Raw genomic sequence first — 72,089 nt, 5'->3', positions numbered from 1 at the left:
AGGTTTTGGAGAAAAACTTAACACCTATGGAAAGGGAAAGGTTTCAGAATGAGACAGGTTTAACGGTGGCTAAGAAAGTGAAATATTTGGGGATAAATATGACAACAAAAAATTTGAATTTGTTTAAAGATAATTATGAAAAATGTTGGATAGAAGTGAAAAAAGATTTGGAAATTTGGACGAAACTGAAGCTTTCTTTGTTGGGTCGAATTGCAGTTATAAAGATGAATGTATTGCCTAGAATGTTATTTTTGTTTCAAACTTTGCAGATTGTGGATAAGATGGATTGTTTCAAGAAGTGGCAAAGAGATATTTCCAAATTTGTCTGGCAGGGCAAAAAGCCCAGAATAAAATTTAAGATATTAACTGATGCAAAAGAAAGGGGGGGATTTGCCCTGCCAGATTTAAAACTTTATTATGAATCAGCAGCTTTCTGTTGGTTGAAGGAATGGCTACTACTTGAGAACACAGATATTTTGGATTTAGAAGGGTTTAATAACATTTTTGGGTGGCATGCATATTTGTGGTACGACAAGGTTAAAGCTCACAAAGCTTTTAAAAATCATATTGTCAGGAAAGCATTACACAATGTCTGGACAAAATATAAGGATTTGTTGGAAAATAAAACTCCTAGGTGGTTATCGCCAATGGAGGCGAAGGCCGTGAAAAAGCTTAATATGGGATTGAAATGGCCGAAATATTGGGAAATTGTGGAACGAGAGGGGGACAAATGGAAATTGCAGAGTTATGAGAAACTAAAAGATAAAGTGCGTGACTGGCTTCATTATTATCAAATAATGGAGGTCTTTAAGTCAGACAGGAAAAATGGCTTTCAGGTGGAAAAATCAAAACTTGAGACAGAACTGTTAGAGTCCAAAACTAAGAACTTGTCAAAAATGTATAACTTGCTGCTGAAATGGAATACACAGGATGAAACAGTTAAATCAGCTATGATTAAGTGGGCACAAGACATTGGTCATAACATTATGTTTGAAGACTGGGAACGGTTGTGGACCACCGGTATAAAGTTCACGGCGTGTAACGCCTTAAAAGAAAATATTATGAAAATGATTTATAGGTGGTACATGACCCCAGTCAAACTTGTTAAGATTTACCACTTGTCTGACAATAAGTGTTGGAAATGTAAAGAGAATGAAGGTACATTTTTTCACCTCTGGTGGACGTGCCCAAAGATTAAGGCTTTCTGGGAGAAGATTTATAATGAAATAAAAAAGGTATTTAAATATACCTTTCCGAAGAAACCAGAGGCTTTTCTCTTGGGGATGGTCGGCCAGTTGGTGTCAAAGAAGGACAGGTCATTCTTTATGTATGCTACAACAGCAGCAAGAATACTGATCGCGAAGTATTGGAAGACAGAAGAACTACCCACCGTGGAAGAATGGCAGATGAAAGTTATAGACTATATGAGACTGGCAGAGATGACCGGCAGAATCCGAGACCAGGGAAAAGAGACAGCGGAAGAAGAATGGAGGAAATTTAAAGATTATCTTAAGAAACATTGTAAAATTGTGGAATGTTGAGACGTTGTGGATTTGGAAAATATGAGGTTGAATGCTGTAATCATTACGTAAATATGAAAAGAAAGGTTCAAATTTCATTTATTAGAAATTAGGGAAGGCTTTGTTGATCAAAATTAATTAGAGATTGGAATGCAGTAAGGGGAGGTATGAGGAGGTCGGGAAAATCTTTTATGAAAATAGGGTTTGAAATTATACATGTGGTGTTTTTTGGTGTTTTGTGTGTGTGTATGTTTTTGTGGTGATTTGTGTTTTTATAATTTGTGAAAAACTAATAAATATTTAATTAAAAAAAATATTAGCAGAGATGATGGTAATGGTGATGATGTTAGGGTCTATAAAAGAGAGAACAGCATAAAAGTAGGAAAGAGAGGAGAAAAGAAAGGGGGTAATAAGAGAAAAAGGAAAGGAAAGGAGGAAGGAAGGAGAGGGGAAATAGAAATATGGGGAAGATAGGAATGTTTCTTTGTTTAAAATGCAGATGAAAGCTGTTCGGAAGGCAGATCACTGAAGATAGGTCATAAGAGGAGATGTTATCTACAAACTTTTCATTCCTGTAGCTTATGAAAAGGACCCATCATTCTAAGAGCTTGTTCTCTTGTTGGCTTCTGATTTCTGTTCAACAAAAGGCCAAACTCCCAGAATATTGGGATGTCACCACTCTTGCTAGCCATTCTTCCCTTCAGGTCCAGGAGACACCTGTGGGTACAAAGGACATCTGGGTGACCCAGAAAGCAGGAGCTGTCTCCAGAAAAATATATCACCCAGGATGCAGAAAGAGAGCTGATGTTCTGGTTTGAATCAACACTGTATCCAAATAAGCACAAAAAGTACAGAATACATATTTATTAAATAACAACAACAACAACAACAACAACAACAACAACAACAACTGTGAAGTAAGAACCCTGTTACCATCTAGGAATAAAAGATCATAGAAGAAGGTCACTTAAGAATTAGGGAACATTTGGGAAAATACATACACAGAAAACAACAAATCTGACTTAGTCTAAGCTAGTGTATTTTAACACCAATTTCTGATCCTCAAAGAGATGTGGCAACCATCAGTGAGTACACATTCATTTAAAGTACCTGTTCACTGACAATGTAGGTGTGACTAGACTGGAAGAGACATCTGGCTGACTCCCACAGAGTTCCTTAAAAAGATTGCATCCAATATGAAAGAAGAGCTTTGTGTTACAATTTCAATATCTAGGAATTTACTTTCAGTATAATATGGGATGGAAAGCGCATATCACATACTTACAAAATAAGGGCAAAGCCCTTATCTACGCTCTATTACGCTTTTTCTTTACAGAGGGGGCTATGCATGTTCCATCTGCCTTAAAAGTTTATAGTGCAAAAGTGGTTGCAACTATGGCCTATGCGGTCCCTTTATGGGGCGCTTTTGTAAACCTCATGCCTCTGGTGACATTGCAAAATCTTTTTCTCAGACGCCTTTTGAAACTACCCTCCTGTGTAAGCAACTCGGCTATTCGCTTAGAACTTAAGACCCCTTCCTTAGAGATCCTGATGTGGAGACATGCCTTTAATTACTGGCTGTCCCTTTGGCATAAATTGCCCAATTACCATCTTATTCAGTGCCTTTGGAGAGATGAATTTACCAGCCCATGGGCAACAAAAATCCATTCCAAACTGTTCTCTTATGGAATCTCTCCTTCCGATATACTAAATTTAGATCTAATTACAGCAAAAAAGGTCATCAAACAAAGATTGGAGGAGGTTGATTTGCCACAAAATCTTACTACAGGTGGAGGAACATGTTCCCCGATAAATCAGGGCATTACATTTATGTCCCAGATACCTTGATATCTGTCTACCTTATTGGTTGCGTCGCATAGATTCGCTTTTGTTAGAGCCAGATTTAATGTGTTCCCCTCAAATGTGCTGAGTAATAGATTTTCTAACGGTAAAACCTCTGTTTTATGCGCATGTGACAACAAATCAATAGAATCTCTTTATCATATCTTGTTTAATTGTCCTTTATATATTGTTCCCCGATCAAGGATTCTGAGTTCAATCATCTTGGAAACTGTTGCTAAACCACCTGAATTACATCTAGCCTATCTACTCCAGGACATTGACTCTTATAGAACATTACAGGTTGCCAGATTCCTGAATTCAGTTCTTTCATATAAAAGACTTCATGGAATGCTGCATGACTATTAAAAATCTAGTAAACTCTATCCACCATCTTTATATTCAAGGCCACAATATGGTACATCTAGAGATTGTATGTAACGTGAAGGAGATTATGCGTTGAAATATTTTAGTTGATATTTTAGAATGTAAAATGCTATTTTATTTATTGATTGGTTTTACCTTGTGGGCTTATAGCCGAATAAAGTATTATCTATCTATCTATCTTTTTTAAGGTCATATTAAGAGGCCAGAAGGAGCCCAGGTTTCATTTCTCTTTCTATATCTCTTCCTTCTGGTGTGGAGTTCCGTATATAGTGTTAAGGTTTAGACTTATTGTAAGTTATTGTAAGTTTATGTGAAGTCTGCTGCAACTGGATTTCTTGTGGACAGTGCCAATCCTGAATGCATTGTATATGTGACCATTGTGTTCATTTGCCTTCAGCAGCAGTAAAACTCTGCTGGATGAAATATTAATTGCCTCCGGTCTATTTTGGGGGGAATCCTGAAACGTGTTGAAGTTTTTACTCTGCTAACTATACATTGGGATCTTCTCTGGATTGATATTGAGTAGAATTTCCATGACAGTTGTGTGGGGATTGTGTATTATAACTACAAAGAACCCTGCAATGTTTCAATAAAAAATACTTAAGTTTTCATTATGTTCATTACAATACGAAATAAATGGTTATGGGGGAAAAAATGCCGGATCTCAGATCTGTTTCTTTGAAATATAAATGCAAGTATTATTTATTGGTTTAGCCAAAGAGATTACAAAAGATAAAATACATAAAAGAGGTTAAAAACAAAACAAAATACATTGCACAGAGTTCATACACAGAGTCTCATATGACAGAGTTCTTACACTGGAGTTGTAGAGCTGTAAAAGCTTTTCCCCATTTGGTATTTGTAATGCTGGTTACATACTGAGGGTGAGGGGGCTGAATGAGTAGTCTGGCATTCTAAAGTGCAGGACTGTCCCAACCATGAGGCTAGGTGTGACAACCATCTTAGGCGGCTGGATCCATAAGAGCAGGAGATCTGGCCTCCAGAGAATTCCTTGCCCACTACTGCTGCCTCAGTGGCAGAAACAGCTGCACTGCACTCCTGAGAGACCAGATTGGCCCCTTCCCCCAAAATCAGGTCACCTCTTCAGTGGCCTCTTGGGCAATAGACAACAGGGCTAGACTGTGCTCTGCATACCCCTTGAGATTCATCTGCAGTAACAGAGGGGTCAAGTTTCCAGTGGATGCAAGCAATTACTTCCTCAATATTTTTTGCAAACAAGTCACAGCATTGACAAGTTGCAAGCACACTCCCTGGCTCCCAATGACATGCCCTCCCCATTTTCACCTTGGAGAATTCCTCATCCAGCCACTCACCCTGGGAGATGGCCACTTCTCCACCTCTCAACCTGGTTACTGGCACCAGGTTGAGATTTTCCTCTGGGCCCAAGCACACATGCATATTGTATAAAGGTGCAAAACCCTTCTTTCACACTCTGTGAAACATAAATGCACCTGCTTGTGACTCCCGAGCCTTCCCTGATCTCCTTCCCCTTCCCCCTTTGTTTTGACAGATCACGGGAGGCTCGGGAGTAACGGGCGAATGGCCGTTGCCCAGAAGGGGCCAGCCTGGGAGTGCAGTTGGCTCTGGTTGGTTTCAGGAGCTGCTTGCTGTTTGCTGACGTGGTGCCACGGCAGAGAGCAACTCCTGAAGCCAGCCAGAGCCAACTGTGCTAATAGGCTGGCTCTGGGCAACATGTCTTGGGGAAGCCTTGCCAAGGAGCACATTTGACCAGACAGGCAGAAGTGTGATTAGCACAGAAATCATGATTTTAAATATGAGATTTCCTGAACTCATCCAGCTCATCTCTCCTGAAATTGAACTATAGCCCAGGGCATGACAACCGGTCTGTCTGTCTCTCCTAGATGCCTTCAGACAGGGTGCCATAGACAGTGTCCCGTCCCCCAAATTCCACGGACTGAGCAACCTGGCAGCACTTGTTTAAGGATAATACCGCCTGTCAATTGCTTATGCCCAACCCCTCAGAGTTTGATGGATGATGTCATATGATAAAATAGAAGGAGGAGGGTTTGGATTTGATGTCCAGCTTTATCACTACCCTACAGAGTCTCAAAGCAACTAACAGTCTCCTTTCCCATCCTTCCCCACAACAAACACTCTGTGAGGTGAGTGAGGCTGAGAGACTTCAGAGAAGTGTGACTAGCCCAAGGTCACCAAGCAGCTGCATGTGGAGGAGCGGGGACACGAACACGGTTCACCAGATTAAGAGTCTACTGCTCTTAACCACTACACCACACTGGCTCTCTTAACCCTTAACATAGCCACAAATCACACACAATATCACCGCTGAATATCGCCTCCTCGTGGCAGCAAACAATCTGACCAAACATGGTGTTGGGGGGGGGGGCAGTGTGGTAAAATATCAACTGGTTGGCTGGCATACAAATCCCCCAATGCTGCTTGGCCAGCAAGTGCTCTAGGGAGCGTTTCTTGCCCATGGTGCTGTGGGGAGGGGGGAGCAGCTGCCCACTTTGCCAAAACCCAGGATCGGCCCTGCTGGGGTGATGGTGCATGTGCCAACAGAGAGGGCCACCAGGCCATTGTTTGCAGGATCATGGAGAACTCTAAGAGATCAGCTTCCTCTAATGATGGCTGGAGTCAGTGGTGGAGGAAGACTGGGGTGCCGAGGGACAGGGCGAACCGCCTGGCAGCGCACGCGCAGCGCCCACACCGATGGTGCCCTACAGCTGGGGGGGGGGAGGCAGTGGGCAGACAGCGTGGAGCCTGCGGGCTCTTGAGATGCATGGCTTGGGCATGCTGCAGGCCCTGCGGAGAGTGCCACCTGCCATATTGTCACCACCCATCAGGGTGACACCCGAGGCGGACTGCACCCACCACACCCCACTTCCTATGCTCCTAGCTGGAGTTTCTTTTCTTTCTTTCTTTTTTTAAAAATTGTTTTATTAGGTTTTTGGTCCCTTTGGAGAAGCAGTCTGGGCACTTCAAACCATTTTCAGCCAGCACGTTGCGATCAGGAACTGCCAAAATCAAAAGTATAGTGAGCATGTTAATGGGTTTATCTGTTTTTGTACCTGTATGTTATATTATTGTAATTCACCCAAGGGCTTTACAGTTTTGGTGGGGCACCAGCAAGTGTTATTGGATGAAAAGATTATCTAGACCCAGTCTGGTTTTAGGACTGACATTGGGACAGATTCAGGAGAAGCCTGTTTGGAAAGGGAACCCATCCCTTCTCAGGCAGAGATGTAGCTGCCCAGTAGGTCCTTTTTTAAAACAATTTCTCCTCCTGCCTGCTTCTTCATCCTGCCTGCCTCTCCACCCCTTGAGAGGCCCAAATAGTGCTGAACTGCTCAACCCAACCTATAGCCATTTTGGCTGTCTCACCCCATTTGAATGAGGCACATATCCTCTGAGTACTGCTGCTTGACTAAGGATCCAGCCCTTGGCCAAGTCCAGTGCAAAGCCCTAACATCCTAAGGATTCCAAAATGATGCAGAAACTTACAGCTGAGAGTTGCATTGTTACACAGTTCAGTGTTGCAGCAGTGCCTCTTCATCTGAAAGAATTTACCATTCCCTGCAGTGAAGCTATATTCACCTGAGTCACAGTACCTGGTTACTGCGAATGCATTCAGAAATTGCACTCGGTGTCCCCCTATGAAAAAGAATTTGAAAGAAATATCTTGATCTGGGAAAAATATGCAGGTCTATTGCTCTTAAGGCATATTCAATGTAATGGTTCCAATTTTCTTTGATGCCTGAATCTGGACAATGTGGAAAGTGTTATTAAATTTGGTAATTTAAAGAGAGGTGCTATTTAATTTTTGTTTATTTATTTAAATGTGTGTGCAGTGCAATCTCATAAAAGGAAAAAATATCAAAATGTTTTTCACATAAACATTAAATACATAAAAGAGATAAAAGAACCCTTAAGTTAAACGATCTTAACCTGGATCTAATCCAACAGCAAAAGATAAAAAGTAAGGCAAATCTTACCTAGATTTGTACGCAGAACACTGGCAGAACAGGAATATTTATTGGAGTCACAACGTCTTCTTAAATTGCCATGTGGTGTCATTGTTGTTTCGGATATATCTGCACATCAGAGGTAATGCTGAGGACAGGAGCAAAATATTACTTTGTGGATTATTAAACATCAGTATTATTTGGTTTTGTGGTTTGCTTAATGAGACACAGCGGAGGAGATGATAGTGAATAAAAAATTTTAAATTAAAAGCGGTTCAATTTAATAAGCATTTTAATAAAATAAAATAAAATAAAATAAAATAAAATAAAACACCCATTAATTAAAATTCTTGAAGCCATTGTCCAGAACACAGGTTTAATTATTTCCAAGAGGTGGGGAGGTGAACCCTCCATTTCCCACGGCCAACTTTTCCTCCCATCCAGACTCTCACTTAAATATATTTTCTTCCCACTGTTTGGTTACAAGCTTAAATCTGAGCACAATTAAACTATGGAATTTTCTACAAGACATAGTGAATGCCACCAATCTGAATGGCTTTAGAAGGGAATTAGGCAAATTGATGGAGAATAAGACTCTCAGTAGCTACAAATCATGTGGCTCTGTCCCAGCTCCTCCAACCTAGCAGATTGAAAGCATACTAGTGCAAGTAGATAAAGAGGAACCTTTGTGACAGAAAGCTAAACGGCGTTTCTGTGGGCTCTTGCTTTCATCACAGTGTTCCATTACATCAGAAGTGGTTCAGTCACGCTGACCACATGACCTGGAAAGCTGTCTGTGGAAAAGCGAGATGAGAGCCGCAACCCCATAGTCGCCTTTGACTGGACTTAACCATCCAGGGCTCCTTTACCTTTTCCTTTTTTACTGTCACATCCAAAGTCTATGGGAAGTTGCTGGGTCCTTCATGGATAAAGAGCAATATATTGAACAAAGTGCAATGAAAGCCTCAAGGTACTGCTCAGGTGACTGCTCAGGTGACTGCTCAGCTGCCAAACTAGACATAGCTCAGGGCTGTTGAAAGATGTCAGGGACACACTGGTATGCAGTGAATAGAATACAAGGACTCCAAGATCAACACTGAGAGCTGATTAAATCATTTTCCGGAACTTAATCCCTCCTTGTTTTAATTATGTCAGATTGTTGGGACAGGGAGAGATACTTTGACTCAGCTGTTCTGTTTAGTGATGACTGTCCTTGGCCACGTTGTCTTGAACTGAATCCAGCTAGTTGTTTATACCTGCTTCAAATCCCACGCTCCATTTTCAGAAGACAAGAAGAACCCTGCAGTGTAGCAGCATCCTACTTGGAGTGGCTGATCAGATGTCCATGGGTGCAGGACTATCATGACAGGAGGGCAGTAGCCCACTCCAACTGTTTTCCCCCAGCAACTGGAAATAGTACATCCCTCAGAATTAATAGCCCCTGATAGCCTCTTCCATAAATGTGACTAGTCCACAGTTAGGTCTATCCAACTGTGGCTTTCATTGCTGATGTGGGTTTTCTTTAGCTCAGCCAGTAGAACATGAGACTCTTAATCTCATGGTCAAGTCCCATGGGGGGGGGGAATTGAGGGGTTGGACTAGATGGCCCTTGGGGTCCCTTCCAACTCTACAATTTGATGATTAAACTGAAGAATTTTGCTGATGCAGATTATGCTTTGCTTCAGCAGAATTTCTGATGTCCTGGAGAAGCTAAACTAATTTATCTAGGCCTATTTAGCAATGCAACGCCTTCCTTGATAGCCAAGGATGCTTCTCAAGTTTGTACCCCATCCCTCACTAATAAATATATTTGGCTGGAAGGATTGGAGGCAGGGGGCAGGTATTTTAGCAGACCTTGCCCATACCTGTTGCTCATTCTCCATTGGCTTTCTGGCAAGACTTACTTAACATTTTCATACCAGAAGGGAAGAGAAGCAGGATGGATTGCCTGACCTTATACCACCTCAGAATTAAAGGAGGCCTGGGAGCTACAAGCCTCAAGTGATAGCATAAGGCTTTTAAAATAAAACAGCTAATACATGTTATAAGTGGTTTGGCTTCAGTTCCTTAGGTTAAAATTGAACTTGAGTCCCCAATATCCTCTTCTTAAACCCTCCTAGGCAGGCACTGGTAAAACAGATGACCCAATCTTGCATATGACTTTCCAGATATGGATGCAACTTTGGCCCCTGCTTGCTAGTGATAATCGATAACTTTCAGTTTGTATAGCCCAAGGATGTGGACAGGATCCTTGGAAATGTGAGAGCTAATGCATGTGGCAAGCAGGAAAACTTAGGCTGTTTTTCTGGCTTGGAGTAACAGAAAGGGATGGGGGAAGGATATAATGAAAGGCAAGGAGGGCTGGAGATGCCTCCCCGCCCCAAGCTCCAACACACAGTTTGGCCGCTTCACTTACTAACATTCTTCAGCATCCTCACTGAACTCCCTTTCCCCAGCATTCATTTCAGGCTTTGACTTTTTCTGCATGAGGGCTGAGAATCTTGAGCCATCATTAAAATAACAGAAGCCTTTTTGTTAGGTATAACAGGTGAAGAGTTACCAAGAGAAGACAAAAGACTTTTTATGTATGCAACAACAGCAGTGAGAATGCTGCTAGCCCAGTGATGGATGGAAGGAGAAGTACCAACAAAAGAAGAATGGCAGATGAAACTGATGGAGTATATGGAGATGGCAAAACTGATGGGGAAGATCCGAAACCAGGAAGATCAAGTATTTACTAAAGGCTGGAGTAAATTTGTAATTTACTTAAAAGACCACTGTAAATGGTTAAAATATTTGGCAGGGATGTAAGGACACTTGTAATGTGGAATTACAGTGGTGCCCCGCAAGACGAATGCCTCGCAAGACGGAAAACTCGCTGGACGAAAGGGTTTTCCGTTTTTTGAGCTGCTTCGCAAGACGAATTTCCCTATGGGCTTGCTTCGCAAGACGAAAACGTCTTGCAAGTTTGTTTCCTTTTTCTTAACACCATTAATAGAGTTGCAACTTGACTTCGAGGAGCAACTCATAGAACGCAGTGTACATAGTAGCCTTTTTTGAGGTTTTTAAAGACTTTGGTGATTTTTGAAGCTTTTCCAAAACTTCTTTTGCAGCCATTTGGTAAGTTAAGCTTTTAAAACTTTTTTTTGGGGGGTTGGATTTTGGGTTGGGGTGTTTGGAATTCAAGGACTTGGTGTTGGGGAGGGGTTTGCAAGAATCTGGAAGCTTGTGTGTGTTTTTTCCTGCATTTTTATGATTTTTTGTGACCATTGGGGCACTCTGCTGATTTTTTTAAAAAAATCCTGGATTTGAATTTCTGTGTGCTGGGTGGCTGGGGGAACAGTTGGGGAGGGGTTTGCAAGAATCTGGAAGCTTGTTTTTTCCCCCTGCATTTTTATGATTTTCTGTGACCATTGGGCCACTCTGCTGTTTTTTTTAAAAAATTTCTGGATTTGAATTTCTGTGTGCTGGGTGGCTGGGGGAACAGTTGGGGAGGGGTTTGCAAGAATCTGGAAGCTTGTGTTTTTTTTCTGCATTTTTATGATTTTCTGTGACCATTGGGCCACTCTGCTGTTTTTTTTAAAAAAAATCTGGGTTTGAATTTTGAAATGCTCTTTACAGTATGTGTGACTTTAAAGAGCACTTAATAAACTCTTGTTGTACCAAATTTGGCTTTGTTTGGACTTTTTTTGACCGTAGGAACGCATTAATTGATTTTCAATGCATTCCTATGGGATTTCGTGCTTCGCAAGACGAAAAATTCGCTAGACAAAAAAATTCGCAGAACGAATTAATTTCTTCTTGCGAGGCACCACTGTACTGATAAGCTACAAAACTGCCGGCACAAACTTGAATGGCCCCATGGATACAAGCAGGTTCCAGGTTCACTTGATTTCTGGGAAGAGCATGTGTGTGACATGCTAATTGTTGATTACTTTGTGCCTCATTAGGATTAGGTTGTTTCCAGTTCAGTTTTACCATAAAGCCCAAGGGAGGAACACATTTATTTAAAGTACCCATTTACTGGCAGTGTAGGTGTGGTTGGACTGGAAGAGGCACCTGGCTGACTTCCACAGAGTTCCTTAAAAAGATTGCATCCAATATGAAATAAGAGCTTTGTTTTACAATATGGAAATATAGGATTTCTGGGAAAGCATGCTCTCTCTATTTCCATAATTTCCTGATCCTCACTGGAACAGTCCTTCCCAGTTGGAATCCTTGGTCACCTTTCCTTGGCCCATAAATCCCTCCAAGTCAGCTTCTTCTTGTTCCATAGGTCATCTGTTGGTTCATTCCTCCTTTGCTTATGAGGGCTTTCCTGAGTAAATGTTTCTTCCATGCACAGATAGTTTTGACTACTGACCATGCTAAACAATACAGAGGTGTGGGAACAGTGCATTGGTTGGGCAAGCCCCTTCTTTCTGGTCTGAAAGAAGCAGCAAAAGGAGGCATTTGTACGCCTCTGGCAGAAGGGGTGGGGATTCTGACAGGGTCCTAAGTACTATCCCCTTCTTCCCAAAGCCAATAAGCACTGCTAAGTAGTCCTAACAAAAATCATGACGCAAAGAGAAGGACACCCCAAGATAGACAGCTTAGTGCAGAATGCCCTCTGTGTCTTCTGTGCTGTGTGTGGTTAAAAAATACCTTGGGTGGTGGGAAATGATGGTATTGCTCAATCCCTCACCAGTTAAAGGTGAACGTGCTGGATCATGGCAATCACCCCTCAAGTCCAGCATCACAACAGATCCCTGTGGGAAGCCTGAAAGCTGGACTTGACAATATTCTGTCCATCAGCAATTCCCAGGCACCAAGTGTTGTTTAGTCGTTTAGTCATGTCCGACTCTTTGTGACCCCATGGACCAGAGCACGGCAGGCACTTCTGTCTTCCACTGCCTCCTGCAGTTTGGTCAAACTCATGCTGGTAGTTCCGAGAACACTGTCCAACCATCTCGTCCTCTGTCGTCCCCTTCTCCTTGTGCCCTCCATCTTTCCCAACATCAGGGTCTTTTCCAGGGAGTCTTCTCTTCTAATGAGTTGGCCAAAGTATCTTTTAAAATTTTAAATAGTTCAGCTGGAATATCATCACTTCCACTGGCCTTGTTATTAGTAGTGTCCATGTGTAGAGTCGTCTCTTGTGTTGTTGGAAAAGAGTAGCTGGATTTCTGTGATGTTAAAAGGTCTGCCTTGGATTCGTATCGAGATCATTCTATCATTTTTGAGATTGCATCCCAGTACAGCTCTTGGCACTCTTTTGTTGACTATGAGGGCCACTCCATTTCTTTTACGGGATTCTTGCCCACAGTAGTAGATATGATGGTCATCCGAACTGAATTCGCCATTCCCGTCCATTTTAGTTCACTGATGCCCAGGATTTCAGTATTTATTCTTGCCATGTCATTTTTGACCACATCCAACTTACCTAGGTTCATGGTACTTACATTCCAGGTTCCTATGCAATATTTTTCTTTACAGCATTGGACTTTCCTTTCGCTTCCAGGCATATCCACAGCTGAGCAACCTTTCGGCTTTGGCCCAGCCGCTTCATCAGCTCTGAATCTACTTGTACTTGTCCTCCACTCTTCTTTCAGTAGCATGTTGGACGCTTTCCGACCTGAAGGGCTCATCTTCCAGTGTCATAACTTTTATATGCCTGTTGTCTTTGTCCATGGAGTTTTCTTGGCAGGGATACTGGAGTGGCTTACCGGTTCCTGCTCCAGGTGGATCATGTTTGGTCAAAACTCTCACCTATGACCTGTTTATCTTGGGTGGCCCTGCACGGCATAGCTCATAGCTTCTCTGAGTTATTCAAGCCCCTTTGCCACGGCAAGGCAATGATCCATGAAGGGGCAGGCACCAAGAATTCAGAGGCAAACTTCCTTTGACAATAGAGGTAGAACATAGCTTTTGTGGGTAACTTTGCCCTCTATTTCTCTAATCCTCTTTTTAAGTCATCTAAGTTGGTAGCCATCACTGCCTCCAGTTAGGGTTGCCATATCTTGAAGAGCAAAAAAGAGCACAGCCAGGGTTCTTCTTTGAAAATGCAGGATTGTATTTCAAACGGGTATAAACAGTGAGCTGGCTTCAATTCAAGACAATGTGGATTAGGGCAGCCATCATCAAACAGATCAGCTGAGTTAAAGTATCTCTCTCTGTCCTAACCATCTGACACAATTGGAACAAGGAGGGTCGAAGTTCTGTAAAATGATTTAATTAGCTCTAAGTAATGATCTTGGACTCATTGTTTTCTATTCAGTGTCTACCAGTGTGTCCCTGGAACCTTTCAACAGTCCTGAGCTATGTCTAGCTCTACCACTGCAGCAGTCATCTGAGCAGAACCTTGAGGCTTTCATTGCACTTTGATTAGCAGCCTGGAAGATCAGAAAAAAGTATATTGCTCTTTCCAATTCATTAAGACCCCACATCAAATAAGAGCAAAGACAGAGACACTAGTTCAGAATATACCTTTATCCATCAAGGACCAAGCAACTTCCCATAGATCTTGGAGGTCATAGTATTAGCAGTTTAGGCACATGTCTGTAGCAAATGAGGGCTACGGCCACACACTGAAGAATATGGTTGGCGGTCTCAGCCATAGTGAGAGGAAATTTAAAAACCTTATCACAAACCATTCAAGCACTCTGTTTGCAGTAGAACAACCAAAGCACTAAATTAGTTGTTCTGCTTTAATGATGAGCATTAAACCACTTGACTGGTTGAGAGAATGGCCATGGCAGTGATGAGATGGTTTTTTTACTCAACAAAATGCTTATCAAAAAAAGGTTGAAGAGGGTAAAAAGAAAGAAATATTGGAAGAAGTGATTTAAAAACCTGGAAAAGATTCAGAGGTGTTAGTGAACCAAGAAATTGAATGAAAGATTAAAATGTTAAGGCAGATTTTTTTTTTAAAAAAAGCGAACAAATGAGGAAAACTGCTTGCTTGGCAGTTAAAAAAGAAACATGAATTGAATGCAATAAATAAATTGAAAGTAGAAGGAAAAATAATTGATAACCTGAATGACATTAGACAACAATTTGTAAAATATTATATAGAGCTATATCGAGCCAGTAAAGAAAATAAAGATAGAACTGGAGATAATTTAGAGCACAGTAAATTACCATAGATTCCAAAAGAGTAAATCAATTATTTAAATGCACCAATAATAATACAGGAAGGGCAACAAGAAATTAACCATTCAAAATTAGGTAAATTGCCAGGGCCAGATTTATCAGCAAAATATTATTAAAAAACTACAGGATTTTCTGGGACAACTGTTGATGGATGAAGGATGTAAAAGAGCTAATTCATCAAGATCAAGCTAGCTTTCTTCCTGGCTGACAGATGAAGGATAATATAAGGAAAATTAATTGATACAATAGAGTATCTGGAAGTCAGGAATGAAAAGCAAGCAGCTTTGATGTTTGTGGATGCAGAGAAGGACTTTGATAATGTGTCATGGACCTTTATGGGGGGAGGGGAATATGGAGATGATGAATTTTGGAAAATCATTCCTAAGGGGAATTGACGCAAGTTATGCAGACCAACAGAGCATGATGACAGTCAATAATGTAGTATCAGAAAATGTAAAATTACAAAAAGGACAAGACAGAGTTTGGCCCCTGTCACCATTACTGTTCATTTTAGTATTAGAGACCCTGGTGAGAAATATAAGATCTGATGAAGAAATAAAAGGTATAACAGTTGAGTGCAAAGCATATAAGCTGAGAGCATTTGCAGATGACCTTGTAATGACCGTAGAAGACCCATTGGCAAATGTACCAAGGGTCCTAGATAAAATATCTGAATTTGGTGAGGTAGCGGGATTTAAGATAAATAAAAATGAAATGAAAGTACTGGTTAAAAATATGACAGAACAACATAAAAATGAGTTACAACTAGCAACACAATTGACAATTGGAAAAAAAAGGTGAACTGTTTGGGCGTTTGGTTGACAGCTAAGAACAGAAATTTCTTTAAGGATAACTATGTATGGAACTATGGAAAGAAATAAAGGAAAATATGGATGTTTGGGGAAGGATGAATTTAGCACTATGGGGAAGAATTTCAGCAATGAAAATGAATGTATTGCCAAGAATGTTATTTTTATTTCAAACCATACCCATAGTCAGTGGAGCAGAACACTTCAAACGATGGCAAACATATCTTTCTAGATTTATCTGGCGGGGGGGGGGACCAAAGATTAAATATAAATTATTAACAGATGCCAAAGAAAGAGGTGGATTTTCACTGCCAAATTTGAAGTTATATTATGAAGTAACCTGTCTCTGCTGGCTGTGGGAGTGGATAATTTTTTTAATACATATATTTTAGACCTTGAGGGTCATAATAATAGATTTAGATGGCATGCATTTATTTGGTATGAGAAGACTAAAGTGCACAAATGGTTTTTAAATCATTTGGTAAGGAAATCCATTTTCGCAGTATGGGAGGAATATAAAAACCTGTTAGAGCAGAAGACACCATGGTGTCTTTCCTCACTGGAAGCAATATGCTTGAAAAAAACTAATGCAAAAAGTGAATGGGCAACGTATAAAGAGTTGCTAATGGAAATAGAACAACAATTAAAGTTGAAAAGATTTGAAGATACAAGACATTTAGTAACAGATTGGTTGCAATACCATCAATTGAATGATGTCTTTAACATTGATAAGAAAAATGGGTTTAGTAAGGAAATTTCAAGGTTTGAAAAAGATTTACTGGAATGCCCAGAATAAAATTTAAGATATTAACTGATGCAAAAGAAAGAGGGGGGTTTGCCCTGCCGGACTTAAAACTGTATTATGAATCAGCGGCTTTTTGCTGGCTGAAAGACTGGCTACTTCTTGAGAACACAGACATTTTGGACTTGGAAGGGTTCAATAACAGGTTTGGTTGGCATGCATATATATGGTATGACAAGGTAAAGACTCATAAAGGTTTCAAGAATCATATTGTTAGGAAAGCACTATATAATGTCTGGATTCGGTATAAAGACTTGTTGGAAAATAAAACCCCCAGGTGGTTGTCACCAATGGAAGCAAAGGAAGTGAAAAAACTTAATATGGAATCCAAATGGCCAAAATATTGGGAAATTATAGAACAAGAGGGGGGAAAGGTGAAACTACAGAGTTACGAGAAATTGAAGTCCAAAGTAAGAGACTGGCTTCACTATTACCAGATAAATGAAGTATTCAAACAGGACAGGAAAATTGGCTTCCAGGTGGAAAGATCAAAATTAGAAACAGAATTGTTAGAACCCAATACTAAGAACTTGTCAAGAATGTACAACTTGCTGTTGAAATGGAATACACAGGATGAAACGGTTAAATCAGCTATGATTAAATGGGCACAAGATATTGGTCATGACATTATGTTTGCTGACTGGGAACAGTTATGGACCACCGGTATAAAGTTTACGGCATGTAATGCCTTAAGAGAGAATATTATGAAAATGATTTGTAGGTGGTACATGACCCCAGTCAAGCTTGCAAAAATCTATCATTTGCCCAATAATAAATGCTGGAAATGTAATGAAACTGAAGGTACTTTCTATCACCTTTGGTGGACGTGCCCAAGGATTAAGGCCTTCTGGGAAATGATCTATAATGAAATTAAGAAGGTGCTTAAGTGTACCTTTCATAAGAAACCAGAGGCTTTTCTCCTGGGCATGGTAGGCCAATTGGTGTCAAAGAAAGATAGGACGTTTTTTATGTATGCTACAACAGCAGCAAGAGTTCTTCTAGCAAAGTATTGGAAGACACAAGAACTACCCACGCTGGAAGAGTGGCAGACGAAGGTGATTGACTATATGGGACTGGCTGAGATGACGGGCAGAATCCGTGACCAAGGGAAAGAGACGGTAGAAGAAGATTGGAAGAAATTTAAACTTTATCTTAAGAACTGTTGTAAAATTATTGAGTGTTAAAATGTCATGGGTAAGGTAAAGCAGATTTGCAGCGATAAATGATTGGGTAAGAGAAAAAGGTTAAAGAAAGTGAATTATAAGTAATTGAGATCAGGGGTTGCTGAAAAAGTTTAAAACAGGGATGCAGAAAAGGGAGGCATGGGGAAGTCGTCGAAATTGGGTATAAGGAAAAAAGGTTATGAAATTATACATGTTTATATGTTTGTTTGTTTTTGTATTGTTGTTTGTAATGTGTTATAATATATGTTGGAAAATGAATAAAAAATTTATTAAAAAAAAAAAGATTTACTGGAATGCAATGTGAAGTTACTTACCAAAATGTATAAGTTGTTGCTAGAATGGCATACTAAAGATGAGGAAGTTAAATCGGTAATGATACAATGGGGAAAAGATATCGGGCACAATATTCAATTTTCATCTTGGGAAAAGTTATGGAGGGAGGACTTAAAATTTACAGCATGCTGTGCATTGAAGGAGAACTATATGAAAATGATGTAACACCTACAAAATTAGCAAAGATATATAGAACTTGTTGTTTAGTCGTGTCCGACACTTCAAATGTATATTGGAAGTGTACAGAGAAGGAAGGCACGTTCTACCACATGTGGTAGATGGGCAAGATAACAAAAACATTCTGGGAAATATATATAATGAGCAGAAGAAATGTTTAAAAAAACGTTTTTTTGGGGGGAGAAGCTTTTTTACTAGGAATTTCAGATGTAGAGATGCCAAAGTAGCAGATTATGTATGCGAGGACAACAGCGTGGATACTACTGGCCCAAAGATGGAAAAAAGACAAAGTCCTGACCAGACGTGAATGGTTGATGTAGATGATGGACAACGCCAAAATGGCGAAAATGACCAGGGAAATCAGAAACCAGGACATAGTCACTTTAATAAGGAATGGAAAAAAATATACAATTTACTTAGGAGAACACTGTAAAGAACTAAAAATTTGACAGGATTTGAGTAACGCTTGCAATGTACTAAAAGCTAAGCTAAAAATGGATTATTTTAAGAAAAATAGAGAAAATATATGATGCAGTAGAAAGTATTTGAAAATGGAAACCATGGAGGGATGGAGAGAATCCTAAATGTTGATGATTGTCACTAATGTTTGCATTCAAATGAATCGTGTAAAATTGAAGAAAAAAGATTTTCTTTTCTTTTTTTAAAAAAGAGAGAATAGCCATGTTTGTGTAGCTCCCTAACAGAGAAAGCTCCATGGCCATTGCTGGCTCCAATTGAGACCTTCCTCGTAGTTGTGTAAGTGGCTGATTCATACCTGGCACACTCGGCCATTGGCACATTCAACTCCTGAGGTCTCACTTCATTCTTTTCACCCTCTGGAAACCACGTCGAAGACAGCAGGATCAGTTTTACTGCTTAAAGTCTCCATTGCATCCACAGCCCATTCCACACTTTCCAGCCTTCCTGGAATGGATCTGGTATCCAGGCTTTTCCTGAAGGAGCATCTCTACCCCACTCCCAATTCAGCCCAAACACTGAGATCTAGCTCTGAGGGCCTTCTGGAGGTTTTCTCACTGTGAGAAGTGAAGATAGAGGAAACCAGGCAGAGGGCCTTCTTGGAAGTGGTACCCACACTATGGAATGACCTCCTATTAGATGTCAAGGAGATAAGTAACTATAGAACTTTTGGAATACATCTGAAGGCAGTCCTGTGTAGAGAGATCTTAAATGTTTGATGTTGTATTATGTTTCTGTATATGCTTGAAGGCACCCAGAGTGGCTGGGGTAACCCAGTCAGATAGGGTGGGGAGTAGTAATAATAAAATTAGTATTATTACTATTAAGAGGAATCCTTAGATGGAGGCCATTTTGAGGGGCTATTTTGTAGGTGGCTTCAGGGCTTTTGCCCTTGCCTATTTGGCTCTAAATTGCTTTCTTGAATGCCTTCATCATTGACATTGTAAATTGTAAATTATCTATATCGAAAAATAAATCTTAGAAGTGTCTATTAACAACTAATGAGATCATAGACAATTCCTACACAGAGCTTTGAATTTCAGTATGTTCCTCTTTATCCTCACTGAACCATTCAGTATGTTCCTTTTTATCCTCACTGAACCATTTGTTCCGAAGTGTTGCCTGCGACATGAGACCATGGCCTATAAATAACTCCAGGTAAGCCTCTACCTGCACCAATTCACTTGTTGATTCATCTCTGCTCTGAGTCTTCTAATCTTTCCAGAATGATGAAGGCACTCCTGAGCGCAAGCCTCCTCTTGGTCCTGCTTTCTCCAGGTAAGTTGGGAAACATTTAATTACCTTTGGAGGACACTGAAAATAACTTGCAGCTTGGGAGAGAAGGGGAATTAGAAGTGCAGATCAACACCCCAGAGAGCAAGGAGGGCAGGGTTACCAAGAGAAAGTAGCAGAGAGTTAAGTCATGAATATTTCTTGTGATGTCATTATGATGGACCCGACGACCCTTTTCCCTCTGGCACCGTTGGGCCCGTCCTCTCACTTAAGTATAGTGCACACAACTCACAGAAAACCAATCCCATGGATTTCCACAGTTTACCTCAGATTATTTTGTAGGGGATTTGCGTGAAGTAAAACTTAATAATTAGGAGTCTCGGGCAGGATTTGTTCAAATTAACAATAACAATTTTATTTAATAAGAAAGTTCATGACACGAGTCGATAAAACTTAGGATTCTTCAGTTTACAATGTTATTTCACTTCAAGGTTTTCTCAGTTGTTTCACACTTAATACTTTGGTTCTTAACAAGGTGGTACTTTCTGTCAGTTACACACCCCTAGACAACCCTGCTCCTGAGGCACTCCAAGGTTTCACTGGTTTGGGAGTCTTCTCTTACTAGAAGAATCTCTCCCTTCCTCACTGGAATGAGACCTAAGTAGACTGTCTCTTTACAGCTTCTACTTCTTCTGTAAACTAGTGTTGTCGGCAATGGCTTCAAGAGTTTTAATTAATGAGTGTTTTACTCATTTCCTTTCCTTTTATTTTATTCTGTTAAAATGCTTTTAAAATTGAACCCCTTTTAATTTACTATCACCTCCTCTTCTTAGTCTCATTAAGCAAACTGCAAAATCAACTAATAATAATGATAATGATAATAATAATAATAATCCATGAAGTAAACTTTTGCTTCTGTCTTCAGTATTACCTCTGAAATGCAGATTTACTTATAACAAGACTGGAATGACCTACAATAGCTATCTTAAAACAACTTGTGACTCCAAGGAAGATTCCTGTGTTGCCAGTGTTCTGCGTACAAATATAAGTAAGATTTTCCTGCCTTTTTGTCTTTTGCTGTTGGATTAGATTAGGGTTCTACAGCATATAGAAGTCTATGGTAGGGCAACTCACCCATGAAAAAAGTGAGTTTAGGAAGCTGTAGCACTTCAGCTATAGATGAATTAGAACTCCCATCAGCCTCAGCTAGCCTGGCCATCAGTCAGGGATGATGGGAGATGTAGTCCAACAACATCTGGAGGATCATAGCTTCCCAATCCTGAAGTAAGCAATAGCTTGCATATGAAAATGGGGAATATAACATCACCTGATCACAACCAATGGCTGAATCTGGGCGCTTATCTCCAAGCTTAGGGAACTTGATTTGCATCAACATGAAATGAATAATGAACTCCAATTTAGTTTTGGTTATCAAACTAGACAATAAGCCTAGAATATAACATGAATATCCCCGTTGCCATAAATGACATTGAAATTGGGACTCCTTTCACAGATCTATAAAAAAAGCTGAGCAATTGGGATGGGAAACGAAGGTGCTTCACACTTTCATGGCTCCCCCTCCCCCCTCAAGAAATTTTGAAATAACTCTCAGTGATGAAATGATTAGGAAGGAACCATCATTACGGAAATATTCTTGCAGTTCACCTATTAAAAAGGGTTTCCGTTACCCAGCTTGATTCAGTGTGGGCCCCTCCAACCTGATGAACTTCTTTCATACTTCAACCATTGGTTAAGGTTGTTTTGATCCCCTTGCTTGATCCTGATTCACCCACCCCTTCTACCTAGAAGGAAATGGGTGCCATTTCTGGTTTGTCTGAGGCGCCAAAATGCCTTGGGGCAATCCTGGGTGGGATGGTTCCAACATCTGGGTGGGATCTGTTCCAACATCACTGGTACATTCTTGGAGGGAGAGGGGCAAATGGGCAGTAAGGCTGGTGCAATGCAATGTCTTGCCAAGTTTCTTGCACTGGGCAACAGGAGTTCAGGGAAGCATTTCCCCCCACCCTGCAAACTGTTATGATCGACTAGCAGAGAGAATGCAGTGTATGGCACATGTATTGTCAGATGTATAGGAGAAGGCATGAGTCCTCGTGCTAGAATTTTGATGTGAAATGAAGTTCTGCATACATTCCAAATTTAAAGCATTATACAAATTAATTGCAAACATAAAAAAGAGGTTGGTCCTATGGATTATGGAGGCAAGAGACTACTACTTGTGGCAGAGAGCTGAACTCATAAATGCCTGCAGAAAACTATTCTGTTCCACCTGGGCTATGCAGATCATTAAGAATAGATCTTTCCACACTGGTTAATTGATATCTATTGATTTACTTTTAATGTGGTTTTTCTTGTATCTTTTATGTATTATTACTGGAAAATATTTTGATATTTTTTCCTTTTTGTTATAGCAGTGCACACACATTTAAACAAAGAAACAAACAGCACCTCACTTTAGATTGCCAAATTTAATAATACTTTCCATATTGTTACTTTGAAAAGGTCCTGATTCAGACATCAAAGAAAATTGGAATTATTACAATGAATGTACCTTAGGAGCAATAGTCATGAATATTTTCCCCAGATCTAGATATTTCTTTCAATTTCTTTTTCATAGTGGTACTCCAAGTGCAACTTTTGAATAAATGCACGACATCCGACCATTGTTTCTCAGGCAATTACAGCTTCACTGCAGGGGACGGTAAATTCTTTGAGATGAAGAAGCACTGCTGCAACACTGAACTGTGTAACAATGCAACTCTCAGCCGTAAGTTTCTGTATAATTTTAAAATCCACAACATGTTAGGGCTTTGCATTGGATTTGGCCAAAGGCTGGATACGTAGTCAATCAGCAGTACTCAGAGGACCTGGGCCTCATTCAAAAGGGGTGAGCAGCCCCAGATGGCTATATGGGTCGAGCCATTCAGCACTATCAGGACCTCTCAAGGGGTGGAGAGGAAGGCAGGATGAAGAAGCAGGCATGAGGAGAAACTGTGAAGAAGAGGGACCTACTGGGCAGCTACATCTCTGCCTGAGAAGGGATGGGTTCCCTTTCCAACCAGGCCTCTCTCCTGAATCTGTCCCAATGCCAATCCTTAACCCAGACTGGGTCTAGATAATCTTATTTTCAAAATAATACTTGCTGGTGCCCCACCAAAACTGTAAAGCCCTTGGGTGAATTACAATAATATACAGATACAAAAACAGATAAAACCATTAATATGCTCACTATACTTTTGATTTTGGCAGTTCCTGATCGCAACGTGCTGGCTGAAAATGGCCTGAAATGCCCAGCCTGCTTCTCCAAAGGAACCACACAGTGTAAAAGTCAGAAGACCATCAACTGCCTTGAGAATGAGACCCAGTGTGTTGTTTTTAAAGGAGCTCTTCAGATAGGTAACATTGCTACTCAGACAGGGGGGAAGGGCCTAGTCATTGGCTGGGTCATGCAAACTCCCTCCTGTTCTCCTATTCTCCCTCCCCCCGTCTTCCCTTTCCCTTGCATATTACTAAAAATGTGAGAGGGACCACATCTCTCACTGGCCCCACTCTGCAACCTTCCTTAGTGTTTTGCCTACCTGGAATGTGTACTTTAACTCTCATAATGCCTCGCTTGTCCAGAAGGAGGATTCAGAGAGAGATGTGTATATAAAACACCCTTCTGAACAAAAGTAAAAAGTGCATTCATTGCTTCACCTCAGTTGCTTCTGGATCTCTCCACCATTGGGTTGCAGTCCAGGGGAAAATGTGTCCCTCTTGCTCAAAAAGCATATTTATTATGTAAAAGGCATGTAATAAGTTTCCTTAAATTCTGTAACAATGAGCAGTATCTGGCTAACTCAGCCATTAGTGCAAGGACTTACAGTTGTACAACAGGATTTCCTCTCTCTTCTGCCTGTATGTGTTCTTTATCTTCCCAAATGTATTTAGGAGGACAAAGAGAGGGAGGATATACTCAGTTCCACAAGAATACATCATTTTGCTGATGTCATGATTTAGCTACATTAGTAAAGATATAGCACTTTATATTTTTTATAACACTGTGACACCAGATGGCATGATGGAATCCCGTCTTTGGTCAATCGCATTTGCTTGTATGAAGTTTGCAATGCATTTAACTGAATGGCTTTTTTGATGTGTCTAGATCCAGCCTTAGATGGATATCTCCCTATCAACATAGTTTTGAGGAATAATGCTGTTTGGAGACAAGACAAATTTGCCAAATCCCTCCTTTCTGAAAAGAAGAGGGTATTTGGAATGAACGGGGGAAGGGAATCTGGGTTGATTTGCCCCATAAAGGAAGAGGCAGAATCAAGGCCCTTCGAGCTGCTTCTGCCCTACATTCTTTCTTCTTATCCTTCTCCTGCCCTTTATAGCCTGGGCTGTGCAAATTTCTCTTCTAATGGCTGAGTAAGAATTCTGAGAGGAGTTCCTAATTGGCTTTTGCAGTCCCCCCTTTTCACCTACTTCATGTTAGCTGTGTTTAACATGAAACTCGTAAAATAAAAGGAGGATTCTCTGGATGCTTAGATCACAGTGGGGCAATGAGGAAGCCTCAGTGGGCATCCAACTGTCCTGAGAGACATTGGAGTGCACCTCCAGCTTTTTTGTGTGCGTGGCTGTTGACTCACGCCAGGTTCAAACACTCAAGACTCCCACACCAGGGAGGGAGTGTTGTTTTCAAATCTTGTTGTGTGGCCACAGCATGTGGCTTTTAACATGCCCAGGAGATGGAAGGGATAGAATTCCTCCCATTTTATTGGTACTCAGCTGCACACTAGAATTTGACCAGTTTAATCTAGTTAATTAGGCCTGTTTTCAGATCCTCTACTTTCATTATATTTTATAAATATAACCTGTTTATTAATAATCTTTGTGTCTTGAGACTCCTTTGGGTATAATGGCAATTCTGAATTACATATGAGTTATTTTTTTACCTTAACTTCTGATGTTGAAAATTTTGTATATTCATGTTCCAATGAAATTATGAAATTTTTCAGATTTTTTAAATATACACATTTTAAAACTAACTAATTAAAATTATCATTCACTATCACAGACAGAATCTTCTAATCCCTGAGTAAAGGCCTTATGTCAATATTTGTTTTCTTTCCCCCCAGGTTTTACTAAACGACACGATTTCACGTTCCAAGGTTGTGGAACAACAGATTTTTGTGCCGTCCGGAAAAACAGAAGAATGTTTGGAACTGGGGGATTTATCCTTTTCCTTACCCAAAAAAGATGTTATAATGCTTCAGGAATCTCACACCAGCCTGAACATGAAGGGTAAATAGGACAGTGTAGACCTCCCCCTTGTTGCAAAATCCATGTATTGCAAAATCCATGGCAATGAGGGGAAATTGGAGGCCTAGTGGTGAAATCCAGGACTCAGGGTCTGTGGTTCTTTCTTTTTTGTATTTGGTGGAGGTAAAGGGAAGCCAGGGGAAGAGAAAAATGGGTCAAAATGTGGCGATTGTGAATTCTAAGAAGCCTGTATCGATACAAAGAACCCTTTATTGCATCATTAACAAATAGTTAAATTTTCATTGTGATCATTACAAAACATAATAAATGGTTATGGGAAATAAAATTTTGGTTCTTAGTTCTGTTTCAGATGCAAATACAATTATTATTTATGGGTTTAGCTGAAGCAATTTCAAAATTCTAAAATACATAAAACATAAAATTTCTCTCCTTATAATCGTCACTGTAAAGGCAGAACAGACCACTTTTTCAGAGGTGTATGGGCACTTGTCCCTTAATAAAAAGTTTATCATATACCTATTCCATCTCTCATTTGGGAGGTTTAAATATTTGAACAAACCTTCTCTTACATCTTCATAGATAGGACAAACAAGCAAGTAGATGGGTAAATATTTAGGAACCTTATCTCCATGTAGGCAAACTTTTTCTACAGAGGGAATCCGGCGATAGCATCCTTCAACTATGACAGACTTCATACACTGGAGTCACAGAACTGTAAATGCTTTCCCCCATTTGGTATTTGTGATGCAGGTTACATAGTGAGGGTGCTGAATGTATAGTTTGGCATATCAAGGTGCAGGATGGTCCCACCCATGGGGCAAGGTGTGGTGACCATCTTAGGTGGCTGAATCCATAGGGGCTGTCAGGAACACAGCCCCCCTCAGAAATTGAGCTGAGTTAGCAAAGGTCTAACTCTGCAGATGCGAGCTGTCTGTTTGGGTTTAGAGAGGACAGCCCACCCACCCCACCTTCCCAGGGAGTAATCTGTTTGTTCTCAAAAGGAAGAGAGGAAGAGTTGGAAGCCAGGCAACCATCAGATAAGCCAGAGTCTGAGGCTGTATCTTCTGGGGAAGAAAGGTAAAAAATCCCTGGACGGTTAAGTCCAGTCAAAGGCAACTATGGGGTTGTGGCGCTCATCTCTCTTTCAGACCAAGGGAGTCAGCGTTTCTCCACAGATAGGTTTCTGGGTCATGTAGCCAGCATGACTAAACTGCTTCTGGTGCAACGGGACACCGTGACGGAAACCAGAGCACACAGAAATACTGTTTACCTTCCCACCACAGCAGTACCTATTTATCTACTTGCACTGGTGTGCTTTTGAACTGCTAGGTTGGCAGGAGCTGGGACAGAGCAACGGGAGCTCACCCCGTGTTCGGGAACCTTGGGGTTTTATTTTCCAGTAAGTCTTTGTATCTTATCCAGACATTAAACAATGCTTTCCTGACAATATGGTTTTTAAATGCTTTATGTGCCTTAACCTTGTCGTACCACAAATATGCATGCCACCCAAAAACGTTGTTACAACCTTCCAGATCCAAAATGTCTGTGTTCTCAAGAAGCAGCCAGTCCTTCAACCAGCAGAATGCTGCTGATTCATAGTAAAGTTTAATGTCTGGCAGGGCAAACCCACCTCTTTCCTTTGCATCGGTTAATATTTTAAATTTTATTCTGGGTTTTTTGCCCTGCCAGACAAATTTGGAAATATCTCTCTGCCACTTCTTGAAACAATCCATCTTGTCCACAATCTGCAAAGTCTGAAACAAAAATAACATTTTTGGCAAGACATTCAGCTTTATAGCTGCAATTCGACCCAACAAGGAAAGCTTCAATTTAGACCAAATTTCTAAATCTTTTCTAACTTCTGACCAGCATTTCTCATAATTATCTTTAAAAAGATTCAGATTTTTCGCAGTCATATTAATCCCAAGGTATTTCACTTTCTTAACCACAGTTAAACCTGTTTCATTCTGAAACCTTTCTTTTTCCATTGATGTTAAATTCTTCTCTAAAACCTTAGTTTTTAGATTATTTAATCTAAATCCTGCCACATGACCAAATTAATTTAACATCTTTCTTGGGCAATTCTAAACCTGTTATTCCAAGGAGAAAGGCCTCTGGTTTCTTAATAAATGTATATTTCAACATTTTTTTCAGTTCATTATAAATCTTCTCCCAGAAGTCTTTCACCTTGGGACAAGTCCACCACATATGGAAAAAAGTACCTTCTTTTTCTTTACATTTCCAACAAAGATTATCACTTTTGTGATAAATCTTTGCTAATTTTACAGGGGTCAAGTACCATCTATACATCATCTTCATAATGTTTTCCTTTAACATCGTACATGCAGTGAACTTAACCCCTTTCCTCCATAGCCTCTCCCAGTCCTCCATCATTATATTATGTCCCACATCCCTTGCCCAATCAATCATGACCGATTTAACTTGTTCATCCTTTGTATGCCACTCCAACAACAAACTGTACATTTTAGACATATTCTTATCATTAGTATCTAACAACTCCGTTTCCAATTTGGTTTTTTCTGTTGCAAAACCATTTCTCTTATCCATCTTATATAATTCGTTAATTTGATAATATTACAACCAATTCACTTTATCTTTAATTTGTTCAAATGGTTTTAATTTAAAACCTTCCTGATTCTCTAACAACAAATCTGAATACCTCAACCATTTCTTTTCCATATTTAACTTTTTTGGGGCCTGTGCTTCCATTGGTGAAATCCATTTTGGTGTTTTTCTTACTAAGAGATCTTTGTATCTAGTCCATACATTGTATAATGTCTTTCTAATTACATGATTCTTAAAACCCCTGTGGGCCTTTACCTTGTCATACCATAGATATGCATGCCATCCAAATCGATTATCCAGTCCCTCCAAGTCTAACACATCATCATTCTCTAATTGAATCCAATCCTTGATCCAACAGAATGCAGCAGCTTCAAAGTATATCTTCAAATCTGGCAGGGAAAAGCCCCCTCTTTCTTTTATATCTGTAAGTAATTTATATTTAATTCTAGGTTTTTCCCCCTGCCAGATAAATTTAGACAATACCTTCTGCCATTCTTTAAAACATTTGACATTATCAAGGATTGGTAAAACTTGAAATAAGAACAACATCTTCGGCAATACATTCATCTTAACCACCGATATTCGGCCCATCAATGAGAGTTTTAGATTTGACCATACCTCAAGATCTCTCTTGATTTCATTCCATAATTTTTCATAGTTATCTTTGTAAAGATTCAAATTCTTTACCGATAAATTCACACCCAAATATTTAACTTTTTTTCACCGAAACAAGGCCTGTCCTTTCAAAAAGGTTTTTTCTTTTGTCATTATCTAAGTTTCCCCCCCTAAAACTTTGGTTTTGCTCTTGTTTAATTTAAATCCTGCTACCTGCCCAAACTCTTGAATCAGCTCCAGTGCTTTCACTGCACTGGTTTCTGGATCTTGTAAAGTTAAAACCAAATCATCAGCAAAGGCTTTTAATTTATATTGCTTGGATCCTACTACAATGCCTTTAACCTCCTCCTCTTTCCTCAACATGTTTAACAAAACCTCCAGAACAGAAATAAATAGCAGAGGGGAAAGCGGGCACCCTTGCCTGGTTCCTTTCTCAATTTTGATTTCCTCTGAGACCACATTATTAACTATGATTTTTGCTTTTTGTTCAAAATAGATCGCATTAATACCATTTAAAAATTCCTGGCCAACCTCAATTCTTTCTAGATTTTTCATCATAAATAACCAAGAAACATTATCAAAGGCCTTTTCAGCATCAATAAACATTAACATTGCTTTACAATTTCTTTTCGTTTCCAACCTTTCTATTATATCAATTATATTTCTAATGTTATCTTTCATATGTCTCCCAGGCAGAAATCCTGCCTGGTCCTTATGTATATAATTTGATAGAACCTTTTTTAATCTATTGGCCAAAATGTTTGCAAAGATTTTATAATCCACATTAAGTAATGAGATTGGTCTACAATTTTTTTACATCGGATCTATCTTGATCTGTTTTTGGAATCAGAGTGATAAATGCATCTTTCCAGGTTTCGGGAGCTTTGTCCCCTCTTAGAATCTAATAATAATAATAATAATAATAATAATAATAATAATAATAATAATAATAATTTATTATTTATACCTGGCCCATCTGGCTGGGTTTCCCCAGCCACTCTGGGCGGCTTCCAACTGAATATTAAAAACAGTACAGCATCAGACATTAAAAACTTCCCTAAAGAGGGCTGCCTTCAGTTGTCTTTTAAAAGTAAAATAGTTGTTTATTGCTTTGACATCTGCTGGGAGGGCGTTCCACAGGGCAGGCACCACTACCGAGACGGCCCTCTGCCTGGTTCCCTGTAACCTTACTTCTCGCAATGAGGGAACCGCTAGGAGGCCCTCGGCGCTGGATCTCAGTGTCCGGGCTGAACAATGGGGGTGGAGACGCTCCTTCAGGTATACAGGACTGAGGCCATTTAGGGCTTTAAAGGTCAGCACCAACACTTTGAATTGTGCTGATCTCTCAGAACCGGTGTTATGTGGTCTCGGCGGCCACTCCCAGTCACCAGTCTAGCTGCCGCATTCTGGATTAATTGCAGTTTCTGGGTCACCTTCAAAGGTAGCCCCACGTAGAGCGCGTTGCAGTAGTCCAAGCAGGAGATAACTAGAGCATGCACCACTCTGGCAAGACAGTCCGCGGGCAGGTAGGGTCTTAGCCTGCGTACCAGGTGGAACTGGTAGACAGCTGCCCTGGACACAGAATTAACCTGTGCCTCCATGGACAGCTATGAGTCCAAAATGACTCCCAGGCTGCGCACCTGGTCCTTCAGGGGCACAGTTACCCCATTCAGGACCAGGGAATCCCCCACACCCACCCGCCCCCTGTCCCCCAAAAACAGTACTTCTGTCTTGTCAGGATTCAACCTCAATCTGTTAGCTGCCATCCATCCTCCAACAGCCTCCAGGCACTCACACAGGACCTTCACCGCCTTCACTGGTTCTGATTTAAAGGAGAGGTAGAGCTGGGTGTCATCTGCATACTGATGAACACCCAGCCCAAACCCCCTGATGATCTCTCCCAGCAGCTTCATATAGATATTAAAAAGCATGGGGGAGAGGACGGAACCCTGAGGCACCCCACAAGTGAGAGCCCAGGGGTCTGAACACTCATCCCCCACCACCACTTTATGGACATGGCCCAGGAGAAAGGAGCGGAACCACCGTATAACAGTGCCCCCAGCTCCCAGCCCCTCTAGACGGTCCAGAAGGATGTTATGGTCGATGGTGTCAAAGGCCGCTGAGAGATCCAGCAGAACTAGGAAACAGCTCGCACCTTTGTCCCTAGCCCGCCGGAGATCATCAACCAGCACGACCAAGGCAGTTTCAGTCCCATGGTGAGGCCTGAATCCTGATTGGAAGGGATCCAAATGGTCCGCATCCTCCAGGCGTGCTTGGAGTTGTTTGGCAACCACCCGCTCAATCACCTTGCCCAAGAATGGTAAATTTGAGACTGGGCGATAGTTGGCCAAATTGGCTGGGTCTAAAGATGTTTTTTTAAGAAGCGGTTTAATGACCGCCTCTTTCAGCAGGTCTGGGAAGCCTCACAGGGACTGCGGCGCTCTGCTGCCCAGGAGGACTCTCCTGTGTGAGTGTCTGAGGGCCCTGCTCTTGCCGCTTACCATCTACCTGGCCCAGGGCAGGGCCTGAAGCCTCACAGGGACAGCTGCGCTCTGCTGCCCAGGAGGACTCTCCTGTGTGAGTGTCTGAGGGCCCTGCTCTTGCCGCTTACCATCTACCTGGCCCAGGGCAGGGCCTGAAGCCTCACAGGGACTGCTGTGCTCTGCTGCCCAGGAGGACTCTCCTGTGTGAGTGTCTGGGGGGCCTGCTCCTTCCTGCCACTTACCACCTGTCCCAGGGCAGGGCCTGACGGGCCTCACTAGGACAGTTGCTGTTACTGCTGGAGGGGTGCAGAGTGCTTTTAAAATGTTTTAAATATTTTCTTTTGAATTTTTTGTATGTGGGGGGGTGGGGGTGGGATGGATGTTTATTGGGCCTGGGAATTTGTTTGATTTTATGTTTTTGTAATTTTTACTGTTTTTTGTTTGTATTGTTTTATTCGTTTGTTTTTTTTAAGGTGTTATTTTCTTCTTAAGGGGAGGGGTCAGGGCTGCCGGGGAGTAGGTCCCAGCCAACAAAATGGCTGGGGCATGTTCCACAGGGGGGGATGCACTGGGACAACCGATCTCAGTGATCACGGGTAGGAGGAGGAGTTACGCTAAGACCAGACCATGTCATTACAGAGGAGGCAGGTTTAGTCGTTGTCTGAGGACTATCCCTGCCTCCGGGTCTGGTCCTGACCGGATGGATACTAGAATCAGCAAGGGATAACCACATGACCTGAAGGTGCTGCTGTGCAATGCCAGGTCAATGATTCATAAGACGAATACCATCCATGACTTGATCATGGATGGAGGACTTGACCTGGCATGTGTAACAGAGACTTGGTTGGATAAAGCAGATGGGTCTGTCCTTGCCGCTGCTTGTCCACCAGGTTTCTCATATGCACAGCAACCCAGGTCATGTGGGCGGGGGGGGGTTGCAGTGATTTTTAGGAAGTCATTAGTTTGCACCAGGCGTCCTATTGGGAAGACCCAGTTTTCTGAGTGCATGTTCTGGAAGTTGGGCAATAGGGGCAGTACAGGATTCCTTTTGGTGTACCGACCTCCCCGCTGCACCAAGGATTCCCTGCCCAAGCTGCTTCAGGCCGTGGCGGATATGCTCCTGGAGACACCTAGCTTGGTTGTCCTAGGGGATTTTAACATCCATGCCAACACGACCTTACAAGGGGCTGCTCAGGACTTCGTGGAAAGCATGGCCTTCATGGGGCTGTCCCTGAATAAGTCTGGCCCAACCCATAGCCACGGACATGCCTTGGACCTGGTGTTTACCTCTATGGTGATCTGACACTAAGTAAAAGCAAAATGAAAGAAGTGCCATGGTCAGATCACTTCCTGGTGCAACTGGACTTCTCTGCGACCCATCCCCTCTGCAGGGAGGTGGGACCGATTTGGATGGTCCGCCCCCGCCACTTAATGGATCCAAATGGTTTCCAGAGAGTGGTAGGGGATGCTTTATCCCATGTTGCTGGCCTTTCAGCCGATTCCCTGGTGGCCCGCTGAAATGTGGAGTTAACCAGGGCTATTGACTGTTTGGCTCCGAAGCGCCCTCTCCGATGGCATGGAGCCCGGGCAGCCCCGTGGTTTTCCATGGATCTGAGGGCAATGAAACAATTGTTGAGATGGCTAGAGTGCCGGTGGCGGATAACTCATTCCGAATCTGACCGGACACAGGTTAGAGCTCAACGTCGAGCCTACCAAGTGGCGATAGCGACAGCGAAGAAGACTTTCTTCGTCGCCTCTATTGCATCTGCAGAAAACAGCAGCAGGAGACTTTTTCAGGTGGTTCACAATTTAGCGGAACCACCTGCGACATCGGGGCCCAGTACGGGCCACATGATCTCCTGCAATGATTTCGCAAAGTTTTTTGCAGATAAAATCGCTCAGATTTGGGAAGAAGTAGACTCCACAGTGGGAGCAGGGCCAGGGCGGGAGAGTGCTAGAGTCCTGTCTAGTCAAGTTGTGTGGGATCAATTCCAATCTGTTACCTCCGAGGATGTGGACAGGCTGCTTGGATGGGTGAAGCCAACCACCTGTCTCCTGGATCCTTGCCCATCCTGGCTTATAAAAGCTAGCCGGGAAGGACTGGGCGATGGGCTTCGTGGGGTGGTGAATGCTTCCCTCTGTGAGGGAGCTTTCCCAGACCCGCTGAAAGAGGCGGTTATTAAACCACTTCTTAAAAAACCATCTTTAGATGCGGCCACAATGGCCAATTATCGCCCAGTCTCAAATCTTCCATTCTTGGGCAAGGTGATTGAGCGAGCGGTTGCCAAACAACTCCAGGCACACCTGGAAGAAGCGGACCATTTGGATCCCTTCCAGTCGGGATTCAGGCCTCATCATGGGACTGAAACTGCCTTGGTTACACTGGTTGATGATCTCCGGCGGGCTAGGGACAAAGGTGAGAGCTGTTTCCTAGTTCTGCTGGATCTCTCAGTGGCGTTTGATACCATCGACCATAACATCCTTCTGGACCGTCTTGAGGGGCTGGGAGCTGGGGGCACTGTCATACAGTGGTTCCGCTCCTTCCTCCTGGGCCGTGTTCAGAAAGTGGTGGTGGGGCATGAGTATTCAGACCCCTGGGCTCTCACTTGTGGGGTGCCTCAGGGTTCTGTCATCTCCCCCATGCTTTTCAACATTTATATGCAGCCACTGGGAGAGATCATCAGGAGGTTTGGGCTGGGTGTTCATCAGTATGCGGATGATACCCAGCTCTACCTCTCTTTTAAATCAGAACCAGTGAAGGCGGTGAATGTCCTGTGTGTCTGGAGGCGGTTGGAGGATGGATGGCGGCTAACAGATTGAGGTTGAATCCTGACAAGACAGAAGTACTGTTTTTGGGGGACAGGAGGCGGGCAGGTGTGGAGGATTCCCTGGTCCTGAATGGGGTAACTGTGCCCCTGAAGGACCAGGTGCGCAGCCTGGGAGTCATTTTGGACTCACAGCTGTCCATGGAGGCAGAGGTCAAATCTGTATCCAGGGCAGCTGTTTACCAGCTCCATCTGGTACGTAGGCTGAGACCCTATCTGCCTGCAGACTGTCTCGCCAGAGTGGTGCTTGCTCTGGTTATCTCCCGCTTGGACTACTGCAATGCGCTCTACGTGGGGCTACCTTTGAAGGTGACCCGGAAACTACAACTAATCCAGAACGCGGCAGCTAGACTGGTGACTGGGAGCGGCCGCCGAGACCATATAACACTGGTCTTGAAAGACCTACATTGGCTCCCAGTACGTTTCCGAGCACAATTCAAGGTGTTGGTGCTGACCTTTAAAGACCTAAACGGCCTCGGTCCAGTATATCTGAAGGAGCGTCTCCTCCCCCATCGTTCTGCCCGGACACTGAGGTCCAGCTCCGAGGGCCTTCTGGCGGTTCCCTCACTGCGAGAGGCCAAGTTACAGGGAACCAGACAGAGGGCCTTCTCGGTAGTGGCGCCCGCCCTGTGGAACGCCCTCCCATAAGATGTCAAAGCGATAAAGAACTACCTGACATTCAGAAGACATCTGAAGGCAGCCCTGTTCAGGGAAGTTTTTAATATGTGACATTTTAGTGTATTTTTCATCTTTGTTGGAAGCCGCCCAGAGTGGCTGGGGAAACCCAGCCAGATGGGCGGGGTAAAAATAATAAATTATTATTATTATTATTATTATTATTATTATTATTATTATTATTATTACCTTTTATCCTCAGGAATTTTCTGCATTTCATTTGCCACAAGAAATTGCTCAATTTTATCCTTATCTTCTTTACCTTCTTTATACAGCTGTTTAAAGTATTTCTGAAAACATTTTCTTATATCTGCAGGGTTTTCCATCAGATACAATGTTTGTAACAGTACTTTGCTTCTGTCTCTTTTTTAATTGCCAAGCCAACAATTTCCCACATTTATTTGCAGATTCAAAATTTCTCTGTTTCATCATTTTAATTTTCCATTCTATTTCCTGGTTAATAATTTGAGAAAATTGAATCTGCAATGCTTTAATTTCTTTTGGAATCTGTTGACTCTTTGGCATTAATCTTAAACTTTTCTCTTTGTCTTTTATTTGAGACAGAATTTTCTCTTTTTTCTCATTCTGTATCTTTTTCCTTATTGAGTTCTGTTGTATGAGGAAACCTCTCATTACTGCCTTACTTGCATCCCAAATGACTCTTGTTTCAACCTCTGTGTTCATATTTAGTTCAAAATAGTCTTTTAGAGTCTTTTGGGCCTTACTAATCATCTGTTCATTCCTCAACAACTCATCATTCATCCTCCATCTAAAGGAACCCTGCAGGTATAATTTCATCTCCAAAACCACTGCATTATGATCTGAGCAAGTCTTAGGGCAGATTTCTGTTTTAGTAACCTTTGGAACCAAATCTCTAGATACCCATATGTAGTCAATTTGCGAGAAATAGATTTGAATTTGAGAAAAAAGTGAAATCTCTCTCCATTGGATTTCGTAGCCTCCATATATCCGATAAATCGTATTTATCAGTCATATCAAAGAAAATCTTTGGTAGTCTGCTGGAACTTGGATTTTTCTGTCCCTGTGTTTTATCCATTAATGTTGATGCTACTCCATTCAGGTCTCCCATTAAAATCAATATGTAATCCAAATAATCCATGAGTTTTAAGTCCAGATTCTTAAAGAATTCCACTTTGCCATCATTTGGTGCATAAATTCCCAGCAAAAGAAATTTATCGCCTTGTGCCGTAATTTCAACTGCAATGTACGTCCCTTCCTCATCTTAAACTGCAATTTGGGGTTCCATTTTTCTTTAACATAAAAAACCACGCCTCTTTTTTTCACTTTGTTGGATGAAATAAATTCCTGCCCAAGTTTCTTATTTTGGAGAATTTTCCTATGAAGTCTTATAACATGTGTTTCTTGTAAACAAATTATATCCAAATTCTGTCTTGCCAATACGTGATAAACTTGGTTCCTCTTAAAATGTGAATTTAGACCATTCACATTCCAGGAGTAGATTTTCAAAGACATCCTGATTTGTTAGGGGCCCACTGCCCCTGCCCCTGATGAAGGAGAACTTTCCAGTCCAAGCTCTTTTGCGTCTTTCTCCAAAAATATTTCTTTCTCTCCGACAGTTGTTATTCTTTGTTTCCTTCCTTAAAATTTAAAAGATAGTCCTTCCGGGAACTCCCACCTGAAGAAAATGTTCTTTCTTCTTAGGGCACTGGCCAAATCCGTATAATTATTTCTCAGGGCCAAAAAGTATGTCGGAATATCTTTAAACAGAATTATTCCCTTCTCCTCTATCTTTAAACTTTTTTTATAATAGTTGCCTAAAATAATGTCTCTCTGCTCTTTAGTTTTAAAAATCACCATACAGTCATGTGTGATCTTAGCATCTTTTTTAAGTCCAAATCTGTAGGCCTTGTCTATCCAGGAATTTAATTCTTCTTTTCAGAGGCCCCAGTATGCTGCAAATTCTTCAATTAACCAATCCTTCAAATTATCCCGCTCTTTCTGGGGTACGCCCCTCAATCTCAGATTACATTCCTTCTGTTTTAGCTGCTGAGACGCAATTGAAATTTAAGATTGTCGCTGATTTATCAGGAATTCTCCCAGTTTCCAAATACGCCAGTCTTGACTCATGGGCTGATGCGTCAAATCTTGTCTTAATTGAGCAAAGTCACTTTTTAATTCCTGTATAGACTTTTGATTTCCTCTTACTTCTGTTTTAATTTCCTGAAGCAATTGCAACACAGAGTCCTCAAAAGACGGTGACTTAGAATCCCTCCTTGCTTTGGTTTTTGTTTTCTCTGTCCTCTCTCCTTTCTCTCCCCCATCCATAACTTGCAGTTCTTTTGTTCAAGGTCAGTCTCAAATACAAAGGGGAGATAAGGAGACAGACAGTTTCTCTTCTCAAGCCTCTCCACCAGTCTTAATATACCAGTCAACAGTCTCTGTAACTTGTAATCCTTTCTTAATTCCCTAGAATTTACAATTTATATCTGGGGGTAGAGGTATTGTTTAAAAGAGAAAGGGAAAAGCCTTTGAGTTCGAGCAGCTGCAGTTACTTTTTTCTCCCCAAGTAGGAAAACGAAAGTTGAAAGTGTCCTTTTCTTTATGATGTCACAATGGAGTCTAGTCTTCCCGACTGAGTAGTCCGCTTCCACAAAGAAAATACCTCATAAATCCAAACTGTCTGCAAGGATTAAAACAATCTGAAAAGTATCTCCCCCCTACTAGAAGGAGGAATACAAAGGTTAACTTGAAAGTCTTTAGAAAGTCGTAAATTTTAGATCATGGCTTTGGCTAATGTAGCTGTTTTGTCTCTTAATCAGAGGAAGGGACTGACCTCCGTTTTTTTTTTAAGCCCGTCCTTTCCAAATGAATGTCCAAATTTTTAATTTATTACTCACTCTTTTCCAATCATAGTTGCTTGGAGAAATTGGACGCTCACGATTGCCGGACTCGGAGCTTCATGCGATGAAGGCAACAAGTCTATTCCCAAGTGCCTCCGTCTCCAACCCCACCCGCTCTCGGAGCCCTTATCAAGAGCTTACCGGGGGTGAGGGAGTTGTTCCAGGCACCGCAGGAACACCAAGTCCTCGGAATGCTCAATCCGAGGTTTTTAAGGGGTACCACGTCGCTCTAGCAGTTTCCCCAACCTTCAAAGCACCGGAGCTCTTTCCAGCGAAAGAGCTCACCCTTCCAGCAGAACGGGCAGCCAACACGGAAGTCTGATTATTTTTCTCAATATGTTTGGATTTACGTATTGCAGAAAACGCAGGGAAGCCTGAAATCTAGACTTGACTGTGACAATATTCTGTCCATCAGCAATTCCCAGGCACCAAGTATTCAGAGGCAAACTTCCTTTGATGGTAGAGGTAGAACATAGCCTTTGTAGGTAACTTTGCCCTGCCTGAATTTCTCTAATTATCTTTTTAAGTCATCTAAGTTGGTAGCCATCACTGCCTCCTGTTAGGGTTGCCATATCTTAAAGAGCAAAAAAGAGCACAGCCAGGGTTCTTACCTTTTGAAAATCGAGGATTGGATTTCAAACGGGTAGCTGGCTTCAATTCAAGAAAATGTGGATCAGGGCAGTCATCATCAAACAGATCAGCTGAGTTAATGTATCTCTCTCTATCCTAACAATCTGACACAACTGGAACAAGGAGGGTTGAAGTTTTATAGAATGATTGAATTAGCTGTCAGTAATGATCTTGGAGTCATTGTATTCTATTCAGTGTCTACCAGTGTATCCCTGGAACCTTTCAACAGTCTTGAGCTATGTCTAGCTCCAGCACTGCAGCAGTCACCTGAGCAGTACCCCGAGGCTTTCATTGCACTTTGATTAGCAGCCTGGAAGATCAGAAAAAGTACATTGCGCTTTCCAATTCATTAAGACCCCACATCAAGTAAGAGCAAAGACAGAGACACTAGTTCAGAATATACCTTTATCCATCAAGAACCAAGCAACTTCCCATAGATCTTGGATGTGATAGTATTAGCAGTTTATGCACATGTCTGTAGCAAATGAGGGCTATGGCCACGCACTGAAGAATATGGTTGGCAGTCTCAGCCATTGTGGGAGGAAATTTAAAAGCCTCATCACAAACCATTCAAGCACTTTGTTTGCAGTAGAACGACCAAAGCACTAAATTAGTTGTTCTGCTTTAATGATGGGCATTAAACCACTTGACTGGTTGAGAGAATGGCCATGGCAGTGCTGAGGTGGTTTTTTTACTCAACAAAATGCTTATCAAAAAAAGTTTGAAGAGGGTGAAAAGAAAGAAATATTGGAAGAATTGATTTAAAAACCTGGAAAAGATTCAGAGGTGTTAGTGAACCAAGAAACTGAATGAAAGATTAAAATGTTAAGGCAGATTTTTTTTTTAAAAAAAAAATGCAAACAAATGAGGAAAACTGCTTGCTTGGCAGTTTAAAAAGAAACATCAATTGAATGTAATAAATAAATTGAAAGTAGAAGAAAAAATAATAGATAACCCGAATGACATTAGACAACAATTTGTAAAATATTATACATAACTATATCAAGCCGGTAAAGAAAATAAAGATAGAACTGGAGAATATTTATTTAGAGCACAGTAAATTACCATAGATTCCAAAAGAGTAAATCAATTATTAAAATGCACCAATAATAATACAGGAAGGGCAACAAGAAATTAACCAATCAAAATTAGGTAAATTGCCAGGGCCAGATTTATCAGCAAAATATTATTAAAAAAACTACAACATTTTCTGGGACAACCGTTGAAGGATGAAGGATGTAAAAGGACGTAAAAGAGCTAATTCATCAAGATCAAGCTAGCTTTCTTCCTGGCTGACAGATGAAGGATAATATAAGGAAAATTAATTGATACAATAGAGTATCAGTATCTGGAAGTCAGGAATGAAAAGCAAGCAGCTTTGATGTTTCTGGATGCAGAGAAGGACTTTGATAACGTGTCATGGACCTTTATGGGGGGGGGGAATATGGAGATGATGAATTTTGGAAAATCATTCCTAAGGGGAATTGACGCAAGTTATGCAGACCAACAGGCAATGTTGATAGTCAATAATGCAGTATCAGAAAATGTAAAATTACAAAAGGGACAAGACAGAGTTTGACCCCTGTTGCCATTACTGTTCATTTTAGTATTAGAGACCCTGGTGAGGAATATAATTTCTGAAGAAGAAATAAAAGGTATAACAGTTGAGTGCAAAGCATATAAGCTGAGAACATTTGCAGATGAGCTTGTAATGACCGTAGAAGACCCATTGGCAAATGTACCAAGGGTCCTAGATAAAATATCTGAATTTGGTCAGGTAGCGGGATTTAAGATAAATAAAAATGAAATGGAAGTACTGCTTAAAAATATGACAGAACAACATGAAAATGAGTTACAACTAGCAACACAATTGACAATTGAAAAAAAGAAGGTGAACTGTTTGGGCGTTTGGTTGACAGCTAAGAATATAAATTTCTTTAAGGATAACTATGTATGGAACTATGGAAATAAATGAAGGGAAATATGGATGTTTGGGGAAGGATGAATTTATCACTATGGGGAAGAATTTCAGCAATGAAATTGAATGTATTGCCAAGATGTTATTTTTATTTCAAAGCATACCCTTAGTCAGTGGAGCAGAACACTTCATAATATATTATGAAGTGTCCTGTCTCTGCTGGCTGTGGGAGTGGATAATTTTTTTAATACATATATTTTAGACCTTGAGGGTCATGATAATAGATTTAGATGGCATGCATTTATTTGGTATGAGAAGACTAAAGTGCACAAAGGGTTTTTAAATCATTTGGTAAGGAAATCCATTTTCGCAGTATGGGAGAAATATAAAAACATGTTAGAACAGAAGACACCATGGTGGCTTTCCTCACAGGAAGCAATATCCTTGAAAAAAACTAATGCAAAAAGTGAATGGGCAACCTATAAAGAGTTGCTAATGGAAATAGAACAACAATTAAAGTTGAAAAGATTTGAGGATACAAGACATTTAGTAACAGATTGGTTGCAATACCATCAATTAAATGATGTCTTTAACATTGATAAGAAAAATGGGTTTAGTAAGGAAATTTCAAGGTTTGAAAAAGATTTACTGGAATGCAATGTGAAGTTACTTTCCAAAATGTATAAGTTGTTGCTAGAATGGCATACTAAAGATGAGGAAGTTAAATCGGTAATGATACAATGGGGAAAAGATATTGGGCACAATATTCAATTTTCATCTTGGGAAAAGTTATGGAGGGAGGACTTAAAATTTACAGCATGCTGTGCATTGAAGGAGAACTATATGAAAATGATGTTACACCTACAAAATTAGCAAAGATGTATAGAACTACTTCAAATGTATATTGGAAGGGTACAGAGAAGGAAGGCACGTTCTACCACATGTGGTGGATGTGCAAGATAACAAAAACATTCTGGGAACTGATATATAATGATCAGAAGAAATGTTTAAAATAACGTTTGGGGGGGACAGAAGCTTTTTTACTAGGAATTTCAGATGTAGAGATACGAAAGGAACAGAAACGATTATTTATGTATGTGAGGACCACAGCGTGGATACTATTGGCCCAAAGATTGAAAAAAGTCCTGACCAGACGTGAATGGTTGATGTAGATGATGGACAACGCCAAAATGGTGAAAATGACCAGGGAAATCAGAAACCAGGATATAGTCACTTTAATAAGGAATGGGGAAAAATATACAATTTACTTAAGAGAACACTGTAAAGAACTATAAACTTTAATAGGATTTGAGTAATGCTTGCAATGTACTAAAAGCTAAGGCAAAAATGGATTATTTTAAGAAAAATAGAGAAAATATATGATGCACTAGAAAATGTTTGATAATGGAAACCATGGAGGGATGGAGGGAATCCTAAATATTGATGATTGTCACTAATGTTTGCATTCAAATGAATCGTGTAAAATTGAATAAAAAAAGATTTTCTTTTCTTTTTTTTAAAAAAGAGAGAATAGCCATGTTTGTGTAGCTCCCTAATAGAGAAAGCTCCATGGCCATTGCTGGCTCCAATTGAGACCTTCCTCGAAGTTGTGTAAGTGGCTGATTCATACCTGGCACACTCAGCCATTGGCACATTGAACTACTGACGTCTCATTTCATTCTTTTCACTCTCTGGAAACCACGTCGAAGACAGCAGGATCAGTTTTACTGCTTAAAGTCTCCATTGCATCCACAGCCCATTCCACACTTTCCAGCCTTCCTGGAATGGATCTAGTATCCAGGCTTTTTCTGAAGGAGCATCTCCACCCCACCCTAAATTCAGCCCAAACACTGAGATCTAGCCCTGAGGGCCTTATGGACATTTTCTCATTGTGAGAAGTGAGGTTAGTGGGAACCAGGCAGAAGGCCTTCTTGGGAGTGGTATCCACACTGTGGAATGACCTCCTATTAGATGTCAAGGAGATAAGTAACTATAGAACTTTTGGAAGACATCTGAAGGCAGTCCTGTATAGGGCGATTTTAAATGTTTGATGTTTTATGTTTCTGTATATGCTTGAATGCACCCAGAGTGGCTGAGGTAACCCAATCAGATGGGGTGGGGAGTAGAAATAATAAAATTATTATTATTACTATTATGAGGAATCCTTAGATAGAGGCCATTTTGAGGAGCTATTTTGTAGCTGGCTTCAGGGCTTTTGCCCTTGCCTATTTGGCTCTAAATTGCTTTCTTGAGTGCCTTCATCATTTACATTGTAAATTGCAAATTATCTATATCGAAAAAGAAATCTGAGAAGTGTCTATCAACAACTAATGAGATCATAGACAATTCCTTCACTGAGCTTTGAATTTCAGTATGTTCCTGGGGAAAAAAACACCCATTCCCGGACCTCACTGAACCATTTGTTCCCAAGAGTTACCTGCGACATGAGACCATGGCCTATAAATAACTCCAGGTAAGCCTCTACCTGCACCAATTCCCTTGTTGATCCATCTCTGCTCTGAGTCTCCTAATCTTTCCAGAATGATGAAGGCACTCCTGAGCGCAAGCCTCCTCTTGGTCCTGCTTTCTCCGGGTAAGATGGGGGACATTTAATTACCTTTAGAGGACACTGAAAAGAAATTGCAGCATGGGAGAGAAGGGGAGTTAGAAGTGCAGATCAACACCCCAGAGAGCAAGGAGTGCAGGGTTACCAAGAGAAAGTAGCAGAGAGTTAAGTCATGAATATTTCTTGTGATGTCATTATGATGGACCCGACGACCCTTTTTCCCCTGGCACCGTTGGGCCCGTCCTCTCACTTAAGTATAGTGCACACAACTCACAGAAAACCAATCCCACGGATTTCCACAGTCTACCTCAGATTATTTTGTAGGGGATTTGCGTGAAGTAAAACTTAATAATTAGGAGTCTCGGGCAGGATTTGCTCAAATAAATAATAACAATTTTATTTAACAAGGAAGTTCATGACACGAGTCGATAAAACTTAGGATTCTTCAGTTTACAATGTTATTTCACTTCAAGGTTTTCTCAGTTGTTTCACACTTAATACTTTGGTTCTTAACAAGGTGGTACTTTCTGTCAGTTACACACCCCTAGACAACCATGCTCCTGAGGCACTCCAAGGTTTCACTGGTTTGGGAGTCTTCTCTTACTAGAAGAATCTCTCCCCTCCTGACTGGAATGAGACCTAAGTAGACTGTCTCTTTACAGCTTCTACTTCTCCTGCCTCAACCTCAGCCCCCCAGTTAATTCCTGGCCTAAATACTCTTACAGGACACCACACACTGTCCTTCACTCTAAGCTCAGAGACTCCTTTCTCTAGCATGTGATATTTTCCTCAGAGTGGATGCTTCTGCCCAGAACCAACTCTCACTCCCTATCTTCCTACCTATCCTCCCAACCTCAATCCCAACCTACTCCAAAACCTCCTCCCAACACTCCCTCCAAAACTCACTCCTCCTTTCTCTCCAAATCCTCTCCTTTTCAATTCCCCCTCCTGGAACCTTGGCCAATCAGAGGGTGCCATACATTAACCCTTTTCTGGTATGGGGAAAAGAAAAAGAAAATACTTGGGGACCCAACCTGCCCCAGCAAAAACAAACTTTTCCTTCACAGTCATCCGGATAAATGATGTCATAGAGATAAATAATGAATACCTCACAGGAATCTTCTGAGGATAAAATTGGGGTCGGGGGAGAGAACCATGTACACAGCCTTGGATGCAGATAAATAAATAAATTGGAAATTAGAAACCGAAAGTAAGTTAAATTGATAGATTGGTTCACCCCTACTCCAGTATCATGTCCTCACACTAGCCAACCCAATGATTATGGGAAGCTCACAGGACCTCAGCGCAACAACACTCTGGCTTACTGTGAGTTCCAGCAACTGATATCTGAAATATACAACTTTTTATACTGGAGGTAGTACATAGGCTTCATGTTTAGTAGCCACTGAGAGTCTTATTTTCCATCAATTTGTCTAATTCTCTTCTAAAGCCATTCAAATTGGTGGCATTAACTACCTCTTGTAGAAAATTCCTTCCCCCCCAATTTTTTTTTATTAGTTTTCCAAATTTATAACAAACAAATTGAAAAAAGAACACCAAAAAACAAACAAACAAACATTTATCCTAATTGTAATAGTTTCACTTTTGTTAACTTTGTTGGGTAACATTCTTGAGTCCCCCTGGCTAAGTTTCCATATAGGTCATTGTAGCAGTTTTCCAAAACTATTTTCACAAAAAAATTACTTAGTCAATTAACATCTTTCTTTCTTTTCATTTTAACTTAACATAGTATTCTACAACATCACATATGTAAATCCTAGTCCTATCTGATACTCACAAGTAATTCTATTTAAGTTATCTTAACATATTTAGCTAAGTAGTCTTTGAATTTCTTCCATTCCTCCTCCTTCTTCTGGTCGCGAACTCTTCCAGTCAGGTCGGCTAGCTCCCAAAAGTCCATCACCTTCATCTGCCATTCCTCCACTGTTGGTACTTCTTGTGATTTCCAATTTTTGGGCAACAAAATTCTAGCTGCAGTTGTGGAATACAAAAACAATCTGACATCTTTCTTGGGCAATTCCAAACCTGTTATTCCAAGTAGAAAGGGTTCTGGTTCCTTAATAAATGTATATTTCAACATTTTTTTTCAATTCCTTATAAATCTTTCCCCAGAAGTCTTTCAGCTTGGGATCTTGTAGAAAATTCCATAGTTTAATTGTGCTAAGATGTAAGTTTATAACCAAACAGTGGAAAGAAAATGTATCGTATTTAAGTGAGAGTCTGGATGGGAGAAAAAGTGGGTCGTGGGAAAGGGAGAGTTCACCTCCCCACTTCCTAGAAACAATTAAACCGGTGTTGTGGGCAATGGCTTTGAGAGTTTTAATTAATGAGTGTTTTCCTCAATTCCTTTTACTTTATTCTGTTAAAATGCTTTTAAAATTGAACCCCTTTTAATTTAGAAGTTTTAATTTACTATCACTTCCTCCTCCTAGTCTTATTAAGCAAACTGCAAAACCAACTAATAATAATGTTAATGATCATAATAATCCATGAAGTAAACTTTTGCTTGTGTATTCAGCATTACCTCTGAACTGCAGATATACTTATAACAAGACTGGAATGACAAACAATGGCTATGGTAAAACAACTTGTGACTCCAAGGAAGATTCCTGTGTTGCCAGTGTTCTGCGTAGAAATATAAGTAAATTTTCCTGCCTTTTTGTCTTTTCCTGTTGGATTAGATCCAGGTTAAGATTGTTGAACTTTAAGGGTTCTACTAGCATATAGAAGTCTATGCTAGGGCAACTCACTCATGAAAAAAGTGAGTTGAGGAAGCTGTAGCACTTCAGCTATAGCTGAATTAGAACTCCCATCAGCCTCAGTTAGCCTGGCAACTTGTCAGGGATGATGGGAGATGTAGTCCAACAACATCTGGAGGATGTTACGAAAAAGGATCAATGCAGCAGCGAGCTCCAGGTGGCTGGAAAGCCAAACAGGATGTTGATGTTTTGGGACTGTACCGTGGGAACAAAGGACAGTCTATTCAGTGTACTGAGCACCGGATGTTAGCTCAGAGTGTCACATGATCTGTACTGGAAGTACATGGGAGGAGTTTTCTCTCTCTGCTGTTGGTGATGAGAGAGTGCAGTCACGTTTTCTCTGTACTGCTGGAAAGACAGGAATAAAGGCATGTAAATACATTTCTGTCTGTCTCTTTCCCCTCCCTGGGGATGGAGGGGAGGAGTGGTGTGTTCTTCTCACGTTGAGGAGGATTGCCGATTGAGATCTCGCCTGATCTTGCCGGGAGTCGCAGACAGGGAGTTCAACAAGGAATCAAGCCGGGTGCCTGGAGAAGGGCCAATTCCTCTGATAAGGCTTGATATTCCGACAACTGGTAGCATTAGCCGATGGTTATCTGATCCATGGGAATCAGCATGAGAGGTGAGAGGTCGATGGATCGTTTGCCATCCTCTGCACCAAAAGAAGATAAGATAACGTCTGCGTGCAGCCAGAAGCTGAACAGACGGCTGGACACCGAGAGGAGGAATGTCCGAGCAACAGAGCCCCAAAAGGTATGCTGAATTTCGGGCTAAAAAGTGTGAACGCAGATTGATTCATTCTCTGGTTCACGGGAGCTGCGTTTGGAAAAACAGCTCTGAGAGCAAAGGCTTGCATACCAGGAATTCTTGTGGTTGATAAGATTTCCTGTCTGAAGAAAGGTATGCACAGTTGCTAGGCAACGCCTGTCAGTAAAGTGGAAAGTTACTGGCTCAGTCAGAGAGCCTGGGAAGTGGAATTGTTTTGACTAGCTTAGCAAGGACTTTAAAACAGCGTGCAGTTTGCCTGCCAGTGTAGGCAGTAAACAACCCAAAATAGACTTTTGGATTTTACTGGCTTGAGAGTGAGAGCAGAGACTTGGATTCAGAATGGATGCCAAGAAGGGGGGAGGTTTACCCTATCCACCTCCCCTGACTAATGACAATTATTCATCTTGGTCTGTAAAGATGAAGGCCCTGCTGCAGAATCAGAGGGTCTTTGAGGTGACTGAGAACCCAATCCCTGCAGTTCCAACGCGACGTTGGGAATCACAGAATCTAAAGGCCAGGACGGCTATGATTCTGTGTGTCTCAGATAGCCAATTGGTGCATATTCAGAATTTAGAGTATGCGCGAGAGATTTGGGAGACGCTGCGTAGAACACATCAGAGGGATGCTGGTTCTTCAGCGTTGCTGTATTTTGAGAAGCTGACCAATCTGAGGCTTGCACCTGATGGAGATGTTCAAGCGCACCTGACGGAGATGAAATATCTGCGCCAACAGATGGTGGAACGCAATTTCCGTCTACAGGAGGAAGTGTTTTGCTTCATGATGATAAACAGCCTAAATCGGACTTACAAAACGGTTGCTAGTCAGCTTGGTTCCCTTCCGGCTCAAGATTTGACCGCGGAGAGGGTGTGTGCCGTTGTTTTGAATGAACACGACCGCCTTGCTGCGCTGGAAGTAAAAGACAGGGGGAGGGAGGAACGGAGTTCTAATTCCCCCACAGATGTTGCTACTGGAGAGAATGCTGTAGCTTTGAACGTTGTCCGATGTTACAATAGTGGACAGGCTGGGCACCTTCAGCGGAACTGTAAGAAGCCACACCAGCCAAAAGGAGCTAAGGGCCGCTCAGCAAAGCCTGAGGCGTCAGGCAAAAGTCATACCAAGCCTTCGGTGAAACCTGCAAAGGCTTTGATGGCGAAAGGAACCACGCCAGATGTTGGGAACTCGTTTGTAATCGACACTGGATGTACTTTTTATATGTCCCCACACAGAGGACTATTTTCAACGTTTAAGAAGTAAAGCTTCGCTGTGAAACAGGCCAACGGTCAGGAGCTGGAAGCGACCGGGATAGGGACTGTGTATCTTAAGAGTCTGAACTTGGCTATAAACAATGTTTACTTGGTTCCTGAATTGAAGTTCAATCTGCTGAGTGTTTCGCAGATTGCAAAGAAAGGACTGAAACTGTCCTATGATGCTGAGAGCTGCAAGATCTTCAAAGATGGAGAGTTGTATCTTTCTGCCAGAGAGAAAGATGGACTGTATTTGTTGACTTATGACCAAAGTGATTACATGGAATGTAATTCATCTGTGTCTAACCTAATTTCTCCCGCAGGTGTGACCAAAACGAGCGCCGAGAAGATGGCCAGGGTCGACAGAGCGTTTCAGCGGGTGTATGCTGATGTGATAGGTCCTCTAGAACCATCTAGAGGCAAAGCAAGATTTTATCTTGTGTGTGTGGATCATTTCACTAATTTTGTCTGGATTTATGTGTTACAGAGGCCACAGGAAGCCTTGGAAAGGTTTCAGGAGTTTTGTGACAAGGTTGAAAATATGCATAATGCTAACATTGATTTTCTTTTCACAGATGAGAAGCAAATATTTCTTTTACAGGATTTTCAGGAGTTCCTGCAGAAGAAAGGGATAAGACACAAGGTTGCTGTTTCAGCGGAAGCATGGAACAGGGGTGTCTGTGTACAGGTGAACAAAGAATTGCAAAAGGGGATGAATGCGCAATTGCTTAGTTCACATTTGCCACATGAGTACTGGGCGGAGTCGCTAATGTCGTTTTGTTATACGTGGTTGAGAAAGGTTTCAAAAGAGTTGGGAAGTTCTCCTTTTGAGAAACTGTTCCATAGAAAACCTTCTGTTGCCCATTTCAAGGTTTTTGGGTCTCATGTGAGGACAGAAGCTCCAGGTGGAGTAAAGAATGCCAGAGGCATTTTTGTGGGATATGAAAAGGGTCTCTACAGAGTAATTTTGTCTGAATCTGGACAGGTGATTCTCACAAAATTTCTAGAGAGTGCTCCTGAACAGGAGAGAGTGATAGTACACACATTTCCCAAAGAGGACAATTCAGATGATGATGATTTTACAGAGTACAGTGGTACTGAGAGCGACAGTGATAGCTCGGAGAGCTCAGTTGTCACAGTCATTGAGAGGAAATCTCACACAATGGATAGACCTTCACAGGTGAAGGATGAACCACTGTTTTGTCGGAATTTCAAGCCAAAAGTCAGAGCCCCCAGCTTAGCTCTTAGTCCAGAGGAATTTGGCCACCCTCCAGGTGCCCGGCTTGATTCCTTATGACCTCCCGTCTTCGACTCCCGGCAAGATCAAAGGAGGTCTCCAATCGGCGATTCTCCTCAACGTGAAGGAGAACACACCACTCCCCCCCACTCCTCTCCCAGGGAGGGGGAGAGAGACAGACAGAAATATATCTACATGTCTTTATTCCTGTCTTTCACCAGTACAGAGAAAACATGTCTGCACACTCTGCTTCCCAACGCAGAGAGAGAATAAACTCCACCCATGTACTTCCAGTACAGGGTCATGTGCTGCTCTGAGGTAACATCCGGCTCTCAGAGCACTTTACAGACAGACCCAGTTTCCCACGGGACAATCCAATAACATCCATATCCTGTTTACCATTCCAGCCACCTGGTGCTTGCTTCTGCATTGCTCCTTTTTCGTAACATCCTCCCCCAAAAGAATCAATGCGTGTTGCAGCAAGCAAAGCATGATCCAGAGAAGAAAACAAACAGTTGTTATACACATAACACTCCCCTGTTGTTTCAGTTCCACCCTTGGAACTCCCCGCCACTGGTTTCCCCAGTGTACCTCTCTGGTTGTCTGGTTTCCAAGGAATGAATGCATCTGCATTACCTTGGCTAGCAACTCTCTGTTGTGTCTTTGTCTCTGACTTAGACACAGCTCCAACCTGTCCTCGGTTGTTTACAACAGCAACACATGCAACAGCTAAGTTAGCAAACTCTTTTGAGTACCTCTTGGGTGGTTGACCCTTTGTAACTCTCTCAGACCTACGTATGAGGTGCTGATCCTCTCTGCTCACTGGTCCAGTCTCAGGACTCTTTGGAGAACCAGTTCCAATGGTAAACAGTGGTTCATCCTTCAGTTGTGAAGGCCTATCCATTGTGTGAGACTTCCTCTGAATGACTGTGACAACTGAGCTCTCCGAGCTATCAGTGTCATCACTTTCTGTACAGCTGAAATCAGTGAAATCATCATCATCTGAATCGTCATCAGTGGGAAATGTGTGTACTATCACTCTCTCCTGTTCAGGAGCACTCTCTAGAAATTTTGTGAGAATCACCTGACCAGATTCAGACAAAATTACTCTGTAGAGACCCTTTTCATACCCCACAAAAATGCCTCTGGCATTCTTTACTCCACCTGGAGCTTCTGTTCTCACATGAGACCCAAAAACCTTGAAATGGGCAACAGAAGGTTTTCTGTGGAACAGTTTCTCAAAAGGAGAACTTCCCAACTCTTTTGAAACCTTTCTCATCTTCGTATAACAATACGACATTAGAGACTCGGCCCAGAACTCATGTGGCAGATGTGAACTAAGCAATTGCGCTTCCATCCCCTTTTGCAATTCTCTGTTCACCCGTACACAGACACCCCTGTTCCACGCTTCCGCTGAAACAGAAACCTTGTGTCTTATTCCCTTCTTCTGCAGGAACCTCTGGAAATCCTGTAAAAGAAAAATCTGCTTCTCATCTGTGAATAGACAATCAATGTTAGCATCATGCATACTCTTAACTTTGTCATAAAACTCCTGAAACCTCTCCAAGGCTTCCTTTGGCTTTCTCAACACATAAACCCAGACATAGTTAGAGAAATGATCCACACACACAAGATAATATCTTGCATTGCCTCTAGATGGTTCTAGAGGACCAATCACATCAGCATACACCCGCTGAAATGCTCTGTTGACTCCGGTCTTCTTCTTGCTCACACCTGCAAGAGAAACTAGGTTAGACACAGATGAATTACATTCCATGTAATCACTTTGGTCAAAAGTCAACAAATAAAGTCCATCCTTCTCCCTGGCTGAAAGAAATAACTCTCCATCTTTGTAGATCTCGCAGCTCTCAGCATCGTAGGACAGTTTCAGTCCTTTCTTTGCAATCTGCGAAACACTCAGCAGATTGAACTTCAATTCAGGAACCAAGTAAACATTGTTTATTGTCAAGTCCAGACTCTTAAAATAGACAGTCCCCACGCCGGCCGCTTCTAGCTCCTGACCGTTGGCCTGTTTCACAGCGAAGCTTTGCTTCTTAAACGATGAAAAGAGTTCTTTGTGTGGAGACATATGAACTGTCGCGCCCGTGTCAATAACAAACGAGTTCCCAACGTCTGGCGTGGTTCCTTTCGCCATCAAAGCTTTTCCAGGTTTCACCGAAGTCTTGGTGTGACCTTTGCCTGACGCCTCAGGCTTTGCTGAGCGGCCCTTCGCTCCTTTTGGCTGACGTGGCTTCTTACAGCTCCGCTGAAGATGCCCAGCCTGTCCACAACTGTAACACTGCACAGCATTCAAAGCTACAGCATCCTTTCCAGTAGCCTCATCGGTGGGGGAATTAGAACTCCGTTCCTCCCTCCCCCTGTCCTTTACTTCCAGTGCAGCATGCCGGCTGTGTTCTTCTAGAACCACGGCACCCAGGGGCACTCCCCCCTTCTTGGCATCCATGCTGAATCCAAGGGTCAGCTGTACACTCAATCTCAAGCCAGCTTTCACTTTTCAAGCCAGTAAAACTCCAAAAGTCTTTGTTTACTGCTTCACTGGCAGGCTTGCCTTTGGGCTGTTTTCAAAAACCTTGCCCAGCTGCGCAGATACACTTTCGATTTCCCAGGCTCTTTTTAGGCCACTCAGTAACTGGCAGACGTTGCCTAGCAACCTGCTCAGGACGGAACTCCTTATCTAAACCACAGGAATTCCTGGTATGCAAGCTTGCTCTTTCAGAGCTGTTTTCTTACGCAGCTTGTGAACCAGAAAATAAATCTTTCTGCGTTCATTCTCTCTTGCCCGAAATGCAGCATACCTTTTTTTTCAGGCTCCGTTGCCTTGAAACACACTCCTCTCGGTGTCCAGCTGTCTGTTTCAGCTTCTGGCTGCAGGCAGACGCTTTCTTTATCTCCTTAGGTGCAGAGGATGGCAACGATTCATCGACCTCTCACCTCTCATGCAGATTCTCATAGATCAGATAACCATCGATCTGCTACCAGTTGTCGGGATTTCAAGCCAAAAGTCAGAGCCCCCAGCTTAGCTCTTAGTCCAGAGGAATTTGGCCACCCTCCAGGTGCCCGGCTTGATTCCTTATGACCTCCCGTCTTCGACTCCCGGCAAGATCAAAGGAGGTCTCCAATCGGCGATTCTCCTCAACGTGAAGGAGAACACACCACTCCCCCCACTCCTCTCCCAGGGAGGGGGAGAGAGACAGACAGAAATATATCTACATGTCTTTATTCCTGTCTTTCACCAGTACAGAGAAAACATGTCTGCACACTCTGCTTCCCAACGCAGAGAGAGAATAAACTCCACCCATGTACTTCCAGTACAGGGTCATGTGCTGCTCTGAGGTAACATCCGGCTCTCAGAGCACTTTACAGACAGACCCAGTTTCCCACGGGACAATCCAATAACATCCATATCCTGTTTACCATTCCAGCCACCTGGTGCTTGCTTCTGCATTGCTCCTTTTTCGTAACATGTTTACCATTGGAACTGGTTCTCCAAAGAGTCCTGAGACTGAACCAGTGAGCAGAGAGAATCAGCACCTCATACGAAGGTCTGAGAGAGTTACAAAGGGTGTACCACCCAAGAGGTACTCAAAAGAGTTTGCTAACTTAGCTGTTGCATGTGTTGCTGTTGTACACAACCGAGGACAGGTTGGAGCTGTGTCTAAGTCAGAGACAAAGACACAACAGAGAGTTGCTAGCCAAGGTAATGCAGATGCGCTCATTCCTTGGAAGCCAGACAACCAGAGAGGTACACTGGGGAAACCAGTGGCGAGGAGTTCCAAGGGTGGAACTGTAACAACAGGGGAGTGTTATGTGTATAACAACTGTTTGTTTTCTTCTCTGGATCACGCTTTGCTTGCCGCAACACGCATTGATTCTTTTGGGGGAGGATGTTACGAAAAAGGAGCAATGCAGCAGCGAGCTCCAGGTGGCTGGAAAGCCAAACAGGATGTTGATGTTTTGGGACTGTACCGTGGGAACAAAGGACAGTCTATTCAGTGTACTGAGCACCGGATGTTAGCTCAGAGTGTCACATGATCTGTACTGGAAGTTCATGGGAGGAGTTTTCTCTCTCTGCTGTTGGTGATGAGAGAGTGCAGTCACGTTTTCTCTGTACTGCTGGAAAGACAGGAATAAAGGCATGTAAATACATTTCTGTCTCTCTCTTTCCCCTCCCTGGGGATGGAGGGGAGGAGTGGTGTGTTCTTCTCACGTTGAGGAGGATCGCCGATTGAGATCTCGCCTGATCTTGCCGGGAGTCGCAAGGAATCAAGCCGGGTGCCTGGAGAAGGGCCAATTCCTCTGATAAGGCTTGATATTCCGACAGAGGGTCATAGCTTCCCAATCCTGAAGTAAGCAATGGCTTGTATATGAAAATGGGGAATCTAACATCACCTGATCACAACCAGTGGCTGAATCTGCGTGCTTATCTCCAAGCTTGGAGAACTTGATTTGTATCAACCAGAAATCCCTATTGACCCAAAACAATGAACTCCAATTTAGTTTTGGTTATCAAACTAGACAATAAAACTAGAATATAAACTGAATATTCCCTTTGCCATAAATGACATTGAAATTGAGAGTCCTTTCACAGATCTATAAAAAACTAATCAAAAGCTGAGCAATTGGGATGGGAAATGGAGGGGCTTCACACTTTCATGGCTCCCCCTCCCCCCTCAAGTAATTTTGAAATAACTTTCAGTGATGAAATGATTAGGAAGGAACCAACATTAAGTATTCTTGCAGTTTGCCTATTACAAAGGGGTTCTGTTATCCAGCTTGATTCAGTATGGGACCCTCCACCTGACGAACTTCTTTCATACTTCAGGCATTGGTTGATTTGATCCCCTTGCCAGTGTGGTGTAGTGGTTAAGAGCAGTAGACTCGTAATCTGGTGAACCAGGTTCACGTCTCCGCTCCTCCACGTGGAGCTGCTGGGTGACCTTGGGCCAGTCACACTTCTCAGCCCCACTCACCTCACAGTGTGTTTTTGTTGTGGGGGAGGAAGGGAAAGGAGAATGTTAACCGCTTTGAGACTCCTTCGGGTAGTAATAAAGCGGGATATCAAATCCAAACTCCTCCTCCTCCTCTTCTTCTTGCTTGTTCCTGATTAACCCACCCCTTCTTCCCTGGAGGACATGGGTGCCATTTCTGGTTTGTCTGAGGTGCCAAAATGCCTTGGGACAATCCTGGGTGGGATGGTGGTGCTCACTTGACCATTTGTTCCAACATCACTGCTACATTTTTGGAGGGAGAGGGGCAAGTGGGCACTAAGGTTGGTGAAATGCAAGTGTCTTGCCAAGTGTCTTGTGTTCAACAACAGGAGTTCAGTGAAGAATGCCCCGAACCTGCAAATTGTTATGATCGATTAGCAGCTAGAGTGCAGTGTATGTCAGATGTATTGTCGGATGTATAGGAGAAGGCATGAGTCCTCGTGCTAGAAATTTGATGTGAAATGAATTTCTACATACATTCCAAATTTAAAGCATTATACAAATTAATTGCAAACATAAAAACAGAGGTTGGTCCTATGGATTAAGGAGGCAAGAGACTACTGCTTGTGGCAGAGAGCTGAACTCATAAATGCCTGCAGAAAACTATTCTGTTCCACCAGGGCTATGCAGATCATTAAGAATAGATCTTTCCACATGTTGGCTATTTGCAGATTAGTTGCGCTGCAGAAAGCATGCTGGGGAGACCACACATTACAAGGAACACAAATATAACTTTTGCTAGGTTTTAATAACAAAAACTCCTTTTACATTAATTATAATATATCAATAAGCATGACCCATCCACCAAGGGAGTGAGAAAGCTGCTTCACAGCTGTAAAACTAGGTCACGTTATTTGCTCTGGCCCTTAAAGAAATACACATCTTGTGGAACAATAATGAACCTTCAAATTTAAAGAGACCATTCAACACCACACTGGTTAATTGATATCTATCTATTTACTTTTAATGTTGTTTTTATTGTATCTCTTATGTATTATTACTGAAAAACATTTTGATATTTTTTCCTTTTATGTTATAGCAGTGCACACGTGTTTAAACAAACAAACAAACAGCACCTCACTTTAGATTGCCAAATTTAATAATACTTTCCATATTGTTAGTTTGAAAAGGTCCTGATTCAGGCATCAAAGAAAACTGGAACCATTACAATGAATGTGCCTTAGGAGCAATAGTCCTGAATATATTCCCCAGATCTAGATATTTATTTCAATTTCTTTTTCATAGTAGAACTCCGATCGCAACTTTTGAATAAATGCACGTCATCCGACAATTGTTTCTCAGGCAATTACAGCTTCACTGCAGGGGATGGTAAATTCTTTGAGATGAAGAAGCACTGCTGCAACACGGTACTGTGTAAGAATGCAATTCTCAGCCGTAAGTTTCTGTATAATTTTAAAATCCACAACATGTTAGGGCTTTGCATTGGATTTGGCCAAAGGCTGGATAGGTAGTCAATCAGCAGTACTCAGAGGACCTGGGCCTCATTCAAATGGGGTGAGACAGCCCCAGATGGCTATATGGGTTGAGCCATGCAGCACTATTAGGGCCTCTCAAGGGGTGGAGAGGCAGGCAGGATGAAGAAGCAGGCAGGAGGAGAAACTGTGAAGAAGAGGGACCTACTGGGCAGCTACATCTCTGCCTGAGAAGGGATGGGTTCCCTTTCCAACCAGGCTTCTCCTGAATCTGTACCAATGTCAATCCTAAACCCTGACTGGGTCTAGATAATCTTTTCATCCAATAATACTTGCAGGTTCCCCACCAAAACTGTAAAGCCCTTGGGTGAATTACAATAATATAATATACATGTACAAAAAACAGATAAAACCATTAACATGCTCATTATTCTTTTGATTTTGGCAGTTCCTGATCACAGCGTTCTGACTGAAAATGGCCTGAAGTGCCCAACCTGCTTCTCCAAAGGAACCGCAGAGTGTGAAAGTGAGAAGACCATCGACTGCCTTGGGAATGAGACCCAGTGTGTTGTTTTTAAAGGAGCTCTTCATATAGGTAACATTGCTACTCAGACAGGGGGAAAGAGCCTAGTCATTGGCTGGGTCATGCAAACTCCCTCCTGTTCTCCTGTTCTCCCTCCCCTCCCCTTTCCCTTTCCCTTGCATATTACTAAAAATGTGAGAGGGACCACATCTCTCACTGGCCCCACTCTGCAACCTTCCTTTGATGTTTTGCCTACCTGGACTGTTTCCTTTAACTCTCATAATGCCTCGCTTGTCCAGAAGGAGGATTCAGAGAGAGATGTGTATATAAAACACCCTTCTGAACAAAAGTAAAAAGTGCATTCATGGCTTCACCCCAGTTGCATTTGGATCTCTCCACCACTGGGTTGCAGTCCAGGGGAAAATGTGTCCCTCTTGCTCAAAAAGCATATTTATTATGTAAAAGGCATGTAATAAGTTTCCTTAAATTCTGTAACAATGAGCAGTATCTGGCTAACTCAGCCATTAGTGCAAGGACTTACAGTTGTACAACAGGATTTCCTCTCTCTTCTGCCTGTATGTGTTCTTTATCTTCCCAAATGTATTTAGGAGGACAAAGAGAGGGAGGATATACTCAGTTCCACAAGAATACATCATTTTGCTGATGTCATGATTTAGCTACATTAGTAAAGATATAGCACTTTATATTCATTATAACACTGTGACACCAGATGGCTTGATGGAATCCTGTCTTTCGTCAATCGCATTTTCTTGTATGAAGGTTGTAATGCATTTAACTGAATGGCTTTTTTGATGTGTCTAGATCCAGCCTTAGATGGATACCTCCCTATCAACATAGTTTTGAGGAATAATGCTGTTTGGAGACAAGACAAATTTGCCAAATCCCTCCTTTCTGAAAAGAAGAGGGTATTTGGAATGAATGGGGGAAGGGAATCTGGGTTGATTTGCCCCATAAAGGAAGAGGCAGAATCAAGGCCCTTCGAGCTGCTTCTGCCCTACATTCTTTCTTCTTATCCTTCTCCTGCCCTTTATAGCCTGGGCTGTGCAAATTTCTCTTCTAATGGCTGAGTAAGAATTCTGAGAGGAGTTCCTAATTGGCTTTTGCAGTCCCCCCTTTTCACCTACTTCATGTTAGCTGTGTTTAACATGAAACTCGTAAAATAAAAGGAGGATTCTCTGGATGCTTAGATCACAGTGGGGCAATGAGGAAGCCTCAGTGGGCATCCAACTGTCCTGAGAGACATTGGAGTGCACCTCCAGCTTTTTTGTGTGCGTGGCTGCATCACACTTTTGACTCATGCCAGGTTCAAACACTCAAGGCTCCCACACCAGGGAAGGGAGTATTGTTTTCAAATCTTGCTGTGTGGCCACAGCATGTGGCTTTTAACATGCCCAGGAGATGGTAGGGATAGAATTCCTCTCCTTTTTTTCTTTTTTCTTTTTTGCACCTCACATGCACACAAGAATTTGATTTGGTTAATCTTGTTAATTAGGCCTGTTTTCAGATCCTCTAATTTCATTATATTTTATAAATATTACCTGTTTACTAATAATCTTTGTGTCTTGAGACTCCTTTGGGTATGATGGCAATTCTGAATTACATATGAGTGTTTTTTTACCTTAACTTCTGATGTTGAAAATTTTGTATATTCATGTTCCAATGAAATTATGATATTTTTCAGATTTTTAAAATATACACATTTTAAAACTAACTAAAATTGTCATTTAGCCTCACAAGCACAATCTCCTAGTACCTGGGTAAAGGACTAATGTCAACATTTCTTTCCTTTTCTTCTAGCCCCCATTCATCTCCACGATTTCACGTTCCAAGGCTGTGGAACAACAGATTTTTGTGCCATCCACAGAAGAAAACTTGGAACTGGGGGATATGTCCTTTCTATTACCGAAAAAATATGTTATAATGCTTCAGGAATCTCACACCAGCCTGAACATGAAGGGTAAATAGGACAGTGTAGACCTCCTGCTTGTGTATTGCAAAATTCATGGCAATGAGGGGGAACTGGAGGCCTAGTGTTGAAGCCCAGGGCTCAGGATCTGTGGATCTTTCTTTTTTGCTTTTGGTGGGGGTAAAGGGAAGCAAGGGGCAGAGAAAAATGGGTCAAAAATGTGCGGGTTGTAGATTCTAACTACAAAGAACCCTGTAGTGTATCATTAACAAATAGTTAAGTTTTCATTATGATCATTACAAAACAAAATAAATGGTTATGGAAAATAAAATTTTGGTTCTTAGTTCTGTTTCAGATACAAATGCAATTATTATTTATTGGTTTAGCTGAAGCAATTACAAAATATAAAATACATAAAACAGGATAAAAGCAGAATTATTTTTTCTCCTTATAATCGTCACTGTAAAGGCAGAACAGACCACTTTTTCAGAGGTGTATGGGCACTTGTCCCTTAATAAAAAGTTTATCATATACCCAATCCATCTCTCATTTGGGAGGTTTAAATATTTGAACAAAACTTCTCTTAAGTCCTCATAGATGGGACAAACCAGCAAGTAGTTGGGTAAATATTTCAGAGCCTTATCTCCATGTAGGGAAACTTTTTCTACAAAGGGAATCCGGTGATAGCATCCTTCAACTATGACAACTTCATACACTGGAGTCACAGCTGTAAATGCTTTCCCCCATTTGGTATTTGTGATGCAGGTTACATAGTGAGGGTGCTGAATGTATAGTTTGGCATATCAAGGTGCAGGATGGTCCCACCCATGAAGCAAGGTGTGGTGACCATCTTAGGTGGCTGGATTGATAGGGGTCGTCAGGAACATGGCCCCCCAGAGCACAGCAGGACAGTCAGCCTCAGAAATTGAGCTGAGCTAGCAAAGGGCTAACTCTGCAGATGCAAGCTGTCTGTTTGAGTTTAGAGAGGACAGCCCACCCCTCCTTCCCAGAGAATTATCTGCTTGTTCTCAAGAGGAAGAGAGGAAGTGGTGGAAGCCAGGCGACCATCAGATAAGCCAGAGTCTGAGGCGGTGTCTTCTGGGGAAGAAAGGTAAAAAAGGTAAAGCACCCCTGGACGATTAAGCAACTATGGGGTTGTGGCGCTCATCTCGCTTTCAGGCCATGGGAGTCAGCGCTTCTCCAAAGATAGCTTTCTGGGTCATGTGGCCAGCATGACTAAACCGCTTGTGGTGCAACGGGACACTGTAACGGAAACCAGAGCACACGAAAATGCCATTTACCTTCCCACCACACTTATCTACTTGCACTGGTGTGCTTTTGAACTGCTAGGTTGGCAGGAGCTAGGACAGAGCAACGGGAGCTCACCCCGTGATCGGCAAGCCCAAGAGGCTCAGTGGTTTGGACCACAGCGCCACCCGCATCCCTCTGGGGAAGAGACAGGCCAGCCATTCAGTCCCTGAATGAGGAGAGTGGAGAAGCTTTAAGAGCAATGGAAGGGAAGGAGAAGAAAGGCAGGATTCTGGCGTCATGCATACGATGTTCCAAGACCCCCAGAGGCAGACTGCCGCTTCCACGCAATTGCTTAATTTGAGGCAGGGGAGTAGAACAGTGATTCAATATAGGGCGGAGTTCAATATGTGGTGGCAACAGCTGGAGTGGGGGGAGAAGCCCCTCGTGGCGTTGTATCGAGCCGGGCTTAATGGGGACTTACTGGATGAGCTGGCCAGGATGCGCACTCTCCTCATTAGAGAGCATGCTACAGGCTTCTCTCTGCAACTAGATCACCACGCTATGGAATGAAGGATCAGAAGGAGGGGGCCAGGCAGGCAGCCATTAAAGATGGCTGGCATTCCTGACATTTCAGTGCGAAGGTTTGGCAGTATGCCCAGAGACGAACTGGGGGAGGCAGGCTCCAGACTTCACTGGCAGAGCGAGAGAGAAGGAGAAGAAAGAGGCTGTGCTTTGTCTGTGGCACGCCATACTCTGGATGTGTTTTTCTTGTAAACAAACTTACATAAAACTGACAGAGAGTCCTTGCCGCTTATCAGGCTGCATGCCTGCCAGAGATAATTATAGGGGCAGCAGATCTGGCCTGCAAGGAATTCCTTGCCCATTGCTACTGCCACAGTGGCAGCAACAGCTGCACTCCTTAGAGACCAGATTTACACCTCCCCTCCCAAATCAGGTCACCTCTTCAGTGGGCTCTTGGAGAATTAGGAGGTGCTGCTAGTCTCCTCCATTCCTTGTTTCCTGTGGAGATTTTATATATTGAGGTCCAAAAACCCATAGAACAACTTCAGAACAAAATACAGTTAAGACAGCCAACCACAAAAGATAGAGAGAAACTGAGGTGGTCATTTTGTTTTGCCTCCAGCTTGATGATCTTTGTTTCTTTTGACCAACTAAAACTCATTGAACACAACAGGGCTAGACAGTTCTCTGCACACCCCTTGAGATTCATCTGCAGTAACAGAGGGGTCAAATTCCCAGTCAATGCAAGCAATTTCATCCTCAATATTTTTTGCAAACAAGTCACAGCATTGACAAGTCACAAGCACCCTGCCTGGCTCCCAATGACATGCCCTCCCCATTTTCACCTTGGAGAATACCTCACCCAGCCTCTCACCCTGGGAGATGTCCACTTCTCCACTTCTCAATCTGGTTACTGGCATCAGTTTGAGATTTCCCTCACCACCACTGGCAGCACATTAAGCCTTATTTTATTTTATTTTTTCATTTTATTTTATTGTAAAAGCTCAGACCAATGCTTTCATATTATCATGTGGTTGAGATATCTTAAATTCTGAGATTTGGAGATAGCTGAATACTGTTAGTATCAGAAAATACGAAAGACACACCTATACAAAGGAAATGAGTAGAAAGAGGTATATTTAAATAGAAATAATAGCAGAGATGATGGTAATGGTGATGATGTTAGGGTCTATAAAAGAGAGAACAGCATAAAAGTAGGAAAGAGAGGAGAAAAGAAAGGGGGTAATAAGAGAAAAAGGAAAGGAAAGGAGGAAGGAAGGAGAGGGGAAATAGAAATATGGGGAAGATAGGAATGTTTCTTTGTTTAAAATGCAGATGAAAGCTGTTCGGAAGGCAGATCACTGAAGATAGGTCATAAGAGGAGATGTTATCTACAAACTTTTCATTCCTGTAGCTTATGAAAAGGACCCATCATTCTAAGAGCTTGTTATCTTGTTGGCTTCTGATTTCTGTTCAACAAAAGGCCAAACTCCCAGAATATTGGGATGTCACCACTCTTGCTAGCCATTCTTCCCTTCAGGTCCAGGAGACACCTGTGGGTACAAAGGACATCTGGGTGACCCAGAAAGCAGGAGCTGTCTCCAGAAAAATATATCACCCAGAATGCACAAAGAGAGCTGATGTTCTGGTTTGAATCAACACTGTATCCAAATAAGCACAAAAAGTACAGAATACATATTTATTAAATAACAACAACAACAACAACAACAACAACAACAACAACAACTGTGAAGTAAGAACCCTGTTACCATCTAGGAATAAAAGATCATAGAAGAAGGTCACTTAAGAATTAGGGAACATTTGGGAAAATACATACACAGAAAACAACAAATCTGACTTAGTCTAAGCTAGTGTATTTTAACACCAATTTCTGATCCTCAAAGAGATGTGGCAACCATCAGTGAGTACACATTCATTTAAAGTACCTGTTCACTGACAATGTAGGTGTGACTAGACTGGAAGAGACATCTGGCTGACTCCCACAGAGTTCCTTAAAAAGATTGCATCCAATATGAAAGAAGAGCTTTGTGTTACAATTTCAATATCTAGGAATTTACTTTCAGTATAATATGGGATGGAAAGCGCATATCACATACTTACAAAATAAGGGCAAAGCCCTTATCTACGCTCTATTACGCTTTTTCTTTACAGAGGGGGCTATGCATGTTCCATCTGCCTTAAAAGTTTATAGTGCAAAAGTGGTTGCAACTATGGCCTATGCGGTCCCTTTATGGGGCGCTTTTGTAAACCTCATGCCTCTGGTGACATTGCAAAATCTTTTTCTCAGACGCCTTTTGAAACTACCCTCCTGTGTAAGCAACTCGGCTATTCACTTAGAACTTAAGACCCCCTCCTTAGAGATCCTGATGTGGAGACATGCCTTTAATTACTGGCTGTCCCTTTGGCATAAATTGCCCAATTACCATCTTATTCAGTGCCTTTGGAGAGATGAATTTACCAGCCCATGGGCAACAAAAATCCATTCCAAACTGTTCTCTTATGGAATCTCTCCTTCCGATATACTAAATTTAGATCTAATTACAGCAAAAAAGGTCATCAAACAAAGATTGGAGGAGGTTGATTTGCCACAAAATCTTACTACAGGTGGAGGAACATGTTCCCCGATAAATCAGGGCATTGCATTTATGTCCCAGATACCTCGATATCTGTCTACCTTATTGGTTGCGTCGCATAGATTCGCTTTTGTTAGAGCCAGATTTAATGTGTTCCCCTCAAATGTGCTGAGTAATAGATTTTCTAACGGTAAAACCTCTGTTTTATGCGCATGTGACAACAAATCAATAGAATCTCATTATCATATCTTGTTTAATTGTCCTTTATATATTGTTCCCCGATCAAGGATTCTGAGTTCAATCATCTTGGAAACTGTTGCTAAACCACCTGAATTACATCTAGCCTATCTACTCCAGGACATTGACTCTTATAGAACATTACAGGTTGCCAGATTCCTGAATTCAGTTCTTTCATATAAAAGACTTCATGGAATGCTGCATGACTATTAAAAATCTAGTAAACTCTATCCACCATCTTTATATTCAAGGCCACAATATGGTACATCTAGAGATTGTATGTAACGTGAAGGAGATTATGCGTTGAAATATTTTAGTTGATATTTTAGAATGTAAAATGCTATTTTATTTATTGATTGGTTTTACCTTGTGGGCTTATAGCCGAATAAAGTATTATCTATCTATCAATCTTTTTTAAGGTCATATTAAGAGGCCAGAAGGAGCCCGGGTTTCATTTCTCTTTCTATATCTCTTCCTTCTGGTGTGGAGTTCCGTATATAGTGTTAAGGTTTAGACTTATTGTAAGTTATTGTAAGTTTATGTGAAGTCTGCTGCAACTGGATTTCTTGTGGACAGTGCCAATCCTGAATGCATTGTATAAGTGACCATTGTGTTCATTTGCCTTCAGTAGCAGTAAAACTCTGCTGGATGAAATATTAATTGCCTCCGGTCTATTTTTGGGGGAATCCTGAAACGTGTTGAAGTTTTTACTCTGCTAACTATACATTGGGATCTTCTCTGGATTGATATTGAGTAGAATTTCCATGACAGTTGTGTGGGGATTGTGTATTATAACTACAAAGAACCCTGCAATGTTTCAATAAAAAATACTTAAGTTTTCATTATGTTCATTACAATACGAAATAAATGGTTATGGGGGAAAAAATGCCGGATCTCAGATCTGTTTCTTTCAAATACAAATGCAAGTATTATTTATTGGTTTAGCCAAAGAGATTACAAAAGATAAAATACATAAAAGAGGTTAAAACAAAACAAAATACATTGCACAGAGTTCATACACAGAGTCTCATATGACAGAGTTCTTACACTGGAGTTGTAGAGCTGTAAAAGCTTTTCCCCATTTGGTATTTGTAATGCTGGTTACATACTGAGGGTGAGGGGGCTGAATGAGTAGTCTGGCATTCTAAAGTGCAGGACTGTCCCAACCATGAGGCTAGGTGTGACAACCATCTTAGGCAGCTGGATCCACAAGAGCAGATCTGGCCTCCAGAGAATTCCTTGTCCACTGCTGCTGCCTCAGTGGCAGAAACAGCTGCACTGCACTCCTGAGAGACCAGATTGGCCCCTTCCCCCAAAATCAGGTCACCTCTTCAGTGGCCTCTTGGGCAATAGACAACAGGGCTAGACTGTGCTCTGCATACCCCTTGAGATTCATCTGCAGTAACAGAGGGGTCAAGTTTCCAGTGGATGCAAGCAATTACTTCCTCAATATTTTTTGCAAACAAGTCACAGCATTGACAAGTTGCAAGCACACTCCCTGGCTCCCAATGACATGCCCTCCCCATTTTCACCTTGGAGAATTCCTCATCCAGCCACTCACCCTGGGAGATGGCCACTTCTCCACCTCTCAACCTGGTTACTGGCACCAGGTTGAGATTTTCCTCTGGGCCCAAGCACACATGCATATTGTATAAAGGTGCAAAACCCTTCTTTCACACTCTGTGAAACATAAATGCACCTGCTTGTGACTCCCGAGCCTTCCCTGATCTCCTTCCCCTTCCCCCTTTGTTTTGACAGATCACGGGAGGCTCGGGAGTAACGGGCGAATGGCCGTTGCCCAGAAGGGGCCAGCCTGGGAGTGCAGTTGACTCTGGTTGGTTTCAGGAGCTGCTTGCTGTTTGCTGACGTGGTGCCACGGCAGAGAGCAACTCCTGAAGCCAGCCAGAGCCAACTGTGCTAATAGGCTGGCTCTGGGCAACATGTCTTGGGGAAGCCTTGCCAAGGAGCACATTTGACCAGACAGGCAGAAGTGTGATTAGCACAGAAATCATGATTTTAAATATGAGATTTCCTGAACTCATCCAGCTCATCTCTCCTGAAATTGAACTATAGCCCAGGGCATGACAACGGGTCTGTCTGTCTCTCCTAGATGCCTTCAGACAGGGTGCCATAGACAGTGTCCCGTCCCCCAAATTCCACGGACTGAGCAACCTGGCAGCACTTGTTTAAGGATAATACCGCCTGTCAGTTGCTTATGCCCAACCCCTCAGAGTTTGATGGATGATGTCATATGATAAAATAGAAGGAGGAGGGTTTGGATTTGATGTCCAGCTTTATCACTACCATACAGAGTCTCAAAGCGACTAACAGTCTCCTTCCCCATCCTTCCCCACAACAAACACTCTGTGAGGTGAGTGAGGCTGAGAGACTTCAGAGAAGTGTGACTAGCCCAAGGTCACCAAGCAGCTGCATGTGGAGGAGCGGGGACACGAACACGGTTCACCAGATTAAGAGTCTACTGCTCTTAACCACTACACCACACTGGCTCTCTTAACCCTTAACATAGCCACAAAACACACACAATATCACCGCTGAATATCGCCTCCTCGTGGCAGCAAACAATCCGACCACTCATGGTGTTTGGGGGGTGGGGACAGTGTGGTAAAATATCAGCTGGTTGGCTGGCATACAAATCCCCCAATGCTGCTTGGCCAGCAAGTGCTCTAGGGAGCGTTTCTTGCCCACGGTGCTGTGGGGAGGGGGGAGCAGCTGCCCACTTTGCCAAAACCCAGGATCGGCCCTGCTGGGGTGATGGTGCATGTGCCAACAGAGAGGGCCACCAGGCCATTGTTTGCAGGATCATGGAGAACTCTAAGAGATCAGCTTCCTCTAATGATGGCTGGAGTCAGTGGTGGAGGAAGACTGGGGTGCCGAGGGACAGGGCGAACCGCCTGGCAGTGCACGCGCAGCGCCCACACCGATGGTGCCCTACAGCTGGGGGGGGAGGCAGTGGGCAGACAGCGTGGAGCCTGCGGGCTCTTGAGATGCATGCCTTGGGCATGCTGCAGGCCCTGCGGAGAGTGCCACCTGCCATATTGTCACCACCCATCAGGGTGACACCCGAGGCGGACTGCACCCACCACACCCCACTTCCTATGCTCCTAGCTGGAGTTTCTTTTCTTTCTTTCTTTTTTTAAAAATTGTTTTATTAGGTTTTTGGTCCCTTTGGAGAAGCAGTCTGGGCACTTCAAACCATTTTCAGCCAGCACGTTGCGATCAGGAACTGCCAAAATCAAAAGTATAGTGAGCATGTTAATGGGTTTATCTGTTTTTGTACCTGTATGTTATATTATTGTAATTCACCCAAGGACTTTACAGTTTTGGTGGGGCACCAGCAAGTGTTATTGGATGAAAAGATTATCTAGACCCAGTCTGGTTTTAGGACTGACATTGGGACAGATTCAGGAGAAGCCTGTTTGGAAAGGGAACCCATCCCTTCTCAGGCAGAGATGTAGCTGCCCAGTAGGTCCTTTTTTAAAACAGTTTCTCCTCCTGCCTGCTTCTTCATCCTGCCTGCCTCTCCACCCCTTGAGAGGCCCAAATAGTGCTGAACTGCTGAACCCAACCTATAGCCATTTTGGCTGTCTCACCCCATTTGAATGAGGCACATATCCTCTGAGTACTGCTGCTTGACTAAGGATCCAGCCCTTGGCCAAGTCCAGTGCAAAGCCCTAACATCCTAAGGATTCCAAAATGATGCAGAAACTTACAGCTGAGAGTTGCATTGTTACACAGTTCAGTGTTGCAGCAGTGCCTCTTCATCTGAAAGAATTTACCATTCCCTGCAGTGAAGCTATATTCACCTGAGTCACAGTACCTGGTTACTGCGAATGCATTCAGAAGTTGCACTCGGTGTCCCCCTATGAAAAAGAATTTGAAAGAAATATCTTGATCTGGAAAAAATATGCAGGTCTATTGCTCTTAAGGCATATTCAATGTAATGGTTCCAATTTTCTTTGATGCCTGAATCTGGACAATGTAGAAAGTGTTATTAAATTTGGTAATTTAAAGAGAGGTGCTATTTAATTTTTGTTTATTTATTTAAATGTGTGTGCAGAGCAATATCATAAAAGGAAAAAATATCAAAATGTTTTTCACATAAACATTAAATACATAAAAGAGATAAAAGAACCCTTAAGTTAAACGATCTTAACCTGGATCTAATCCAACAGCAAAAGATAAAAAGTAAGGCAAATCTTACCTAGATTTGTACGCAGAACACTGGCAGAACAGGAATATTTATTGGAGTCACAACGTCTTGTTAAATTGCCATGTGGTGTCATTGTTGTTTCGGATATATCTGCACATCAGAGGTAATGCTGAGGACAGGAGCAAAATATTACTTTGTGGATTATTAACATCAGTATTATTTGGTTTTGTGGTTTGCTTAATGAGACACAGCGGAGGAGATGATAGTGAATAAAAAAATTTAAATTAAAAGCGGTTCAATTTAATAAGCATTTTAATAAAATAAAATAAAACAAAACACCCATTAATTAAAATTCTTGAAGCCATTGTCCAGAACACTGGTTTAATTATTTCCAAGAGGTGGGAAGGTGAACCCTCCATTTCCCACGGCCAACTTTTCCTCCCATCCAGACTCTCACTTAAATATATTTTCTTCCCACTGTTTGGTTACAAGCTTAAATCTGAGCACAATTAAACTATGGAATTTTCTACAAGACATAGTGAATGCCACCAATCTGAATGGCTTTAGAAGGGAATTAGGCAAATTGATGGAGAATAAGACTCTCAGTAGCTACAAATCATGTGGCTCTGTCCCAGCTCCTCCAACCTAGCAGATTGAAAGCATACTAGTGCAAGTAGATAAAGAGGAACCTTTGTGACAGAAAGCTAAACGGCGTTTCTGTGGGCTCTTGCTTTCATCACAGTGTTCCATTACATCAGAAGTGGTTCAGTCACGCTGACCACATGACCTGGAAAGCTGTCTGTGGAAAAGCGAGATGAGAGCCGCAACCCCATAGTCGCCTTTGACTGGACTTAACCATCCAGGGCTCCTTTACCTTTTCCTTTTTTACTGTCACATCCAAAGTCTATGGGAAGTTGCTGGGTCCTTCATGGATAAAGAGCAATATATTGATTAAAGTGCAATGAAAGCCTCAAGGTACTGCTCAGGTGACTGCTCAGGTGACTGCTCAGCTGCCAAACTAGACATAGCTCAGGGCTGTTGAAAGATGTCAGGGACACACTGGTATGCAGTGAATAGAATACAAGGACTCCAAGATCAACACTGAGAGCTGATTAAATCATTTTCCGGAACTTAATCCCTCCTTCTTTTAATTATGTCAGATTGTTGGGACAGGGAGAGATACTTTGACTCAGCTGTTCTGTTTAGTGATGACTGTCCTTGGCCACGTTGTCTTGAACTGAATCCAGCTAGTTGTTTATACCTGCTTCAAATCCCACCCTCCATTTTCAGAAGACAAGAAGAACCCTGCAGTGTAGCAGCATCCTACTTGGAGTGGCTGATCAGATGTCCATGGGTACAGGACTATCATGACAGGAGGGCAGTAGCCCACTCCAACTGTTTTCCCCCAGCAACTGGAAATAGTATATCCATCAGAATTAATAGCCCCTGATAGCCTCTTCCATAAATGTGACTAGTCCACAGTTAGGTCTATCCAACTGTGGCTTTCATTGCTGATGTGGGTTTTCTTTAGCTCAGCCAGTAGAACATGAGACTCTTAATCTCATGGTCAAGTCCCATGGGGGGGAATTGAGGGGTTGGACTAGATGGCCCTTGGGGTCCCTTCCAACTCTACAATTTGATGATTAAACTGAAGAATTTTGCTGATGCAGATTATGCTTTGCTTCAGCAGAATTTCTGATGTCCTGGAGAAGCTAAACTAATTTATCTAGGCCTATTTAGCAATGCAACGCCTTCCTTGATAGCCAAGGATGCTTCTCAAGTTTGTACCCCATCCCTCACTAATAAATATATTTGGCTGGAAGGATTGGAGGCAGGGGGCAGGTATTTTAGCAGACCTTGCCCATACCTGTTGCTCATTCTCCATTGGCTTTCTGGCAAGACTTACTTAACATTTTCATTCCAGAAGGGAAGAGAAGCAGGATGGATTGCCTGACCTTATACCACCCCAGAATTAAAGGAGGCCTGGGAGCTACAAGCCTCAAGTGATAGCATAAGGCTTTTAAAATAAAACAGCTAATACATGTTATAAGTGGTTTGGCTTCAGTTCCTTAGGTTAAAATTGAACTTGAGTCCCCAAATTCCTCTTCTTAAACCCTCCTAGGCAGGCACTGGTAAAACAGATGACCCAATCTTGCATATGACTTTCCAGATATGGATGCAACTTTGGCCCCTGCTTGCTAGTGATAATCGATAACTTTCAGCTTGTATAGCCCAAGGATGTGGACAGGATCCTTGGAAATGTGAGAGCTAATGCATGTGGCAAGCAGGAAAACTTAGGCTGTTTTTCTGGCTTGGAGTAACAGAAAGGGATGGGGGAAGGATATAATGAAAGGCAAGGAGGGCTGGTGATGCCTCCCCGCCCCAAGCTCCAACACACAGTTTGGCCGCTTCACTTACTAACATTCTTCAGCATCCTCACTGAACTCCCTTTCCCCAGCATTCATTTCAGGCTTTGACTTTTTCTGCATGAGGGCTGAGAATCTTGAGCCATCATTAAAATAACAGAAGCCTTTTTGTTAGGTATAACAGGTGAAGAGTTACCAAGAGAAGACAAAAGACTTTTTATGTATGCAACAACAGCAGTGAGAATGCTGCTAGCCCAGTGATGGATGGAAGGAGAAGTACCAACAAAAGAAGAATGGCAGATGAAACTGATGGAGTATATGGAGATGGCAAAACTGATGGGGAAGATCCGAAACCAGGAAGATCAAGTATTTACTAAAGGCTGGAGTAAATTTGTAATTTACTTAAAAGACCACTGTAAATGGTTAAAATATTTGGCAGGGATGTAAGGACACTTGTAATGTGGAATTACAGTGGTGCCCCGCAAGACGAATGCCTCGCAAGACGGAAAACTCGCTGGACGAAAGGGTTTTCCGTTTTTTGAGCTGCTTCGCAAGACGAATTTCCCTATGGGCTTGCTTCGCAAGATGAAAACGTCTTGCAAGTTTGTTTCCTTTTTCTTAACACCATTAATGCAGTTGCAACTTGACTTCGAGGAGCAACTCATAGAACGCAGTGTACATAGTAGCCTTTTTTGAGGTTTTTAAAGACTTTGGTGATTTTTGAAGCTTTTCCAAAACTTCTTTTGCAGCCATTTGGTAAGTTAAGCTTTTAAAACTTTTTTTTTTGGGGGGGGTTGGATTTTGGGTTGGGGTGTTTGGAATTCAAGGACTTGGTGTTGGGGAGGGGTTTGCAAGAATCTGGAAGCTTTTGTGTTTTTTTCCTGCATTTTTATGATTTTTTGTGACCATTGGGGCACTCTGCTGATTTTTTTAAAAAATTCTGGATTTGAATTTCTGTGTGCTGGGTGGCTGGGGGAACTGTTGGGGAGGGGTTTGCAAGAATCTGGAAGCTTGTGGTTTTTTTCCTGCATTTTTATGATTTTCTGTGACCATTGGGTCACTCTGCTGTTTTTTTAAAAAATTTCTGGATTTGAATTTCTGTGTGCTGGGTGGCTGGGGGAACAGTTGGGGAGGGGTTTGCAAGAATCTGGAAGCTTGTGTTTTTTTTCTGCATTTTTATGATTTTCTGTGACCATTGGGCCACTCTGCTGTTTTTTTAAAAAAAATCTGGGTTTGAATTTTGAAATGCTCTTTACAGTATGTGTGACTTTAAAGAGCACTTAATAAACTCTTGTTGTACCAAATTTGGCTTTGTTTGGACTTTTTTTGACCGTAGGAACGCATTAATTGATTTTCAATGCATTCGTGTGGGATTTCGTGCTTCGCAAGACGAAAAATTCGCTAGACGAAAAAATTCGCAGAACGAATTAATTTCGTCTTGCGAGACACCACTGTACTGATAAGCTACAAAACTGCCGGCACAAACTTGAATGGCCCCATGGATACAAGCAGGTTCCAGGTTCACTTGATTTCTGGGAAGAGCGTGTGTGTGACATGCTAATTGTTGATTACTTTGTGCCTCATTAGGATTAGATTGTTTCCAGTTCAGTTTTACCATAAAGCCCAAGGGAGGAACACATTTATTTAAAGTACCCATTTACTGGCAGTGTAGGTGTGGTTGGACTGGAAGAGGCACCTGGCTGACTTCCACAGAGTTCCTTAAAAAGATTGCATCCAATATGAAATAAGAGCTTTGTTTTACAATATGGAAATATAGGATTTCTGGGAAAGCATGCTCTCGCTATTTCCATAATTTCCTGATCCTCACTGGAACAGTCCTTCCCAGTTGGAATCCTTGGTCACCTTTCCTTGGCCCATAAATCCCTCCAAGTCAGCTTCTTCTTGTTCCATAGGTCATCTGTTGGTTCATTCCTCCTTTGCTTATGAGGGCTTTCCTGAGTAAATGTTTCTTCCATGCACAGATAGTTTTGACTACTGACCATGCTAAACAATACAGAGGTGTGAGAACAGTGCATTGGTTGGGCAAGCCCCTTCTTTCTGGTCTGAAAGAAGCAGCAAAAGGAGGCATTTGTACGCCTTCTGGCAGAAGGGGTGGGGATTCTGACAGGGTCCTAAGTACTATCCCCTTCTTCCCAAAGCCAATAAGCACTGCTAAGTAGTCCTAACAAAAATCATGACGCAAAGAGAAGGACACCCCAAGATAGACAGCTTAGTGCAGAATGCCCTCTGTGTCTTCTGTGCTGTGTGTGGTTAAAAAATACCTTGGGTGGTGGGAAATGATGGTATTGCTCAATCCCTCACCAGTTAAAGGTGAACGTGCTGGATCATGGCAATCACCCCTCAAGTCCAGCATCACAACAGATCCCTGTGGGAAGCCTGAAAGCTGGACTTGACAATATTCTGTCCATCAGCAATTCCCAGGCACCAAGTGTTGTTTAGTCGTTTAGTCGTGTCCGACTCTTTGTGACCCCATGGACCAGAGCACGGCAGGCACTTCTGTCTTCCACTGCCTCCCACAGTTTGGTGAAACTCATGCTGGTAGTTTCGAGAACACTGTCCAACCATCTCGTCCTCTGTCGTCCCCTTCTCCTTGTGCCCTCCATCTTTCCCAACATCAGGGTCTTTTCCAGGGAGTCTTCTCTTCTAATGAGTTGGCCAAAGTATTGGAATCTCAGCTTCAGGATCTGTCCTTCCAGTGGGCACTCAGGGCTTCAGACCATATTTTGTGCTCTCCTCTTTCACCCTCATTAAAAGGTTCTTTAATTCCTCCTTAATTTCTGCCATCAAGGTTGTGTCATCTGCATATCTGAGGTTCTTGATATTTCTTCGAGCAATCTTAATTCCGGTTTGGGATTCATTCAGCCCAGCTTTTCACATCATCTTTTAAAATTTTAAATAGTTCAGCTGGAATATCATCACTTCCACTGGCCTTGTTATTAGTAGCGTCCATGTGTAGAGTCGTCTCTTGTGTTGTTGGAAAAGAGTAGCTGGATTTCTGTGATGTTAAAAGGTCTGGCTTGGATTCGTATCGAGATCATTCTATCATTTTTGAGATTGCATCCCAGTACAGCTCTTGGCACTCTTTTGTTGACTATGAGGGCCACTCCATTTCTTTTACGGGATTCTTGCCCACAGTAGTAGATATGATGGTCATCCAAACTGAATTCGCCATTCCTGTCCATTTTAGTTCACTGATGCCCAGGATTTATTTATTCTTGCCATGTCATTTTTGACCACATCCAACTTACCTAGGTTCATGGTACTTACATTCCAGGTTCCTATGCAATATTTTTCTTTACAGCATTGGACTTTCCTTTCGCTTCCAGGCATATCCACAGCTGAGCAACCTTTCGGCTTTGGCCCAACCGCTTCATCAGCTCTGAATCTACTTGTACTTGTCCTCCACTCTTCCTCAGTAGCATGTTGGACGCCTTCCGACCTGAAGGGCTCATCTTCCAGTGTCATAACTTTTATATGCCTGTTGTCTTTGTCCATGGAGTTTTCTTGGCAGGGATACTGGAGTGGCTTACCGGTTCCTGCTCCAGGTGGATCATGTTTGGTCAAAACTCTCAACTATGACCTGTTTAGCTTGGGTGGCCCTGCACGGCATAGCTCATAGCTTCTCTGAGTTATTCAAGCCCCTTTGCCACGGCAAGGCAATGATCCATGAAGGGGCAGGCACCAAAAAT

At 42.1% G+C, this 72,089-nt stretch overlaps 2 protein-coding genes across 2 annotated transcripts; both read left to right on the top strand.

The window, feature by feature from the left end:
• The first annotated feature begins 15,190 nt into the window (after positions 1-15,190).
• LOC128419206 (uncharacterized) lies at positions 15,191-25,162 on the top strand. Its single transcript, XM_053399632.1, has 5 exons — positions 15,191-15,518; positions 19,780-19,899; positions 22,490-22,639; positions 23,122-23,268; positions 24,993-25,162. The coding sequence occupies exons 1-5, from the start codon at positions 15,191-15,193 to the stop codon at positions 25,160-25,162; spliced, it is 915 nt and encodes a 304-aa protein (XP_053255607.1).
• An 11,921-nt stretch (positions 25,163-37,083) lies between these two features.
• Positions 37,084-57,297, top strand: LOC128419205 (uncharacterized). Its single transcript, XM_053399630.1, has 7 exons — positions 37,084-37,098; positions 37,217-37,349; positions 42,225-42,344; positions 54,601-54,750; positions 55,237-55,383; positions 56,134-56,237; positions 57,130-57,297. The coding sequence occupies exons 1-7, from the start codon at positions 37,084-37,086 to the stop codon at positions 57,295-57,297; spliced, it is 837 nt and encodes a 278-aa protein (XP_053255605.1).
• Positions 57,298-72,089: the final 14,792 nt, after the last annotated feature.

Source organism: Podarcis raffonei, chromosome 8 (genome assembly GCF_027172205.1).
Source record: "Podarcis raffonei isolate rPodRaf1 chromosome 8, rPodRaf1.pri, whole genome shotgun sequence".
In the NCBI taxonomy this organism is placed as follows: Eukaryota; Metazoa; Chordata; class Lepidosauria; order Squamata; family Lacertidae; genus Podarcis; species Podarcis raffonei.
This window is presented reverse-complemented; position numbering and strand designations above follow the sequence as displayed.

Bases quoted from the DNA above. Each gene is read 5' to 3' on its own strand.
- LOC128419206 (XM_053399632.1), top strand. From the start codon at position 15,191: ATGGAGATGATGAATTTTGGAAAATCATTCCTAAGGGGAATTGACGCA. The intron at 22,640-23,121 runs GTAAGTTTCTGT...TGATTTTGGCAG, and splicing joins TAACAATGCAACTCTCAGCC to TTCCTGATCGCAACGTGCTG. The intron at 23,269-24,992 runs GTAACATTGCTA...CTTTCCCCCCAG, and splicing joins TAAAGGAGCTCTTCAGATAG to GTTTTACTAAACGACACGAT.
- LOC128419205 (XM_053399630.1), top strand. The intron at 37,350-42,224 runs GTGAGGGAGTTG...AAATAACTCCAG, and splicing joins TTATCAAGAGCTTACCGGGG to GTAAGCCTCTACCTGCACCA. The intron at 42,345-54,600 runs GTAAGATGGGGG...TCTTTTTCATAG, and splicing joins CTTGGTCCTGCTTTCTCCGG to TAGAACTCCGATCGCAACTT.